The following is a 71,119-nucleotide window of genomic DNA, read 5'->3' as shown; positions in this document are numbered from 1 at the left end:
TGGTGGCAAATGCCTGTTATCCCAGTGGCTCAGGAGGCTGATGCAGGAGGATCACAAGTAAAAAGCCAGCTTGAGCAAAAGCAATCAACAATGCAGTGAGAACCTATCTCTAAAAAATAAAAAATAGGAATGGGGATGTGGTCAAGTTCAATCCCCATTAGACCCCCCACCCTAACTGCAAATAAAATAATGCCTTAATTTAATCCATGATACCAGCCTATGTCGCTTTATTGGAGAGTTTAAGCCATTAACATTCAGAGTTACTGTTGATATATCGTTTGTACTTCCAGCCATGCTTGATTATTTATCCTTTTTTCTAAAAAATTTAGTTTGTTTCTCCATGATTATTTTTCCCCTTGCCCTCTGTCTTTACCGAGGCACTTCCCACTGATGGTTTTTCATTTCTTCCTCATGTAGTGTTTTGCTCAAAATGCTTTGCAATGCTGGTTTTCTGGCTGCAGGGAAATGGATGGCACTAGAGCAGATTATGCTTAGTGAAGCTAGCCAATCCCTAAAAAACAAATACCAAATGTCTTCTTTGATATAATGAGAGCAACTATGAACAGAGTAGGGAGAAAGAGCAGGAAAAAAAAGATTAACTTTAAACAGAGACATCAGATGGGAGGGAAAGGGAGAGAAAAGGGAAATTGCATGGAAATGAAGGGAGACCCTCATTGCTATACAAAATTACATATAAGAGGTTGTGAGGGGAATGGGAAAATAAACAAGGAGAGAAATGAATTACAGTAGATGGGGTAGGGAGAGAAGATGGGAGGGGAGGGGAGGGGGGATAGTAGGGGATAGGAAAGGTAGCAGAATACAACAGTCACTAATATGGCATTATTTAAAAATGTGGATGTGTAACCGATGTGATTCTGCAATCTGCATTTGGGGTAAAAATTGGGAGTTCATAACCCACTTCAATCTAATGTATGAAACATGATATGTCAAGAGCTTTGTAATGTTGTGAACAACCAATAAAATAATAATAATAATAAAACAATGTCTTAATAGGAACCTATGTGGGTGAAGAAACAAGAATACTCCTCTAGCCCTTTGTTATGTGAAAACAACAAAAAGATTTTCCTGAGGCATTACAATGACAGGCAATAGATGCAGTACATGATTCCTTCCACTGGGGAGACATGCTACAATGGGAGTGGTCAGTCAGATGTTTATGGACTTTGGAACATCAAATGCCACCCACCAGCTCTCCTGCAACCACTCTCTCTACACCTCCAATAACTCCAGAAGAGTGCTACCACCACCCATCTTACAACCTGATCAACATTGGAGATCATACCCAGGGGGAAACTGGACACAAGATTTTACCCATATGCCCTAGTACACAGGATAGAATATCATAATAATCCCCATATATATATTTACAGGGTGGCTACAGACTTTTCTTTTAGGGAGAAAAGGAATAGGAGGTGGCAAAGGTATTCCTAAAGGAAATCATCCCCAGTTTGGCTTCCAAAGATCTCTACAAGGTGACAATGATCAAGATTTCAGGGCACAATTTACCCAGCGAGTAGCAAAAGCACTGGAGATATAGTATTCTCTACATTCCAATAAGCACCATTTTCTTCCAGCAATATAAAAAGGGCCAATCATTCCCTTAAGAGGACTTCAGATAAGTTGTCAGGCAACATCCACAACTGAATAAATTTGTAACCCATTGGCCTTAAGAGAGTTAGAAATACTCTAAAAGTTAATCTGATGTTACATCTGTATGAGCTGTCAGCAAATATAATCATAAACTCAAAAGTGAATCAGATTCTGCACTACCTGATTGATCTGGGATGAGTTCAGGCCACAGTCCAAGAATGAGGAAATGCCTGTTGGTCATGCTCAGTAAATCCCATAGAGATCCACAAGAAAGGAAAGCCAGGAGACCAAGTTCTTATTGAGACCTGGAAAGATATGAAGCCATCAAAACAGCTACAACCTAGATTGAAGGTACCTTACATCATCATTTTAGCTCCCTCTATGGCCATAAAGGTACTCAGCATAACAAGTTGATCAATCTTTCTTGGGAAAAAACCCTCCCTCAGGATTCTAAAGATATTCAAAGCTCACACACAGCCTCACGGAATTCATCCTGTGCCCTGTGAACTTCCTGAAGACCTCTACTCACTGTTCTGGCATTATAACTCCTCAAAATTATGTACTTCATAATTATTAAGTGATGTTTGCTTGCTCTCTTTGCTACTTCACTTCTGCCTTATTACAACTTCTACAAGTAAGAGCAGTGACTAAAGCCTTTAATCTCTCCTCTTCTTGGCTGTGCCCTTCTGAAACCAGACCAAAATTAGTTTTTACTGAGTCTCTGAAAACAATGAGTTGAGAAACAACTCTTCAACTTCCTCTTAAGTTATTAAAGTTCCCAAATGAAGCTACAGAAAAAAAAAATTCTCTCAACATCCCTTGCTCTTATGGAGCAATATTCCATATCCCATCACTAACTTTAGCATCCCAGATATGGTGTGTGTGTGTGTGTGTGTGTTTTTTCTCACAGCCATCTTCCCAGTCCCTTCCTTGCACCCAGCCCTCCCATTCTTATGGATGAGCCCACTGGCCCTTTCTAAGGCAGTGTACTCTCACTTCAGTAACTCCCCCCTGCTGTCTACTGGGTGCCTCCTCCAATTCTCTGTTCCTAACAAGAACCTGTAACTACAAACAATCTGGCAAGAACACCATTTCATGACTAGAAGTCCAAAACAACTATATAAATAAAAGGAAGAAAAATAGCTGGCTGTGCTGGAGCATACCTGTAATATCAATCTATTCAACAACTGAGGCAGAAAACTTACAAGTTATAGGCCACCCTGGATCCCTTAACCAGACCCTGTCTCAAAATAAAATTTACAAAAGACCCCATATATAGTTCTGTGTGGTTGGTAGAATTATGTCTAGCATGTGTAAGGCCATGGGAACAACCCTTAATACTGAAAAAGAAAAAGAAAAAAGAACACAAAAGAATAAAATAAAGACAACAAATTGGAAAACACACAGTTACTATATTTAATCATCAGAGATTAAAAATCTTTTCTCCCCAAAATGAAAAACAGACAAGATACATATTTTCGCTAGCTCTTTTTAACATACTGGAAGTTCTAACCAGATCAATCTGAAATAAGTAGAGATAAAGGGCATACTAAGAGAAAAAGAAGAAGTATAATTACCTTTGACTATAAGCTGATATAAATTCATATCTCAAGAACCTTAAGATACCAAGAAAATAATTAGCAGAATTAATAAAATGCAGTAAAGTTGCTGATACATAACCCTAAATTAATAATATGGGGAAAATCAAGAAAACAATTCAATCTATCATATCAAATAAAATATAATATTAGACCCTACGTAACCAAGGAGACCAAAAATTTATAAGCTGAAAACTACATAACAATGAAGGAAACATAGAATGACACCAAAAAGAGAAAGACATCAAATACCATGGGCAAGAACACTTAAATGTGTTAACACATATTTGTCTTTGTAGTGTCAACACTACCCACAGCAATCTATAGTTTCATTGCTATCCCTAAGAAAATCCTAACTTATTTTTTTTATTAATACCATATTCATATTATAGTTTCATATTATATTTTATTTTTTCTTTTTAGCTCTACATGACGGGAAAGTATATTTTGACATATTTATACAACTACAGACTAGATCTTATTTTAATTAGAATCCCAGTTTTGTGGTTGTACATGAAGTGGAGATTCTTGGCTGCAAAAATTTTAAAATTCATCCTGAAATTAATGTGAAATACAAAAGCTACCAACTACCAAAACAATTCTGAACAAGAACAACATTGAAGATCTGACACTTCATAATTTCAATATTCCCTGCTGAAAAGCTACAGTCATAACAAATGGTGTAAAAATGAAAGACAGAAATGTAGGTTTATAAAAAAGAGTAGAAAATCCAAAAATAAACAAAACAACCCTCAGGTCTGGGGCTGTAGCTCTGTGGCAAAGCACTTGCCTAGGATTTGTGAAGTACTGTATTTTATCCTTAGCACAACATAAAAATAAACAAATAAAATAAAGGCATGTTGTCCATCTACAACTATAAAAAAATGTTTTAAAAAAAAAAAAAAACAACATAAGTTCTCAAGTGATTTCTCACAACACCATTCCATAGAAATGGACAGTCTTCTCAACAAATGCTGTTAAGAAAACTGGATAGATCACCACACACTAAACAAGGTAGTTGGACCCTTATCTGACACCATAGAAAAAAATTAACTCAACATGGATAGAAGACCTAAATGTAAGACCTTCAATTATAAAACTTATAACACACAACAGAGACAATGGATTTCACAGTGAGTTTTTGGACAGAACACCAAAAGCACAGGCACCAAAAGAAAGAACAAACTACATCAAGCCTGAAAACATGATTCATCAAGGGACACAAACATCAGTGAAAAGGCAATACCCTGAATGGAAGAAAACATTTGAAAATCACATTTCTGATAAGTTAAGATCTGTGATATAAAAAGTCCTTATAGCTCAACAATAAGGAACAACAACCCAGTATTAAAACAGGCAAAGTTCTTCCACAGATGTTTCTCCAAAGAAGATATGCAAATAGCTCAGGAGCACATGGGAAAATGTTCAACATCAATAATCCGTGGAGAAATCAAAATCACAATGAGATCCAGCTTCGCACACATCATGAGGGCTACCATCAAAGAAACAGAAAACACCAGTGCTCCTGAGAATGTGAAGGAACCAGAACTCTCATGCACTATGGGTTAGAATGCAAGTGGTGCAGACTCTATGGAAAACTGATTGGTGGTTACTCAAATTATCAAAAGTAGATTTACATGATCCTTCAATTCTACTTCTCAACAAACATCTGTAAAACATTACAAGAATGAGTTTGGAGTGATATTTATCACACACAATCACTCCAGTTTTGTTTATTATACTCAAGGGTCCATTGAGGAAGAATTTTTAAAATTTTTTAGCTGTGCATTATAGTTATACATATGCATGGAATATAGTTTGTTCCAATTCAGTCTCTAGAACTTGCCCATTCCCTCCCCTTATACCTAGCTCTGTTTTCTTTCTTCTTGTCTTCTGATCTTCCTTCCATGCACGTATAGTTTTCTTAACAAGTGCTTTACAGACATACATAAAGATGTCATTCACTATGGTCTCTTCATATAAGTGCATTGGATAGTTTGGTCAAATTCATTCCACAACTTCAGCCTTTTCTTAACCCAAGGAAGAATATTTCACATGTAGCATATGATAGAATATTATTTGGTCTGAAAAACGAAGGAAATTCTGGCCTATGCTAGAACAGGGATGAAACTTGAGAATGCTAACTAAAGGAATATATACTGTATGATACTACTTATATGAGGTACAGCACACAGAGAGATTGAAGTAAAACAGAGAGGAGAACAGTGGTTTCATAGGGCATTAGGAAAATCGACAATTATAAGTCTAATAAATAAGCTTCAGTTTGGCAAGATGAAAAAATTTCTATGGTTGCATGCTGGTATCAGAAGAATGGCAAAATACGTGAAATGAACACTACTGATGTGCCTTCCCAAGTAGTTAACTTGGTAAAATTTTGCTGTATTTGATCACATATAAAAAATTAAATTCCTTTATTTATTTCAACATAAATAAAAATCAAAGAAGTTCTCCACTAGTAGAACTGATCAGTAAGACATGTGAAAGGATTGTTCAGGTTGAAAGGATGAATCACTCACTCAGTTCTGCCAAGAAATGATCAATAACAATGATGGGAACTCCTCAAGAAAATTTAAAGCCAGTATCATTGTACATTTAGTTTTTTTCTTTTATTTTTTTATTTGTTTTAATTAGTTACAAATGACAGTACAATGATCTTGACATATCATACATTTGAATCAGATGGGATATAATTTCTCATATTTTTGAGTGTACATTTTGCAGAATTGCATTGTTCATGCAGTCATGTATATACCCACAGCAATAATAATGTCTATTTTATTCTGCTGTTCTTCCAATCCCCCTTCCCCTCCCTTCCCCTCCCATTACTTCTCTCTACCCAATCTAATGTGATCCACTTCTTTTTTATCCCTCACATCGTCATACCTGTATTCTGTATAACAAAGGGGGTCTCCTTCCCTCTTCCATGCAATTCCCCTTCTCCCTCCCTTTCCTTCCCACCTCTCTTCCTTATTAGAGGTAATTATTTTTTCTCATGCTCTTCATCCCTACCCCGTGTTTTGAGTCACCTCCCTTATATCAGAGAAGACATTCAGCATTTATTTTTGGTTTTGTTTTTGTGTGTGTGTTGGGGAGGGGGATTCACTAACTTCACTTAGCATAATCTGCTCTAATGCCATCCATTTCCCTGCAAATGCCAAGATCTTGTTATTTTTAGTGCTGAGTAATATTCTATTATGTATAAATGCCACTTCTTTATCCATTCATCCATTGAATGGCATCTAGGTTGGCGTCACAGTCTAGCTATTGTGAATTGTGCTGCTATAAACATTGATGTGACTATGTCCCTGTAGTATGCCATTTTTAGGTCTTTTGAGTCTGAGAAGAAGAATAGCTGGGTCAAATGTTGGTTCCATTCCCAGTTTTCCAAGGAACCTCCATACTGCTTTCCAAATTAGCTGCACCAATTTGCAGTCCCACCAGCAATGTATGAGAGTACCTCCCCCCACCATCCTCACCAGCACTTGTTGACTTCATAATGGCTGCCCTTCTTACTGGAGTTAGATGGTATCGTAAGAGTAGTTTTAATATGCATTTCTCTGATTGCTAGTGATAGTGAGCATTTGTTCGTGTATTTGTTGAATGATTTTATATTCTTCTGATAAATGTCTGTTCAGGTCCTTGGCCCATTTGTTGATTGGGTTATTTGTTTTTTGTTAACTTCTTGAGTTCTTTGTATATCCTAGAGATTAGAGTTCTATCTGATGTGTGAGGGATAAAAATTTGTTCCCAGGATGTAGGATCCCTATTCACTTCACATATTATTTCTCTTGCTGAGAAAAACCGTTTTAGTTTGAATTCATTCCATTTGTTGATTCTTGGTTTTAATTCTTGTGCTATAGGTGTCTTATTAAGGAACTTGGGCCTAATCTCACGTGATGGAGATTATGGCCTACTTTTTCTTATATTAAATGAAGAGTCTCTGGTTTGATTCCTAGATCCTTGATTCATTTTGAGTTAACTTTTGTGCATGGTGAGAGATAGGGATTCAATTTCATTTTGTTGCATATGGATTTCTAGTTCTCCCAGCACCATTTGTTGAAGATGCTATCATTGCTACATTGCATGCTTTTAGCACCTTTGTCTAGTATAAAGTAGTTGTAATTTTGTGGGCTGGTTTCTGTGTCCTCTATTCTGTACCATTGGTCTGCCTCCCTGTTTTGGTGCCAGTACCATGCTGTTTTTGTTACTATTGTTCTGTAGTATAGTTTAAGATCTGGTTTAGTGGTACTACCAGTTTCACTCTTCCTGCTTAGAATTGCTTTATCTATTCTGGGTCTCTTATTTTTCCAGATTAATTTCATAACTGCTGTTTCTATTTCTGTGAGGAATGCCATTAGGATTTTGATCAGAATCCCATTGAATCTGTAGAGTACATTTAGTTTTTAACTCCTCTCCTAATGTGACTGAGGTGCAACTGTGTAATAATTATAGAGCTCATGGGTTTGCCAGTGAATGTACACCAAGAGCTCAGGCATGTGCACACATGGGCCTCCAACAGATCCAGGCTGGGAGGGGCCTCTGGGGACTTATACTTAGGGTCTTGGCCTTTGTCTTGGCAGAAGGAAAAACCCAAGGGAGGAAACAACAGGTGGATACACATAAACAACTCTCTCAGCAATAGTCCCTGGATTTATAAATTTCCCAATGACTTTCTTCCTGAGTCAGTACCTTTGAACCATCCATAAGAGGAATGTCCATACCACACATCTTAGAGGAAAAGCTACCCCAACCACTCCAGAGGGATCACCCCTCACTGGCTTCCATCCACCAGCCCAGGATCCTGGAAGCTAGCCCCACTCAAGCACAAGAGGCACATCCACCCACCAACAACTAATGTAGCCAGATATCAGATAAGGACGAGAAAACATAAATCACTTTTGAAGCTCCAGATCAACAGGAACAAGGGTCAGTGCACATGGAAAAGGTTTGCCATCATCATTAATGTGCTCCTGCCACCCCTTATAGCCACAGACACACACATGCCACCTAACCACAGAGATCACCCAGGTACTGACGGACATGCAGCTACAATCTATATTTTTCCAAATGTAGGCTTATACATTCCCATATACTCTACACTCCCTAAAATATGTGCACATGATATCACCAAACACTGAGTTTCCACACACAGACAAACATACACACACACACACACACAAACCTACCTGTTAACAAAAGTTATACAAAGTATTAAATTTTCTGAAAAACATCACACAGACTTGATTCTCAAGAGAAATAAACACTCAATAAACATAAGTAATATTGCTTCATCCCCAACATACACAAAAATCCCTTAAAACCTTCCCAAGATTGAATACAACCAGGTACAACTTAATTATAAAAATGTAACATCCATAACCCTAAAGGACATAGGCTCAACTACCAACATACACACATAAACATGACTCTACATCCCCAAAATTATTTGATCTGCAAACACCTTCTCCCAAACACACATAAATTGTCCTAGGCCTTCTCCAAATGTACATATCAATGATGTCAACTACAATCTAGCTATCAGCATTTCCCAAATACAAACATAACACATGTGTGGCCTGAATACATATATTTTACCACTGCGCTCTCTAATCTCACATCTTCCCAAATAAACAAACAAACAAATAAAATACATATATTCACAAAAACACTCCATTCAAATACTCCTCTTAATAACTAACCACAAGTCCCACCATGCAATAATTACCATATATATTGTCAGTACCCAAGCCTCCTCACTCATATTTTCATATAAACATAACTCCTATATTCCCACTGTGGAAACAAACACCAGCTACCTCCAGCTCAAGAATGAATACATAGCCACCTCATATCCTAAGTGCATTCACAGCCCTAGATTACATGAGCTTGAGAACACAGATGTCTGTCTAAATCTACATATCTACAGTACTCTCACATACCCAAAAGCACATGCAGCCACTCAGTCACTATGAACAGGTGTGTACAGGACTGCTCATATCTCCTAATGTACACAGTCACAAGCACAGAACACTGCGGAACTCTGAAAATCCTCAATTGCACAAACTTCCTATCCACCAGAATGCTTGACTGTACACCCAGAGTAACTCATGCCCAAATCTAAAACAAATACACACCAAAACCCAATTAAATCACAATCAATGGTCTTTCTTACAAAATCTCATATTCCAGTCACCTCCAAGAAACACTTAAACTAGATATGAAGTGGGACAGAAGAGGGTGAATACCAGAGGAATTTTCAGGAAGCAGGTTTATTGGCTGCAGTTGACTGAACCAGAATATGGTTCATGCCTAAAACATCTGGAAATATACTTTGGAAATATTTTGAACTTTATATCCATGCCAGGTTGGGGCTTGAAGATTCACTTGACAAGTGCTTTTCATTCCATTATTTAGTCCAGACACAGGTTTCACAAGTTTTTACTAAGAAAACAGAGACAATATCTTTTGTACAATAAGTTTACATATTTTAACTTTACCACATCTTTTGTGCATAAACTTGGTATTTACAATAGTATACTACCAACCACAGGTAGACATGCAGATCTGACAAGAGGAGAAACTTAATTAGGCAAGCATCTTTTGGATGAGGGTATTTGGTGTGCTTCAGATACACATATCCTCATACCCCAGAAAAACACACACCAGTCACTATCACCCAAAATGCAGTAACAAAAACTCTATCTCAATAACTACATAGACTCAGACCAAACAAATATAATTATTAATATATGAAACCAATTTCTATTCTCAAATGAAAACATATATAGTCACCTGTAGATTGAAAACATGCACATACACAGAATGCCTCAGAATTTGAAGTTCAGCAACAAATCTCAGATATACACAGACACTGCTAACTCCTACATACTCACAAAGGATACCCCTCCATTCCCAAGAACAGCAAGATCACCTCAAAGCCCTAAATAAGAACATAAACAGCAGTCCCTCTTAAGACATTATCAACAGAATCTGTACAGAATCCATGGGCCACATACACACAAATCCTAAAACCCCAATAGACCCCTTGATCCCATTCTCTCCAAATCTCTGTACAACCCAATAGACCCCTTGATCCCATTCTGTCCAAATCTCTGTACAACCCAATAGACCCCTTGATCCCATTCTCTCCAAATCTCTGTACACCAAAGACTATGTCCCTAAATTCTCACCTAGGCAATGTGAACATACATATACACGCTAAGATCTGAAAATGCCCAAATCCAACACTGAGTGATAAGACAACATCCTAGCTCTTCTCAAATGCAGACTCACATGTTCACAATATTCCACAATGCCAATAACACCTACAGAACTAGAAATAACACCCCAAACACATCCTCCAGAAAGGCATTGACCCAAGAAATCACTCAGACATAATCTTTACACACAACAATCAAACACTTACACATAAGATAATTCAGGATGTTCTGTTTCATGTTCTTTCATACCTCTACACATGAAACACACAAGAACACAAAGTCCTAGTGATAGAAGCCCAAGTTCACAAACACACACACACAAAGACACAAACACACAGGATAGGATACCCCATACACAGTCTGAACACAGACACATCCAATTAGTAATTTGTTCAATGCTATTGATCTTCTAACGTTGCAGATAAAAGTGGAGGGATGAAAATTCATATTCCAGGCACACAACTTGGTGTTGAAAATATAAGAGAATAGAAAAGTGCAAAGTAGAGAACACATTCCCTCCTATAAAACAAAATGTTCTTAACATTCACTCAATGAGTGCTCAATATGAAGAAAACATTTCAAGTAGAAAGAGAGCCTTCTCAGGTAAATATTCTTCAGAGGAAGCTACTCTGGGACATTGAAGGGGTACCTAAAGGAGAGGATCATCCCAAATAGACCCTTTTGAGTACACACTGTCAGCCCAAACAGATGTCTCCTAGCTGGGAGGCCACACCATTGTGTGATGTGTGTTCTCATGCCAGGCCCAGGCTTGTTCACTTGGGGTCCCTTCAGCCACATCTACTCTATTTCTGAATGGGGTCTACAGTGCTCTCACACAAGAGGTCGTGGGCATCCATATATGACTTAATTATAAACTGGGTACATTACTATCATGTTTGTTCCTCAAAAGTTGAGTGAAGGAAATATGAGCTATTTCCTGGTACTTAGAAACATTGGAGATGGGTTTGATTAGAGGATGTGGACAGAAGCTGTCCTAATCACTTTCCTACACTGTGACAATTTACCTGAGATCAATACCTTCAAAGAACCAGAGACTTATTTTGGCTCATGATTTCAGAGGTTAAATTCTATGTTTGCTTGGGCCTCTAGCCTCTGGACGTGTGGCAAGGCAGAACATCTGGAAGAGACTACGTTCTGCTCACCTCATGAGAGCTGGGAAGCAAAGAGAAACAGAATAGAAAACAGAATAGAGACAAATGCACAGAGATCCCAGTACCCCTTTAGGCACACATCCCCAGTGAATTAATTTTATCAACTGAGTCCCACTTTCTAAAAGCTTCCCATACCTCCCAATAGTGCCATCAGGTGAGAAACACAGGTATAATGGTGAATCTTTGGGGGAAACTAAAGATCAATACCAGAATATCTACCCCTCGTCCCCAAAAGCTCATATCTGTCTCACAAGAAAAAAAAAGCATTCAGTCCATCTAAAAGAGCCCACCAATCTCAACGGTGCCTGCCTTTCTCAATAGTCCTCATACCAAGTCTCCTCTGAGACTCAAGGGAACACAGTGATGATGAACCCTAAATTAAAAGTTATTTTTTCCTCTACTCTCTTCTTTTGGATTTACAAACATAGCGTTCTTTCTCCCCACACTCTCACTGTATCATATTGACTAACCATAGAGTTAGTTAAAAGTACTAACCCTTGTACTGGGAACTTCTCCTTGATAGGTCATAGGAAATGTCTAAATGAAAAGACATGGGCAGAAGTGTAGAGCAGATTCTGACTAGAAAGGAAACCAGATGCTCACATCTTCAGAATGCAAGCATCTAAACAATCACATTATCTTAGATTTACAGACACAGATGGCTCAATGTCCACTGGACCCAGATAAGACCCACACAACCCCAGATCCTCTAAAGGACATTCTGTCAACTCTAGTGAACTGCCCTTGGACCCACCTTCCCAAGACTGAGAGAACAATACTGAGTGAACAAATGTATAATACACTGTATACATTTCACTCAACAGCACTAAGCAAGATGAAACCAGGGGCTAGGCATTAATTTCTGACACAAAGGATTCTTGAAAAATGAAGCCTTTCTTCTCTTACCCCTCTGCCTCTTCATTACTGGCTGTCTCAGGCAGAGCAAAGCAGCACAAACATTTTATAGTTGTTGTGATGTGTCCTGATGCCCCACTCACAATGCATGCGCAATCTGTAAGATATGAACACATGGTTGCCTGAATATATTTACTTCACACAGATGCCTGTTCATAAAAAAAATGGTACACACACACACACACAGACACACACACACAATAGAAGTATTCTAGTAAATAATCTAGAGGTAGGTAAGAAAGCCTTAACTTTTAGTGTACAAAGTATATCTATCTCAAGACTAACTTCTTGAGACAGATATACTTTGTACACTAACTAATCCAATGCTTCTGAACACCAAACTGAAAGGGATGAGCAGCATCAGCTACCATAGCTGGTTATTGGCAGCTCCAGCACCCAAAGAATATGTGCACAAAATTTACCTGTCCCAGGGTACTAACTTGAATGCCAATCCCAAATACACAAACAAAACTTCATTAACACCTCTAGACAAAAATACACCTCATGGCTATAAATACACCAGAAGAACATCAGATATCTCCATCCCAAACACACAGAAACACCACCTGTTACTACATGAATTTTTGGAGAAAAATACCCTATTCAAACTAAATGTTCAAGCACATTCCTACAAGTATTCATACAGGTACAACATCAGTTGGACACATACCTGTACAACAAATACACTGCTCATATATACCCAATGAATATCTTACAGGCAAAGACCCTGGAAAAACAAAAATATACAACCAGTAATCTCTTGAACTACACAACAGACCCACATGAAATCCCACAGTTCTAAAATACACACATTCCATAACATCCAAATATATTTTCAAGCACACAATGAACCTCTCACATCTGCCAGAGTACACATCACAAGAGCCCAATGAATTCAAAACACACTCAGCCACCAACAATTTATACTTCTCAAATGCATGAGACTAAACATAATTATATATCAGGACCACACATTCTATGAACATCACCAAAATCATCAAGAATTACATGCCACAATAAACACAAAACACAATTCCTGAGAATCCTGTGTACAAAGATTCTAAATACACACATCCACAAATCTATGAACATACACCTAATCACTTAGGTGCCTACATACACACAAAACACAAAAATGCTAGTCTTGCATGCAATCACACAGAGAGTTCAATACCACAACACATAAAAAAACATGCATACATTAATCTCTATCTATGGATCAATATATAGATAATTTCTGAACAGGAAAGGAAATATAGGCACATAAATATATCCAAATCATGAATATAGAGTGTCTTTAAAACATTACACAGTATTCCACATCTCCAGAATGCAACCTGACAACCTGACCAGACAAACATTCCTATCCACACCTAGAAATGGTACAGCATTCTCCAAAGAAATACACTTTGAATACTCCTAGCAACGTCATTCCCAATGAAGAAATTTATAGAATTCAACCATCCATCTACAAATCCACAAACCAATTTGCATGCCTGAGACAAAAAAGAATATCATCTAAAATACACATAAGCTCACTTACAAAATCCAAATTATCACGGGCGAGTAAAACACATTTTGTTTTTACTCAAATGCTAACAAATAGCTGTATCATGTATCCCTAAAACATATATACAAAATTCTCATAATCCCCATATATATGCACAATGTCACCTCTTCATCACATACCAGTGACAAATAACTTTCTACTTGAGGAAGTTGTAACTTCCTCACCTCCCAGTTACAAATAACTTTCTAATTCATACATATATGGCCCCAGAAAGCAGATATCAACTGCCATGTCCCTTAAGCACACATACTAATTGACACCTAAATATTCTCCTTCTCACAACTATTACTGATACATGCAACACAAATACACCCACACACACCTGAGCTGTGGTAGTTAATACAAACTGAAGACACAAATAACTCTCCATAGGCATCTAATTTCTACACAGTTACCCATTACATAAAAATATGCAAATATATCAAATTATACACAAAACATTATACTATCTTCATATACAAGTTCACACACTCCCAAATATGAATAACTCCTTGTCTATAAAAATGCAGAACCCTACCAACTCCACACCACACTTAAACACATTCATCCTACTACTCCACAAAATTAGTAACTGACCAGCCTTCAAGCATGCAAGTATATACACATGAGTAAAGAAAAGAAATTTTTTTATAAAACCCCACATAACCAAGTATATCCCATATCTCAAGTACATAAATACCACTCCTCCATTTCCCAACAATATCAATTACATGACAAACTCATAGATATATACCCAAACACATTCATTAACATAGCCTATACGCAAACACACATATTACACCCAAACATCCCAAGGTGCATTCATGAGCCTAAACAAATAAACAACAGCCCTCTAAATACTCCAAACCCTGCACAGTCTCACAAGACACCATGACTTTCCCTTGTTCTCAAACAGCCACGCAGACACCATCACACATACCAGTGAATATATATCAGATTCTTATGGGTAATTTGAAAACAAAACAAACCCTAAACTTTGAATGCATATCAACATTTTAGGGAAACCAGCAACCCACAAAAAAAGAGTACAAAACACTGAAGCCCTCTGAATTCTTACCATCCTTCCAAGAAAAGCACAGCATCTCATTTTCTCATACAAATAACCACCCCATAATTTTCATGCACATCAAAATGAAAGGAATTTTTCCTAGCATCCAGAAATACATACAAGGGCTGCCCAACAGCCCACCAATACCACATAAGAGCATATCGCCAATTTCACTGCACAATACATGAGAACCACAAAAATTGATAAGAAATTTTTATTGCAAAATGTCTTTTGGTCAAATGGCTCTCTTATAATAATTATAATCAAAGAAATATCTTGAAAGAACATATAAGCCTTTCACCCAATGGAAATCCAATTCTCTTAGCTTATACCTGCCCTGTCTGTCACAGATTATCTGCACACTATAAACCCAGCTAGAAATGCACAAGACCCTCCCTTCTTGGAAACTCCTAGTCCAAAGTTTTGGGAGAAGGTCAGACCTGAAAAGATGCTTGCCAGAAATGTTGACGATGACAGGCATGGTGGTGCACATCTGTAATCCCAGCACCTTCAGAGGGAGGCTGAGGCAGGAGGATCGAGAGTTCAAAGCCAGCCTCAGCAACAGTGAGGAACTAAGAAACTCAGTATGATTCTGTCCCTAAATAAAAGACAAACTAGAGCTGGGGATGTGGCTCAGTGGCCAAGTGCCCCTGAGTTCAATCCCCAGTAACCATAACCTCCCCCCAATAACAGAAAAAGAAATGTTGACCACAACAAAACCCACAAACTACTCTAATCAAGAATTTTAACACATAAACTCTGATCAATTAAGTCTTGTTTAGACCTACTGGACTGGAACTCTTGGTGACATACATGAATAAGATAAGACATACACAGCCCACAATCCATAAGAGGCTCCTTTTCTGAAACACTAGACAACTGACGCACCCACCTAGGACCATTATATGTTTCTTTGAGCCTACCATCTTCCATTCCATCAGGCCAGCTTGTTGCTAATAAAGCTCATTCAAACTACTTCTCAAGTCATTGACTCTATTGGGGTATAGTGAAAAAACACACACACATGATGTAAAATGCTCAACAAAACTAGCAAATTTTCCCCTGAAATTCTTTTGTATCAAAAATGTATGTGCTAGGGGCTGGGCCTAGGGCTGAGGTTCAGTGGTAGAGCACTTGCCTAGCTTATGTAAGGCACTGGGTTCTATTCTTAGCATCACACAAAAATAAATAAATAAGGGAATTGTGTGCATCTACAACTGAAAATTATATATATATATATATATATATATATATATATATATGCTATATATATGCTAACTTTTAACCCTTTCATACACAGTTCTCACAGCCCCTAAATTCATACATATAAACCTAAACATATAAGCCTAAAGCACTCTGAACATACATAAAAAACTCCCACAATCCTGAACACAAACACACATTTGTTTTTTCCTTCCTCAGAATGGAAATGAAAGTAATGAATTTGAGCTGAACAGAAGTAGATTATGTTGGATACTGACATCTGCAACCTGGATCTATTCTCAATGAAGGGACTCTTTTACCAATTTCTGGGAATGCTGCTGGAAACAGCTTTGGCTGTCAGCTCTCTTGATATTTGCATCAGCTATAGAGAGTACTCGTAAGAGCTCTTATCACTTTCTAGGGTTGTTTCATGGATAAATGGGTAATAAAAATCTGAGCACACCCCTAATGACAATATTAATCCTCCACTGACACATAAGGCTAGCTGAGACTGTTTGGGGATCTGGGTCATATTTCAACTTCTCCTCAGCCTGATTATGCTCTCTTTGAATATTACTTTAAACAAAAAAAATGAACAAACAAACAAAAAACCTGCTTACAAAACTGTCTCAGGGACTGAACTGTAAGGAACTCAACATAAGGCAGCATTCTTTGATTCCTTCAATGATTACTTACAAAGCACCAAGAGAAACTGAAAGACCATCCCTCTTATGGATATTTCATCCCACAGAAGAAAATAGACAATAAACAAATATATGTATTATGGATTCACACATGGAATTTCTGGAGAGAATCAGTAAACAATTAAAGGACAGGGTCTCTACAGAAAGAAGGGAAGAGCTACAAATATAGGCTTGAGGAAAAGTGCAAATGGAAGAATACATTGCCTGGTACAAAATGATTTCAATTTCTGTGGTTTTCTCTTCACTTTATACCTGAAATCTGAGTTTATGGTGTATATTGATTTTGGGGAGTCCTAGTTACCTAGTGAACCGATATTGTAGACTAACAAACACTGGAAAATTCAGCAATTCAAAGTGATAGGCATTTATCCTCTCAGGCATGGCATCTGAGGGTCAGTATTAGGGATGGCTCTGCCAGACAGCACTCCTTCCCCAGTCTGGCCTCACTCAAGTGATAGGGACATGCAGCTCTCCCAAGGCCATATCCTCCAGCAATCAGCCTCATGATGTCCTCTTGTCAATGATAGAAACAAAAAAGAGGACTCCAAGCAAGGTAGGTCACACAGCAAGCTCAGAGCCAGTATTCTACCTAACTACAAAGTGACCACAATCTTGAGAAAGCTCAGGTTGGTTCCTCATGCAGATGCTCCAGAGACATTCCTAACCCTAATTTTCACCTTTTTATTTATTGAGGCTGTTTAACACACGTACATATACACCTGTCGGTTGCATAAATAGATGCTAATGAAACTGAGCAGGGTTCCACAAAAGACCTCCAAAATCAAGAGAATCCCCTTCATATTCAACCCCTGCTTATAAATATTACTTCCCCTGAACATTATAAGCCACCAACCATCTGACTGGGAGGCTACTTGGCCTCTAAGTATGCCCACACTCAGCCTTTCAAGTGTGTACTTTTGCTTTGCAAACAAGCTCTTTCACTTTCCCTAAAATCTGGGCCTTAAATTCTTCTCTGCCAAGAACCCTGAAGGTTTGAGTAGATGATCCTACATTTTTGAAGACATTCTCAAACCCTTCACTGGTGACACATGCACCATCAACACATAGACAAATTACCCGTTTCTACCTAAAATAGAAAACCCTAGTACCCTGAATGTTCACATCATTCCTATAACTATACACACACATACACATGCACTAGTTACAAACATATAATAGACACATGGTCCATATGCACACTGTGTAAATACTATGGGCACAGATTCCAGAAAACCACCTAGCATACACAAGTTGTCTCACACACCACCCCTAGCCAAGACTGAAGCAAAAGCCTAAAGCTCTAAAATTCCTACAATCTGCTATTCCAAATGTACAACCAGTCTACATGGCTTTTCTATTTCTAAACACACACAAGGAACCTCCCACGATCCCAGAATACTCACCAAATATCCATGAGTTAAAATACTCACATGACCACCAATAGCCTATAGGTTTCAAATACATAAGACCAGACACAAACATCAGGACCACTCTTTCAAGCAACATCACCAGTCTCTCTAAACATTACATTCCAGAATAAACAGAAACAGGACCCTTGAGCCCAAACATACCCAAACACTTTTATGCCTACATACAAAAACACTAATTACACAAGTGTGAGGCCCTGGGCTAAAATCACAGTACCAAAACAATACAGTCAGAAGAGCAAACGCATGTACAAAGGTACAATGACTAATACACACATAACTCCCACACACTAACACATATACACAAACATTCCCAATATCTGAAATATAAGAGACCTCTCTCAAACACTGCCACATTCCACATCTTCAGAACATAACATAAACCTTATCCCCAAATATTTCCACACACATGTAGACACCCCAGCATTCTCCAAACAAATACACTTTGATATAAAAACCACATTTCTGAAAATAAACTTACATGATTCATCCACCCCATAGATCAATATACATAAAGTAATACACATGCCAAAGACCCAAAATATTCTCTAGCATGCCACTTAAAAATATACATCAAGCCACTTATAAATTTTTAAAAATTTTTATTTTTAAAAATAGAAACCAGCTCCTACATCCCCCAAATAGTAAGAAATACTTGTAGCATATTACATTCCTGTAATACGTACAAACATAATTCCCACTTTTTGGCATAAATGCACAAGCCCAGCATTCCATCAGAATCAGACAGCCTTACATCCTAGTTACATACTAGTAAGTCCCCACTTAAAACACATTCCCCCAGAAGATATTCATCAAAACTGCCAGACCCCTAGAATACTTGTTACCCATGTCCCCTGAACAATCTTACTTCACACAACTCAGATCCTAAAACACCCCACAGACACCTGAGGAATGCTAGTAACTACAAATTCAATACACATGTAAATCTCCACAAGCATCAAATAGCTACATATAAATATGCAAATATTCTATTATCTCACACTACCTGCATATACAAAGTCACACCTTTCCAGATATTCACAAAGATATAAATTATCCATCTCCCAAAATGGAGAATAACATACACTTCACAATCACACATATTCAATTGCCACTCAAGATTAGTCATAGACCTGACCTCACACAAGGAAATACAAAAATCCATAAAACAACAACAAGCAAACCCACAACTATACATGATATCCTGAATAGGCAAACATTCCCACTGCATTTCCCAAAATATACTATATACCCACCAAAAATACACCCAATGATGTTACTTAACATTGCCCATATGCACATGCACATACACATATCTTTTCCAAATAACCCATGATACAAACAAAAATTGCAGCATTGGGGGGAGGGGGGACTGCAGAGAACCACAGGTGAAATACTCCAAAGCCAAAATACAAACACCTACACCAAACTCCCTGAGTTTATATGTATTATTTCCCACACCCTCCAAATGTAACCAGTCCTACTCTCTCATTAGAGATACAACTTTCAATAATCCATCCAGACACATACAAATCTCATATTCTCACCAGCCAACTTGAAACATAACTAACCCAAAACTATAAATGCAAATAACACATTAGGAATACCATCTTCAAAATGGACATGCAACCAAAAATTCATGGCCTCTAAATTTCCACAATCCCCAAGAAGGAAAAAAGTCTGCAATATAGTCAGATGCAGCCATGCACCCCACAATTCTTACACAGTAGGCAAAGGCAAAATCAAAACGTATTAGCATCCCCAAAACCAAACTCTGACACCTCAGTGCCAATGAACATTTACAAAAAAGAACACATAACTTTACTCATGTAAAAGATGAGTACCACAAAATTTAATAATAATAAAACATGACTCTATTTATTGTACACTACTTGTGGTCACACTGTTCTCCCATCATCATTCAGGTGCTCTGTCCAGAGGCTCACACCAACAGCTAACCTATGACAGCAAGTCAGTCACGGTGTGACCACATGCCACTCAGAAAACTCGGCTCAGTATTTTCCCTTGTGCAAAGTCGCTAAGATCACAGGAAAAGAGCGTCCTTCAGCTAACAACCCAGATGTCAGCTGACAGTGTCCCCAACATTCACAGATTTCACATTGAACAAGAAGATGATCATCACCACTTCCTCTGACATCGACAGGAGCCAAGTCGAGGACCTGCTGACTGAAACCCTGCTTCTCAAGCACCGCACAGGTGCCCTGAAACCCAGGGACCGCACAGGCTGTAAAGGACATGAATGGACGACGCCTCGACGTAGCACTGGACAACACACCCCTCACTTCTGGGTCTGGTGCTGATGGTCCGCGTCCTAGGGGAGGCAAGGCAGGCTCCTGGGCTGCCCTGGGAGCACAGAACCAGGCAGGGACACACTGGGGACAGGAGAGGTTCGCGGGGGCCAGTACCTCCGGGCCTATGGGACTGAGTCTGGACGCCTCCATGGCAGCCCGGCCAGCCGTTGGGAACCTGCCCTCTGCGATCGCGCCTGCGCCTTGCCCTGCTGGAGCCCTAACGGACGCCAGAGCCCCAACTGACACTGGAGCCCTTGGGTGGCAGCGCGCAAGCGCCAAAGTGCCTCCAGCGAAGGGCGTGCGCATGCGCGAAAGGTGCAGGGCGGTCTGGAAGCGCAGAGCTGCCTGCAAGAAGACCAAGGGAGTCTGAAGGCTTCTGGGTACCTCAGGAAAGGCGGATCCTCGTCCCAGAACCTCTGGGCTGGCCCTCCATTCAGTAAGTGCCATTATCCCCCTGCCACTGCTCCCCTTGGCTCTGCTCCCCTGGGCCCTTCTCTTCTGGGACCTGCTCCCCTGGGCCATGCTCCCCTGGACCCTGTTTCCCATATGTCCTGCTCCACCTGACCATGCACCCCAGGCCCTGCACCCCATGTGTCCTGCTCCCGCTGGCCCTGCTCCCCTGAGATCTGTACCCCAAGTGTCCTGCTCCCCGTTGCCCTGCTCCCTTGGGCCATGCTCGCTGTGGTCCTGCTGCCCCTGGGCCCTGCTCCCCTAGGCCCTGCTCCACCCTGGGCTCCAATTTCCCTGGGCCTTGCTCCGCCTTGACCTTACACCTCCTAGTCCTGCTTCCCTGTTCCCTGCTCCCTGTGGACCTGCTCCCCCTGGCCTTGCTCCCCTGGGGCCTGCTTCCCTGGGCCCTGCTTCCCCTGGATCTTATCCCCCTGGTATTGCTGTCCCTGAGCCCTTCTCCTCTTGGCCCTTTTCCCCCTATCCCCAATCCCCCTGGTCCTGCTCCCCAGGGGTCCTGATCCTCCTGGCCCTGATCCCATGGTCCTGCTCTCCTTGGGCCCTGCTCCACTTGGTCCTGCTCCCCGTGGCCCTGCTCCTTCTGGCCCTAATCCCTTGGCCCTGCTCCCCCTGGCCCTGCTCCCCAGGTCCCTCCTCTCCTGGTCCCAGGCTTCCCCTGGTCCTGCACCCCTGGGCCCTGCTCCCCCTGGGGCCTCCTACCCATGGTCCCTGTTCCCCATGGGCTTGCTCCACATGGGTGGTGCAACCCCGGGTCCTGCTACCCCTGATCCCTGCTTCTCATGTGCCCTGCTCCTCATGGCCCTGGTCTCTTGGGCCCTGCTCCAACCTGGGCTCCCCGCCCCCATGGGCTACGCTCCCCCTGAGTCCTGCTCCCCCTTGGACCTGCTCTCCATGGTTCTGGTTTTCCAGGCTCCGCTCTCTGTGGCCCTGCTCCCCTTGGCCGTCTTCCCCCTGACCCTGCTACCTCTGATCCTGTTCCCCTGGGCCTTGCTCCTCCTGGCCCTGCTTCCCTGGAACCTGCTCCACCCGGCCCTGCTCCCTGGGCCCTGCTCCCTCTGGTCCTGCTCCCCATGGGCCCTGATTCCCTAGACCTGCTCCACCTGGCCCTACTCCTTTTGGGCTCTGCTCCCCCTAGCCCTGATTTCCTGGGCCCTGTTCCCCCGATCCTCCTCTCTCTAGGCCCTGCTCCCCCCGGTCCTGCCCACCCTGGATCCTGTTCCACCTGGCCCTGCTCCCCTGGGACCAACTACCCCCAGTCCTCTACCCCTGGGCCCTGATCTCCCTGGTTCGGCTCCCCCTAGTCCCGGATTACCCTGGGCCCCACTCCCCCTGGGCTCTGCTCCCCCTGGGCCCTGCTCCCCCTTGGCCCTGTTCCCCCTGGTCCTGATCCCCTGAGTCTTGCTTCCTTGGACCCTGCTCCCACAACCCCTGATCCCCTGGGCCATGCTCCCAAAGGCCATGGTACCCCTGGCCCCACTCACCCTGGCCTTGCTCCCCTGGACCCTATTCCCTCCAGTCCTGCTCCCCTGGGCACTCTCCCTCTGGTTCTGCTCCTCCTAGGCCCTGCTTCCATAGACCCTACTTTCCCTGGGCCCTACTCCCCCCCGCCATGCTCCCCTGGGCCTTACTCCCTCTGGTCCTGCGTCCCTTGGGCCCTGCTCCTCCTGGTGCTATTCCCCTGGGCCCTGCTCCTCCCTGGGCTCATCTCTCCCTGGACCCTTCTCTCCATTGGCCCTGTCCCCCTGGTCCAGTTTCCCCAGGCCCTGCTCACTGTGGCCCTGCTCCCTCTGACCCTACTCCCCCTGGCAGTGTTTCCCCTGGCTCTGCGCCCCTGGGCCCGGTTTCCATGGGCCCTTCTCCCTCTGGTCCTGCTTTCCTGGCACTGCTCCCCACCTTGCTCTGCTCCCCTGGGACCTGCTCCCCTGGGACCTGCTTTCCATGGCCCTGCTCCCCTGGGCCCTTATTCCCCTGTGTCTTGCTTCCCCTTACCCTGCACCTCTGGGCCCTGCTCCCCTAGGCCATGCTCCCTCTGGTCCTGCTTTCCTGGGCCCTGATCCCCCTGGCCCTAATCCCCTGGTCCTGCTCTCCTTGCACCCTACTACACCTGGTCCTCACCCCATAGTCTTGCTTTCCTGCGCACTGCTCCCCCGGCCCTGCTCCCCTGGGCCATCCTCCTCCTGGCCTTGCTCCGATGGGCCCTACTCCCTCCAATCCTGCTCCCCTGGGCCCTCTCCCCGTGGTTCTGCTCCTCTTGGGCCCTGCTTCCATACACCCCACACCCCCTGGGCCCTACTCCCCCCAACCTTGATCCCCTGGATCTTACTCCCTCTGGACCTGCATCCCTTTGGTCCTGCTCCCCCTGGTGCTATTCCCCTGGGACCTGAACCTCCCTGGGCCAGCTCTACCTGGACCCTGCTTTCCATTGGCCCTGTCCCCCTGTTGCTGCTTCCCCGGGCCCTGCTCACTGTGGCCCTGCACCCTCTAACCCTGCTTCCCCTGGACGTGTTCCACCTGGCCCTGCTCCCCTGGGCCCAGTTCCCATGGGCCCTGCTCCCCCTGGTCCTGCTTTCCTGGCACTGCTCCCCCCTTGCTCTGCTCCCCTGGGACCTGCTCCCCTGGGACCTGCTTTCCCTGGCCCTTCTCCACTGGGCCCTGCTCCCCTAGTCCATGCTCCCTCTGGTCCTGCTTTCCTGGGCACAGCTCCCTATGGCCCTAATCCCCTGGTCCTGCTCTACTTGGGCCCTATTTCAATTGGTCCTGCTCCCCATGGTCCTGCTTTCCTGCACAATGCTCCCCCGGCCCTGCTCCCCTGGGCCATCCTCCTCCTGGCCTTGCTCCCCTGAGCCCTGCTCCACCCTGTGCTAAGCTCTCCCTGGGCCCTGCAACCCCTTGGCTCTGCTCCCCTTGGTTTTGCTTCCCTGCTCCCCGCTCCCTCTGGCCCTGCTCCCCCTGGCAATGTTCTCCCCAGGGCTGTGCTCCCTCTGGTCCTGCTTTCCTGGACACATCTCCCCATGGCATTGCTCCCCATAGGCTCTGTTCCCCTGGCCCTAATCCCCTGGTCCTGCTATTCTTGGGTTCTAATCCACCTTTTCCTGCTACCCATGGCCCTGCTCCCCATGTGCCCAGCTTCCCTAGGCCCTGCTCCCCTTGGTACTGCTCTCCCTGTGCGCTTCTCCTCTGACCCTGCTTCCCCTAGCCCTTGTATCCCAGGATCTGCTCCCTCTGGTTCTGCTCCCCTGGACCCTGCTCTTCTGCAATCTGCTCACCCTGTCCCTGCTACCCTGGGCCCTGCTCCCCCTGAGTATTTCTACCCTGGCCTGCACCCCTGTGCCCACAAACCCCTGTGTCCTCCTTCTCCTGGCCCTGCTCCATATGGGCCCTGATCTTCCTGGCCCTAATCCCCTGGCCCTGCTCGCCCTGTCCCTGCTATGCTGGGCCCTGCTTTTCCTGGCCCTGATCCCCTGGGCCATGGTCCTCCAGGGCCCTGCTTCCCTGTGCCCTACTCCCCATGTACCCTTCTTCCCTTGGGCCCTGCTCCCCTGGTCTTGCTCCTCATGGGCCCTGCTCACCGGGCCCTGGTCCCCCTGGCCCTGGTCCCCCTGGCCCTGGTCCCTGGGCCTTAATCACCTGTGCCGTGCTCTCCACCGCCCCCCACCCCCGGCCATACACCTCTGGGCCATGTTCCCTCTTATCCTGCTCACCCCTGGACCCTGCTCCTCTGGGCCCTGCTCCCGTCTGTGCTCCACTCTCTCTCGGTGCTGTTCCCCCTTGATCCTGTTCCCCCTGGCTCTGCTCCCCTGGGCCATGATTCCTCTGGTCTTTCTTTCCTGGACCCTGCTCCCCGTGGCCCTGCTCCCTGTGGGCCCTGCTCTTCCTGGCCCTAATCTTCTGGACATTCTCCCCTGGGCCTTGCTCCCCTGGACCCTTGTCTACTTATCCTTGCTTCCCCTGGGCCTGTTCTGCTGGGCCCTGCTCCCCATAGGTTCTGCTCTTCTGCGCCCTGATCCCCCTAGGCCCTTATCCCCCTGGGCTTTTATCCCCCTGGGACCTGTTCCCACTGGTCTTGCTCCCTATGGGATCTTCTCCCGTTGGTCCTTCTCACCAAGTTTCCTGTTTCTCCTTTCCCTGATACTCCTGTCCCTGCTCCCCCTTTCCCTGAATCTATGGGTCTGCTCCTTGGGACCTCCTCCCCCTGGTTCTGCTCTCACTGGGCCCATGTCCCCTGGTTTGCTCCCCCTGGCCCTTTCCTTCATGACTCTGCTCACCCTGGCCCTGATTCCATGGACACTGCTCCTCTGGGACCTACTCCCCCTTGCCCTACTCCCCTGGGCCCTGCATCCACTTGTCCTTCTTCCTTTGGCCCTGCTCCCCAGGGGCCCTGCTCTTCCTGGCCCTAATTCCCTTGCCCTGCTCACCCTGGCCCTGCTCATTTGGGCCATGCTCCTCCTGGGCCCTGCTCCCCTGTTCTCTACTACCCCCTGGGCCCTTCTCTGCCTGGGCCCTGCTCCCCCTGGTCTTGCTCCCCATGGGCCCTCTTCTCCGGGCCCTTCTCCCACTGTTAACTGCTCGCCCTGGCCCTGCTCCCTCTTACCCTGTTTCCTCTGAGTCTGCTCCCCATGGTACATCTCTTCCTGGGCCATTATCCCCCTGGCATTGCTCCCCCTGGCACTCTTCTCCCTGGCTCTGCTGCCCCTGGCTCTGTACCCCTGAGCCCTGGTCTACTGGGACCTGCTCCCCTGGGCCATGCTCCGCTGGGCCCTGTTTCCCATATGTCCTGATCCACCTGGCCATGCTCCCCTGGCCCTGCACCCCATGTGTCCTGCTCCCCGTGGCCCTGCTCCCCTGGGCCCTGTACCCCAAGTGTCCTGCTCCCCCTTGCCCTGCTCCCATGGGCCATGCTCCCTCTGGTCCTGCTCCCCCTGGGCCCTGCTCCCCTAGGCCCTGCTCAACCCTGGGCTCCAATTTCCCTGGGCCCTGCTCCCCCTTGACCTTACTCCTCCTAGTCCTGCTTCTCTGTACCCTGCTCCCTGTGGACCTGCTCCCCCTGGCCCTTCTCCCCTGGGCCCTGCTCCCCCTGGTCCTGCTTCCCTTTGCCTTGCTCTCCTTGGCCTTACTCCCCCTGGCACTGTTCCCCGTGGCCCTGTATTCCTGGGCCCCATTCCCTCTGGGCACTTCTTTCCCTGAGCCCTGCTCCCCATGGACTTGCTCCCCATGGGCCCTGCTCCCCCAGGCCCTTCTGCCCATGTCCCTCTTTCTCCTGGTTCCTGCTCCCCCTGGCCCTTCATCACCTTGCCCTGCTTCCCCTGGGCCACCTTCCTTGGGCACTGCACCCCCTGGTTCCGCTCTACTTGGGCCCTTCTCCTCCTAGCCCTGCTCCCCCTAGCCCTTTTCTTTCTGGCTCAGCTCCCACTGGCTCTGCTCTTCTGGGCTCTGCTCCTCTAAGACCTGCACCCCTGGCCCTGCATCCCCTTGCCCTGCTTCCCCTGTGTCCTGCTACCCCTGGCCCTGCACTCCTGGGCTATGCTCCCTCTGATTCTGCTACCTCTGGGCTCTGCTCCTCCTTGCCATGCTTCCACGGGCCCTGCTTCACCCTGGACTCTGCTCCCCCTGGGCCCTGCTCCCCCTTGGCCCTGTTCCCACTGGTCCTGATCCCCTGAGTCCTGCTTCCCTGGACCCTGCTCCAAAACCCCTGCTCCCCTGGGCCATGCTCCCAATGGCCATGGTCCCCCTGGCCCCACTCACCCTGGCCTTGCTCCCCTGGGCCTTACTTCCTCTGGTCCTGGGACCCTTGGGCCCTGCTCCTCCTGGTGCTATTCCCCTGGGCCCTGCTCCTGCTTGGGCTCAGCTCTCCCTGGACCCTGCTCCCTATAGGCCCTGTCTTCTGGTCCTGCTTCCCCAGACCCTGCTCTCTGTGGCCCTGCTCCCTCTGACCCTGCTCCCCCTGGCCGGATTCCCCTGGACCTGCTCCCCTGGGCCTGGTTCCGATGAGCCCTGCTTCCACTGGTCCTGCTTTCCTGGCACTGCTCCCCTTTTGCTCTGCTTCCCTGGGACCTGCTCCCGTGGGACCTGCTTTCCATGTCCCTGCTCCCCTGGGCCCTTTTTTCCCTGTGTCTTGCTTCCCCTGGCCCTGCTCCCCTGGGCCCTGCTCCCCTAGGCCATGCTCCCTCTGGTCCTGCTTTCCTGGGCCCTGATCCCCCTGGCCCTAATCCCCTGTTCCTGCTCTCCATGCGTCTTACTACACCTGGTCCTGACCCCGTGGTCCTGCTTTCCTGCGCACTGCACCCCCAGCCCTGCTTCCCTGGGCCATCCTCCTCCTGGCCTTGCTCCCCTGAGCCCTGCTCCTCCCTGTGCTATGTTCTCCCTGGGCCCTACTCCCCCTTGGCTCTGCTCCCTGTGGTTTTGCTTCCCCGGTCCCTGATCCCTCTGGCCCTGGTCCCCCTGGCCATGTTCTTCCCAGGGCTGTGCTCCCTCTGGTCCTGCGTTGCTGGGCACTTCTCCCCAAGGCATTGCTCCACATAGGCTCCGTTCCCCTGGCCCTAATCCCTTGGTCCTGCTATCCTTAGGCCCTGATCTACCTTTTCCTGCTACCCATGGCCCTGCTCCCCATGGGCCCAGCTTCCCTGGGCCCTGCTCCCTCTGGTCCTGCTTTCCTGGCCAGTGCTCCCCATAAATCTGCTTCTCTGGGACCTGCTCCTCCTGGCCCTGCTCCCCTGAGCCCTGAAACCCCTGTGTCCTGCTCCCCGTTGCCCTGCTCCCATGGGCTCTGCTCCCCTTGGCCATGCTCCCTCTGGTCCTGCTTTCCCAGGATCCTGCTCCCCCTGGTCCTGCTTCACCAAACCCCATTTCCTCTGACCCTGCTCCCCTAGGCCCTACTCCCTCTAGCCCTGCTCCCCTGGGCCCTGCTCCCCTCTGGCCCTGCTCCCCTGGGTCCTGCTCCTCCTTGTGCTCCACTCCCCCTGGGACCTGCACACCCTGGATCCTGCTCCTAGTGGTCCTGCTTCTTAGCACCCTGCTCCCTCTGGCCCTGTTCCCCTGGCCCTGTTCACCCTGGCCCTGCTCCCCTAGGCCCTGTTCCTCCTTGGGGCCTGCTCCCTCTGGCCCTGCTTCCCTGGGTGCTGCTCCCCCCTGGCATTGCTCCCATGGGCCCTGTTCTCCCTGCCCCCTATACCCTCTGGTTCTGATTTCTTAGGCACTGCTCCCCGTAGCTCTCCTCCCCTGGGCCCTGCTCCCCTGATACCTCCTCTCCCTGGCCCTGCTCCCTGGGGCCTGTTACTCCTGTGTCTGGCTCCCCCTGGCCCTTCTCCACTGGGCCCTGTTCCCCTGGGCCATGCTATACCCTGGCCCAGCTCCCCTAGGCCATTCTCCCTCTGGTCCTGCTCCCCTTAGGCCCTGATACCCCTGGCTCTGCTCCCCTTGGCCCTGCTTCCCCCTAGGCTCTGCCCCATCTTTGCCCTGATCTCCTTTGACCCTGCTCCTTCTGGTCCTGCTTCACTGGACCCTGCTCCATTTGGCCCTGCTCCCTCTGGCTATGTTCTCCCTAGCCCTGCTCCCCTGGGCCGTGCTCATCTATGCCCTACTCCCTCTGGTCCTGCTTTCCTGGGCTTGGCTACCTCAGGCCATTCTCCTTGGGCCCTGCTCTCCTGGGCCTGCTTCTTCTGGACCTGCTCTGCTGGGCCCTGCTCCTTCTGAGCCCTGCTCTTTGAGCCCTGCTCCCCCTGATCCCTTCTCTCCCTGGGCCCTGCTCCCTGAGTTCCTTAACACGTTACTCTACTTCTCCTGGGCCCTGTTCCCCCTGGCCCTGCTCCCCCTTTCCCTGCTTCTCCTTGGCCTGCTTCCCCAGGCACTGCTCCCCTTGGTACTGCTCTCCCTGGGCCCTTCTCCTCTGACTCTGCTACCCCTGGCTCTTGTTTCCCTGGCTATACTCCCTCTGGTTCTGCTCCCCTGGACCCTGCTCCTCTGCGACCTCGTCGCCCAGTCCCTGCTACCCTGGGCCCTGCTCCGCCTGAGTATTTCTCCCCCTGGCCCTCCAACCCTGTGCAGAGCAAACCCATGTGTCGTGCTTCACCTGGCCGTGCTCCCCATGGGCCCTACTCTTCCTGGCCCTAATCCTCTGTCCCTGCTCGCCCTGTCCCTGCTATGCTGGGCCCTGCTTTTCCTGGCCCTGCTCCCCTGGGCCATGGTCCTCCAGGGCCCTGCTTCCCTGTGCACTACTCCCCATGGACCCTTCTTCCCTTGGGCCCTGCTCCCCTGGTCTTGCTCCTCATGGGCCCTGCTCACCGGGCCCTGTTCCCCTTGGCCCTGTTCCCCTTGGCCCTGTTCCCCCTGGCCCTGGTCCCTGGGCCTTAATCACCTGTGCCGTGCTCCCCACCGCCCCCCACCCCCGGCCCTCCAACTCTGGGCCATGATCCCTCTTATCCTGCTCCCCCCTGGGCCCTGCTCCTCTGGGCCCTGCTCCAGTCTGTGCTCCACTCCCTCTCGGTGCTGCTCCCCCTTGATCCTGTTCCCCCTGGCTCTGCTCCCCTGGGCCATGATTCCTCTTCTTTCCTGGGCTCTTCTCCCCCTGGCCCTGCTCCCTGGGGGCCCTGCTCTTACTGACCCTAATCCTTTTGCCATTCTCCCCTGGGCCTTGCTGCCCTGGGACCTTATCTACTGATCCCTGCTTCCCCTGGGTCTGTTTTTCTTGGCCCTGCTCACCATTGGTTCTGCAATTCTGCGCCCTGATCCCCCTAGACCCTTATACCCCTGGGCCCTGTTCTCGCTGGTCTTGCGCCCTATGGGCCCTGCTCCCGTGGGCCCTTCTTCCCATGTTTCCTGTTTCTCCTTTCCCTGATACCCCTGTCCCTGCTCCCCCTTTCCCTGAATCTATGGGCCTGCTCCTTAGGACCTGCTCCCCCTGGTACTGCTCTCACTCGGCCCATGTCCCCTGGTCTGCTCCACCTGGACCTTTCCTCCATGACTCTGCTCCTGCTGGCTCTGATTTCCTGGACACTGCTCCTCTGGGACCTGCTCCCCCTTGCCCTACTCCCCTAGGCCCTGCATCCACTTGTCCTACTTCCCCAGGCCCTGCTCCCCATGGGCCCTGCTCTTCCTGGCCCTAATTCCCTTGCCCTGCTCCCCCTGGCCCTGCTCATTTGGGCCATGCTCCTCCTGGGCCCTGCTCCCCTGTTCTCTACTACCCCCTGGGCCCTTCTTTGCCTGGGCCCTGCTCCCCCAGTCTTGTTCCCCTTGGGCCCTCTTCCCTGGGCCCTTCTCCCACTGTTAACTGCTCCCCCTGGCCCTGCTCCCTCTTACCCTATTTCCTCTGAGCCTGCTCCCCATGGTACATCTCTTCCTGGGCCATTATCCCCATGGCACTGCTCCCCCGGGCACTCTTCTCCCTGGCTCTTCTCCCCCTGGCTCTGCTCCCCTGGGCTCTGCTCCTCTACGACCTGCACCCCTGGCCCTGCATCCCCTTGCCCTTCTTTCCCTGTGTCCTGCTACCCCTGGCCCTGCTCCCCTGGGCCATGCTCCCTCTGATCCTGCTCCCTCTGGGCTCTGCTCTTCCTTGCCATACTTCCACGGGCCCTGCTTCCCCCTGGGCTCTGCTCCCCCGGGATTCTGCTTCCCCTAGGATCTGCTCCCCTTTGGCCCTGTTCCCACTGGTCCTAATCCCCTGAGTCCTGCTTCCCTGGACCCTGCTCCCACAACCCCTGCTCCCCTGGGCCATGCTCCCAATGGCCATGGTCCCCCTGGCCCCACTCACCCCGGCCTTGCTCCTCTGGGCCCTATTCCCTCCAGTCCTGCTCCCCTGGGCACTCTCCCTCTGGTTCTGCTTTTCCTGGGCCCTTCTTCCATAGACCCTACTTTCCCTGGGCCCTAATCCCCTCCCCGCCATGCTCCCCTGGGCCTTACTCCCTCTGGTCCTGCGTCCCTTGGGCCCTGCTCCTCCTGGTGCTATTCCCCTGGGCCCTGCTCCTCTCTTGGCTCAGCTCTCCCTCTACCCTGCTCCCAATTGGCCCTGTCCCACTGGTCCAGTTTCCTCACTCCCTGCTCACTGTGGCCCTGCTCCCTCTGGTCCTGCTTTCCTGGCACTGCTCCCCCCTTGCTCTGCTCCCCTGGAACCTGCTTTCCTGGGACCTGCTTTCCATGGCCCTGCTCCCCTGGGCTCTTTTCCCCCTGTTTCTTGCTTCCCCTGGCCCTGCATCCCTGGCCCTGCATCCCCTTGCCCTGCTTCCCCTGTGTCCTGCTACCCTTGGCCCTGCTCCCCTGGACTATGCTCCCTCTGATCCTGCTACCTCTGGGCTCTGCTCTTCCTTGCCATGCTTCCACGGGCCCTGCTTCACCCTGGGCTCTGCTCCCCCTGGACTCTGCTCCCCCTGGGCCCTGCTCCCCCTTGGCCCTGTTTCCACTGGTCCTGATCCCCTGAGTCCTTCTTCCCTGGACCCTGCTCCCCTGGGCCAAGCTCCCAAAGGCCATGGTCCCCCAGGCCCCACTCACTCGGGCCTTGCTCCCTGGGCCCTACTCCCTCCAGTCCTGCTCCCCTGGGCACTCTCCATCTGGTTCTGCTCCTCCTGGGCTCTGCTTCCATAGACCCCACATTCCCTGGGCCCTACTCCCCCCGCCATGCTGTCCTGGGCCTTACTCCCTCTGGTCCTGCGTCCCTTGGGCCCTGCTCCTCCTGGTGCTATTCCCCTGGGCCCTGCTCCTCCCTAGGCTCAGCTCTCCCTGGAACCTGCTCCCCATTGGCCCTGTCCCCCTGGTCCAGTTTCCCCACGCCCTGCTCACTGTGGCCCTGCTCCCTCTGACCCTGCTTCCCCTGGCCTTGTTTCTCCTGGCTCTGCTTACCTGGGCCCGGTTCCCATGGACCCTTCTCCCTCTGGTCCTTCTTTCCTGGCACTGCTCCCCCCTTGCTCTGCTCCCCTGGGACCTGCTCCCCTGGGACCTGCTTTCCATGGCCCTGCTCCCCTAGGCCCTTTTTCCCCTGTGTCTTGCTTCCCCTGGCCCTGCACCTCGGGGCCCTGCTCCCCTAGGCCATGCTCCCTCTGGTCCTGCTCTCCTGGGCCCTGATCCCCCTGGCCCTAATCCCCTGGTCCTGCTCTCCTTGCGACCTACTACACCTGGTCCTGACCCCATGGTCCTGCTTTTTTGCACTTTTTTGCACTGCTCTCCCGGCCCTGCTCCCCTGGGCCATCCTCCTCCTGGTCTTGCTCCCCTGAGCCCTGCTTCTCCCTGTACTAAGCTCTCCCTGGGCCCTGCTCCCCCTTGGCTCTGCTCCCCCTGGTTTTGCTTCCCCAGTCCCCGCACCGTCTGGCCTGCTCCCCCTGGCCATGTTCTTCCCAGGGCTGTGCTCTCTCTGGTCCTGCTTTGCTGGGCACTTCTCCCCATAGCATTGCTCCCCATAGGCTCGATTCCCCTGGCCCTAATCCCCTGGTCATGCTATCCTTGGGCCCTGATCCACCTTTTCCTGCTATCCATTGGCCTGCTCCCCATGGGCCCAGCTTCCCTGGGCCCTGCTCCTTCTGGTCTTGCTTTCCTGGCCAGTGCTCCCCATAACTCTGTTCCTCTGGGACCTGCTGCCCCTGGCCCTGCTCCTCTGAGCCCCACAACCCCTGTGTCGTGCTCCCCCTGGACCTGCTCCCATGGACTCTGCTCCGTTGGGCCATGCTCCCTCTGGTCCTGCTTCCCCGGGATCCTGCTCCACCTGGTCCTGCATCACCAGACCCCACTCCCACTGGCCCTGCTCCCCTAGACCCTCCTCCCTCTAGCCCTGCTCTACTGGACCCTGCTCCCCTCTGGCCCTGCTCCTCTGGGCCCTGCTCTTCCTTCTGCTCCACTCCCACTGGCCCCTGACACCCTGGGTCCTGCTCCCCCTGGTCCTGCTTCATAGCACCCTGCTCCCTCTGGCCCTGTTCCCCTGGCACTGTTCGCCTTGGCTCTGCTCCCCTGGGCCCTGTTCCTCCCTGGGCCCTGCTCCCTCTGGTCCTGCTTCCCTGGGCGCTGCTCCCCCTGCCATTGCTCCCATTGGCCCTGCTCTCCCTGGCCCCTGCTCTCTCTGGTGCTGCTTTCTTAGGCACTGCTCCTCCTAGCTCTGCTCCCCTGGGCCCTGCTCCCATGGGATCTTGTCTCCCTGGTCCTGCTCCCTGGGGCCTGCTACTCTTGTGTCTGGCTCCCCTGGGCCCTGCTCCCTTGGGCCAGGCTATACCCTGGCCCAGCTCCCCTAGGCCATGCTCCCTCTTGTCCTGCTTCCCCTAGGCCCTGATACTCATGATTCTGCTCCCCTTGGGCCTGCTTCCCCCTAGGCTCTTCCCCATCTGTGCCCTGCACTCCTTTGACCCTGCTCCTTCTGGTCTTGCTTCACTGGACTCTGCTCCATTTGGCCCTGCTCCCTCTGGCTGTGTTCCCCCTAGCCTTGCTCCCCTGAGCCCTGCTCACCTAGGCACTGCTCCCTCTGGTCCTGCTGTCCTAGGCCTTGCTCCCTAAGGCCCTTCTCCCTTGGGCCCTCTTTCCTGGGCCTGCTCTGCTGGGCCCTGCTCCTGCTGAGCCCTGCTCTCCTGAGCCCTGCTCCCCCTGGTCCCTTCCCTCCCTGGGCCCTGCTCCTCCAGTCCCTTAACCGCTTAGTCTGCTTCTCAAGGGCCCTGTTCCCCCTGGCCCTCCTCCCACTTTCCCTGCTTCTCCTGGGCCTGCTTCCCCAGGCCCTGCTCCCCTTGGTACTGCTCTCCCTGGGCCCTTCACCTCTGACCCTGCTCCCGTGGCCCTTGTATCCCTGGCTCTACTCCCTCTGGTTCTGCTCCCCTGGACCCTGCTCCTCTGCGATCTGCTCGCCCTGTCCCTGCTACCCTGGGCCCTACTCCCCCTGAAAATTTCTCCCCTTGGCCCTGCACCCCTGTGCCCAGCAAGCCCTGTGTCCTGCTTCGCCTGGCCCTGCTCCCCATGGGCCCTGCTCTTCCTGGCCCTAATCCCCTGGCCATGCTCGCCCTGTCCCTGCTGTCCTGGGCCCTGCTTTTCCTGGCCCTGCACCCCTGGGCCATGGTTCTCCCGGGCCCTGCTTCCCTGTGCCCTACTCTCCATCGACCCTTCTTCCCTTGGGCCCTGCTCACCTGGTCTTGCTCCTCATGAGCCCTACTCACCGGGCCCTGTTCCCCCTGGCCCTGGTCCCCCTGGCCCTGGTCCCTGGGCCTTAATCCCCTGTGCCGTGCTCCCCACCGCCCCTCACCCCCGGCCCTACACCCCTGGGCCCTGCTCCTCTGGGCCCTGCTCCCATGTGTGCTCCATTCCCTCTCGGTGCTGTTCCCCCTTGATCCTGTTCCCCCTGGCTCTGCTCCCCTGGGCCATGATTCCTCTCGTCTTTCTTTCCTGGGCCCTGCTCCTCCTGCCCCTGTTCCCTGTGGGCCCTGCTCTTACTGGCCCTAATCCTCTGGCCATTCTCCCCAGGGCCTTGCTCCCCTGGGCCCTTGTCTACTGATCCCTGCTTCCCCTGGGCCTGTGCTGCTGGGCCCTGCTCCCCATAGGTACTGCTCTTCTGACCCTGATCCCCCTAGTCCATTATCCCCCTGGGACCTTATCCCCCTGTGACCTGTTCCGGCTGGTCTTGATCCCCATGGGACTTTCTCCCGAGGGCCCTTCTCCCAATGTTTCCTGTTTTTTCTTTCCCTGATACCCCTCTCCCTGCTCCCCCTTTCCCTGAATCTATGGGCCTGCTCCTTGGGACCTCCTCCCCTTGGTACTGCTCTCATTGGGCCCTTGTCCCCTAGTCTGCTGCCCCTGGCCCTTTCCTCCATGGCTCTGCTCCCCCTGGCCCTGATTCCCTGGACAATGCTTCTCTGGGACCTACTCCCCCCTTTCCCTAATCCCCTGGGCCCTGCATCCACTTGTCCTTCTTCTCCTGACCCTCATCCCCATGGGCCCTGCTCTTCCTGGCCCTAATTCCCTTGCCCTGCTCCCCTGGCCCTGCTCATTTGGGCTCTGCTCCTCCTGGGCCCTGCTCCCCGTTCTCTACTACCCCCTGGGCCCTTCTCTGCCTGGGCCCTGCTCCCCCTGGTCTTGCTCCCCATGGGCCCTCTTTTTCGGGCCTTTCTCCCACTGTTAACTGCTCCCCCTGGCCCTGCTCCCTCTTACCCTGTTTCCTCTGAGCCTGCTCCCCATGGTACTTTTCTTCCTGGGCCATTATCTCCATGGCACTGCTCCCCCTGGGACTCTTCTTCCTGGCTCTGCTCCCCCTGGCTCTGTTTCCCCTGGGCCCTGGTCCTTCTGGGCCCTGGTCTCTGAGACCTGCTCCCCTGGGCCATGCTCCGCTGGGCCCTGTTTCCCATATGTCCTGCTCCACCTGGCCATGCTCCCCTGGCCTGGCACCCCATGTGTCCTGCTCCCCCAGCCCTGCTCCTTTGGGCCCTGTACCCCAAGTGTCCTGCTCCCCCTTGCCCTGCTCCCGTATGCCATGCTCCCTGTGGTCCTGCTCACCCTGGGCCCTCCTCCCCTAGGCCCTGCTCCACCCTGGGCTCCATTTTCCCTGGGTCCTGCTCCCCCTTGACCTTACTCCTCCTAGACTTGCTTCCCCGTGTCCTGCTCCCTGTAGACCTGCTCCCCCTTGCCCTGCTCCCCTGGGCCCTGCTTCCCTGGGCCCTGCTTCCCCTGGATCTTCTCCCCATGGTATTGCTGTCCCGGAGCCCTTCTCCTCTTGGCCCCTTTCCCCCTATCCTCAATCCCCCTGGCCCGTCTCCCCATGGGCCCGGCTTCCCTAGCCCTACTCCCTGTTGGCTCTGCTGCTCTTAGCCCTGCTCATCTGGGCCCTGGTCCCCTTGATCCTCCTATCTCTTGGTCCTGCTCCACCTTGTCCTGCTCCCCCCTAGCCCTGCTCCACTGGCCCTGCTCCCCTGGGCCCTACTCCCTCAAGTTTGCTCCCCTGGGCCCTGCTACCCTTGGTTCTGCTCCTCCTGGGCCCTGGTCCCCCTAGACCTCATTCTCCCTGAGTCCTGGTCCCCTCTGGCCCTGCTCCCCCTGGCCGTGTTCCCTCTAAGCCTGCTCGTCTAGGCCCTGCTCCCCTGCGCCCTGTTCCCTCTGGTCCTGATTTCTTGGTCCCTTATCCCCCTGTCACTGCTCCCCATGGGTCCTGATCCTCCTGGCCCTGATCCCATGGTCCTGCTCTCCTTGGGCCCTGCTCCACTTGGTCCTACTCCCCATGGCCCAGCTCCTTCTTACTCTAATCCCTTGGCCCTGCTCCCCCTGGCCCTGCTCTCCAGGTCCCTGCTCTCCTGGTCGCTGCTTCCCCTACTCCTGCACCCCTGGGCCCTGATCCACCTGGGGCCTCCTCCCTGTGGTCCCTGCTCCCCATGGGCTTGCTCCACATGGGTGATGCTACCCCGGGTCCTGCTACCCCTGATCCCTGCTTCACATGTGCCTTGCTCCTCATGGGCATGGTCTCTTGGGCCCTGCTCCAACCTGGGCTCCGCTCCCCCATGGGCTCCGCTCCCCCTGAGTCCTGCTCCCTCTTGGCCCTGCTCTCCATGGTCCTGGTATTCCAGGCCCCGCTCGCTCTGGACCTGTTCCCCATGGCCCTCTTCCCCCGACCCTGCTCCCTCTGATCCTGTTCCCCTGGGCCTTGCTCCTCCTGGCCCTGCTTGCTTGGATCCTGGTCCTGGGCCCTGGTCCCCCTGGTTTTGCTCCCCATGGGCCCTGCTTCCCTAGTACTGCTCCATCTGGCCCTACTCCTTGTGGGCTCTGCTCCCACTAGCCCTGATCTCCTGGGCCCTGCTCCCCCTGATCCTCCTCTCTCTGGGCCCTGCTCCCCCCGGTCCTGCTCCTCCCGGACCCTGTTCCACCTGTCCCTGCTCCCCTGGGACCAACTCCCCCCAGTCCTGTACCCCTGGGACCTACTCTCCCTGGTTCTGCTCCCACTGGGCCCTGAGTTCCCTTGGCCCGACTCCCCCTGGGCCCTGCTCCACCTGGGTCCTGCTCCACCTGGTCTTGATTCCCTGGGCCTTCTTCCCCTACACCTAATCCCCTGGCACAGCTCCCCTGGCCCTGATTCCTTGGTCCCTCTCCTCCAGGCCCTGCTCCCTCTCATCCTGCTCCCCCCTGGTCCTGCTCCCACAGGACTAGCTCCCTCTTGTTCTGCTCCCCCTAGGCTCCCCTCCCACTGGGCCCAGCTCCCCCTCAGCCCTGCTCCCCCTGGTCCTGCTTCCCTTTGCCTTCCTTTCCTTGGCCTTGCTCCCCCTGGCACTGTTCCCCGTGGCCCTGTATTCCTGGGCCCTATTCCCGCTGGGCCCTTCTTTCCCTGAGCCCTGCTCCCCATGGACTTGCTCCCCATGGGCCCTGCTCCCCAAGGACCTTCTCCCCATGTCCTTCTTTCTCCTGGGCCCTGCTCCCCCTAGCCCTTAATCCCCTTGCCCTGCTTCCCCTGGGCCACCTCCCCCGGGCACAACACCCCCTGGTTCCGCTCTCCTTGGGCCCTTCTCCTCCTAGCCCTGCTCCTTCTAGCCCTTTTCTCCCTGGCTCAGCTCCCACTAGCTCTGCTCCCCTGGGCCCTGCTCCTCTAAAACCTGCACCCCTGGCCCTGCATCCCCTTGCCCAGCTTCCCCTGTGTCCTGCTACCCCTGGCCCTGCTCCACTTGGCTATGCTCTCTCTGATCCTGCTACCTCTGGGCTCTGCTCTTCCTTTCCATGCTTCCACGGGCCCAGCTTCACCCTGGGATCTGCTCCCCATGGACTCTGCTCCCCCTGGGCCCTGCTCCCCCTTGGCCCTGTTTCCACTGGTCCTGATCCCCTGAGTCCTGCTTCCCTGGACCCTGCTCCCACAACCCCTGTTCCCCTGGGCCAAGTTCCCAATGGTCATGGTCCCCCTGGCCCCACTCACTCTGGCCTTGCTCCCCTGGGCCTACTCCCTCCAGTCCTGCTCCCCTGGGCACTCTCCATCTGGTTCTGCTCCTCCTGGGCCCTGTTTTTATAGACCCTACATTACCTGGGCCCTACTCCCCCCCGCCATGCTCCCCTGGGCCTTACTCCCTCTGGTCCTGCGTCCCTTGGGCCCTGCTCCTCCTGGTGCTATTCCCCTGGGCCCTGCTCCTCCCTGGGCTGAGCCCTCTCTGGACCCTGCTCCCCATTGGCCCTGTCTCCCTGGTTCAGTTTCCCCAGTCCCTGCTCACTGTGGCCCTGTTCCCTCTGACCCTACTCCCCCTGGCCGTGTTTCCCCTGGCTTTGCTTCCCTGGGCCTGGTTCCCATGGACCCTCTCCCTCTGGTCCTGCTTTTCTGGCACTGCTCCCCCCTTGCTCTGCTCCCTGGGACCTGCTCCCCTGGGACTTGCTTTCTATGGCCCTGCTCTGCTAGGCCCTTCTTCCCCTGTGTCTTGCTTCCCCTGGCCCTGCACCTCTGGGCCCTGCTCTCCTAGGCCATGCTCCCTCTGGTCCTGCTTTCCTGGGCCCTGATCCCCCTGGCCCTAATCTCCTGGTCCTGCTCTCCTTGCGACCTACTACACCTGGTCCTGACCCCATGGTCCTGCTTTCTTGCGCACTGCTCCCCAGGCCCTGCTCCCCTGGGCTATCCTCCTCCTGGCCTTGCTCCCCTGAGCCCTGCTCCTCCCTGTGCAAAGCTCTCCCTGGGCCCTGCTCCCCCTTGGCTCTGCTCCCCCTGGTTTTGCTTCCCCAATCCCCGCACCCTCTGGGCCTGCTCCCCCGGCCATGTTCTTCCCAGGGCTGTGCTCTCTCTGGTCCTGCTTTGCTGGGCACTTCTCCCCATGGCGTTGCTCCCCATAGGCTCTGTTCCCCGGGCCCTAATCCCCTTGGTCCTGCTATCCTTTGGCCCTGATCCACCTTTTCCTGCTATCCATTGGCCTGCTCCCCATGGGCCCAGCTTCCCTGGGCCCTGCTCCCTCTGGTCCTGCTTTCCTGGCCAGTGCTCCCCATAACTCTGTTCCTCTGGGACCTGCTCCCCCTGTCCCTGCTCCCCTGGGCCCTGAAACCCCTGTGTCCTGCTCCCCCTGGCCCTGCTCCCATGGGCTCTGCTCCGCTGGGCCATGCTCCCTCTGGTCCTGCATTCCCGGGATCCTGCTCCCCCTGGTCCTGCTTCATCAGACTCCACTCCCTCTGGCCCTGCTCCCCTAGACCCTACTCCCTCTAGCCCTGCTCTCCTGGGCCGTGCTCCTCTCTGGCCCTGCTCCTCTGGGCCCTGCTCCTCCTTGTGCTCCATTCCCACTGGCCCCTGACACCCTGGGTCCTGTTCCTCCTGGTCCTGCTTCATAGCACCCTGCTCCCTCTGGCCCTGTTCCCCTGGCAATATTCCCCTTAGCCCTGCTCCCCTGGGCCCTGTTCCTCCCTGGGCCCTGCTCCCTCTGGTCCTGCTTCCCTGGGCGCTGCTCCCCCTGGTCCTGCTTCATAGTACCTCGCTCACTCTGGCCCTGTTCCCCTGGCCCTGTTCCCCTTGGCCCTGCTTCCCTGGGCCCTGTTCCTCCCTGGGGCCTGCTCCCTCTGTTCCTACTTCCCTGGGTGCTGCTCCCCCTGACATTGCTCCCATTGGCCCTGCTCTCCCTGGCCCCTGCTCTCTCTGGTGCTGCTTTACTAGGCACTTCTCCTCCTAGCTCTGCTCCACTGGGCCCTGCTCCCATGGGACCTTGTCTCACTGGTCCTGATCCCTGGGGCCTGCTACTCTTGTGTCTGGCTCCCCTGGGCCCTGCTCCCCTGGGCCAGGCTATACCCTGGCCCAGCTTCCCTAGGCCATTCTCCCTCTGGTCCTGCTCCCCCTAGGCCCTGATACTCATGGTTCTGCTCCCCATGGGCCTGCTTCCTTCTAGGCTCTGCCCCATATATGCCCTGCTCTCCTTTGACCCTGCTCCTTCTGGTCCTGCTTCACTGGACTCTGCTCCATTTGGCCCTGCTCCTTCTGGCTGTGTTCCCCCTAGCCCTGCTCCCCTGGGCCCTGTTCACCTAAACACCGCTCCCTATGGTCCTGCTTTCCTAGGCCTTGCTCCCTAAGGCCCTTCTCCCTTGGGCCCTCCTCTCCTGGGCCTGCTCTGCTAGGCCCTGCTCCTGCTGAGCCCTGCTCTCCTGAGCCCTGCTCCCCCTCGTCCATTTCTCTCCCTGGGCCCTGCTCCCCCAGGCCCTTAACCCCTTACTGTGCTTCTCAAGGGCCCTGTTCCCCCTGACCCTGCTCCCCCTTTCCCTGCTTCTCCTGGGCCTGCTTCCCCAGGCCCTTCTTCCCTTGGTACTGCTCTCCCTGGGCCCTTCTCCTTTGACCCTGCTCCCCTGGCCCTTGTATCCCTGGCTCTACTCCCTCTGGTTCTGCTCCCCTGGACCCTGCTCCTCTGCGATCTGCTCGCCCTGTCCCTGCTACCCTGGGCCCTACTCCCCCTGAATATTTCTCCTCCTGGCCCTGCACCCCTGTGCCCACAAACCCCTGTGTCCTGCTTCGCCTGGCCATGCTCCCCATGGGCCCTGCTCTTCCTGGCCCTAATCCCCTGGCCCTGCTCGCCCTGTCCCTGCTGTCCTGGGCCCTGCTTTTCCTGGCCCTGCTCCCCTGGGCCATGGTCCTCCAGGGCCCTGATTCCCTGTGCCCTAATCCCCATGGACCCTTCTTCCCTTGGGCCCTGCTCCCCTGGTCTTGCTCCTCATGGGCCCTGCTCACCAGGCCCTGTTCCCCCTGGCCCTGGTCCCCCTGGCCCTGGTCCCTGGGTCTTAATGCCCTGTGCCGTGCTCCCCACTGCCCCCCACCCCCGGCCCTACAACTCTGGGCCCTGTTCCCCCCTGGGCCCTGCTCCTCTGGGCCCTGCTCCCATCTGTGCTCCACTCCCTCTCGGTGCTGTTCCCCCTTGATCCTGTTCCCCCTGGCTCTGCTCCCCTGGGCCATGATTCCTCTGGTCTTTCTTTCCTGGGCCCTGCTCCTCCTGGCCCTGCTCCCTGTGGGCCCTGCTCTTTCTGGCCCTAATCCTCTGGCCATTCTCCCCTGGGCCTTGCTCCCCTGGGCCCTTGTCTACTGATTTCTGCTTCTTCTGGGTCTGTTCTGCTGGGCCCTGCTCCCCATAGGTTCTGCTCTTCTGCGCCTTATCCCCATAGTACTTATCTCCCTGGGCCCTTATCCCCCAGGGACCTGTTCCGCCTGGTCTTTATCCCCATGGGACTTTCTCCCGTGGGCCCTTCTCCCCATGTTTCCTGTTTCTCCTTTCCCTGATACCCCTGTCCCTGCTCCACCTTTCCCTGAATCTATGGGCCTGCTCCTTGGGAACTGCTCCCCCTTGTACTGGTCTCATTGGTCCCTTGTCCCCTGGTCTGCTCCCCCTGGCCCTTTCCTCCATGGCTCTGCTCCCCGTGGCCCTGATTCCCTGGACACTGCTTCTCTGGGACCTACTTTACATTGCCCTACTCCCCTGAGCCCTGCATCCACTTGTCCTTCTTCCCCTGGCCCTGCTCCCCATAGGCCCTGCTCTTCCTGGCCCTAATCCCCTTGCCCTGCTCCCCCTGGCCCTGCTCATTTGGGCCCTGCTTTTCCTGGCCCTGCTTCCCTTGGCCATGGTCCTCCAGGGCCCTGCTTTTCTGTGCCCTATTCCCCATGGACCCTTCTTCCCTTGGGCCCTGCTCCCCTTGTCTTGCTCCTCATGGGCCCTGCTCACCGGGCCCTGTTCCCCCTGGCCCTGGTCCCCCTGGCCCTGGTCCCTGGGCCTTAATCCCCTGTGCCGTGCTCCCCACTGCCCCCCAACCCCGGCCCTACACCTCTGGGCCATGTTCCCTCTTATCCTACTCACCCCTGGACCCTGCTCCTCTGGTCCCTGCTCCCGTCTGTGCTCCACTCCCTCTCGGTGCTGTTCCCCCTTGATCCTGTTCCCCCTGGCTCTACTCCCCTGGGCCATGATTCCTCTGGTCTTTCTTTCCTGGGCCCTGCTCCCCCTGGCCCTGCTCCCTGTGGGCCCTGCTCTTCCTGGCCCTAATCCTCTGGCTATTCTCCCCTGGGCCTTGCTCCCCTGGGCCCTTGTCTACTGATCCCTGCTTCCCCTGGGCCTTTTCTGCTGGGCCCTGCTCCCCATAGTTTCTGATCTTCTGCACCCTGATCACCCTAGGCACTTATCCCCCTGGCCTTTATCCCCGTGGGACCTGTTCCCACTGGTCTTGCTCCCCATGGGACCTTCTCCCGTTGGCCCTTCTCCCCATGTTTCCTGTTTCTCCTTTCCCTGATACCCCTGTCCCTTCTCCCCCTTTCCCTGAATCTATGGGCCTGCTCCTTGGGACCTGCTTCCCCTGGTACTGCTCTCCCTGGGCCCATGTCCCCTGGTCTGCTACCCCTGGACCTTTCCTCCATGACTCTGCTCCCCCTGGCCCAGATTCCGTGGACACTGCTCCTCTGGGACCTACTCCCCCTTGCCCTACTCCCCTGGGCCCTGCGCCCACTTGTCCTTCTTTCCTTGGCCCTGCTCCCCAGGCGCCCTTCTCTTCCTGGCCCTAATTCCCTTGCCCTGCTCACCCTGGCCCTGCTCATTTGGGCCATGCTGCTCCTGGGCCCTACTCCCCTGTTCTCTACTACCCCCTGGGCCCTTCTCTGCCTGGGTCCTGCTCCCCCTGGTCTTGCTTCCCATGGGCCCTCTTCTCCGGGCCCTTCTCCCACTGTTAACTGCTCCCCCTGGCCCTGCTCCCTCTTACCCTGTTTCCTCTGAGCCTGCTCCCCATGGTACATCTCTTCCTGGACCATTAATCCCCTGCCACTGCTCCCCCTGGGACTCTTCTCCCTGGCTCTGCTCCCCCTGGCTCTGTACCCCTGGGCCCTGGTCTTCTGGGACCTGCTCCCCTGGACCATGCTCCCCTGGGCCCTGTTTCCCATATGTCCTGCACCACCTTGCTATGCTCCCCTGGCCCTGCACCCCATGTTTCCTGCTCCCCCTGGCCCTGCTCCCCTGGATCCTTTACCCCAAGTGTCCTGCTCCCCCTTGCCCTGCTCCCTTGAGCCATGCTCCCTCTGGTCCTGCTCCCCCTGGGCCCTGCTCCCCTAGGCCTTGCTCCACCTTGGGGTCCAATTTCCCTGGGCCCTGCTCCCCCTTTACCTTACTCCTCCTAGTCCTGCTTCCCTGTGCCCTGCTCCCTGTGGACCCCTCCCCCTGGCCCTACTTCCCCTGGATCTTCTCCCCATGGTATTGCTGTTCCTGAGCCCTTCTCCCCTTGGCCCTTTTCCCCCTATCCCCAATTCCCCTGGCCCTGCTCCCCATGGGCCCTGCTCCCCTGGCCCTACTCCCTGTTGGCTCTGCTCCTACTAGCCCTGCTCATCTGGGACCTGCTCCCCTTGATCCTCCTATCTCTTGGTCCTGCTCCACCTTGTCCTGCTCCCCCTAGCCCTTCTGCACTGGCCCTGCTCCCCTGCGCCCTACTCCCTCAAGACTTGCTCCCCTAGGCCCTGCTACCGTTGCTTCTGCTTCTCCTGGGCCCTGGTCCCCCTAGACCTCACTCTCCCTGAGTCCTGGTCCCCTCTGGCCCTGCTCCCCTTGGCAGTGTTCCCTCTAAGCCTGCTCGCCTAGGCCCTGCTCCCCTGAGCCCTGCTCCCTCTGTTCCTGATTTCTTGGTCCCTTATCCCCCTGTCACTGCTCCCCATGGGTCCTGATCCTTCTGGCCCTGATCCCATGATCCTGTTCTCCTTGGGCCCTGCTCCACTTGGACCTGCTCTGCATGGCCCAGTTCTTTCTTGCCCTAATCCCTTGGCCCTGCTCCCCCTGGCCCTGCTCCCCAGGTTCCTGCTCTCCTGGTACCTGCTTCCCCTGGTCCTGCACACCTGGGCCCTGCTCCCCCTGGGGCCTACTCCCTGTGGTCCCTGCTCCCCATGGGCTTGCTCCACATGGGTGGTGCTACCCCGGGACCTGCTACCCCTGATCCCTGCTTCTCATGTGCCCTGCTCCTCATGGCCCTGGTCTCTTGGCCCTTGCTCCAACCTGGGCTCTGCTCCCCCATGGCCTCCTCTTTCCCTGAGTCCTGCTCCCCTTTGGCCCTGCTCTCCATGGTCGTGGTTTTCCAGGCCCCGCTCGCTCTGGCCCTGCTCCCCATGGCCCTCTTGCCCCTCACCCTGCTCCCTCATATCCTATTCCCCTGGGCCTTTCTCCTCCTGGCCCTGCTTGCTTGGATCCTGCTCCTGGGCCCTTCTCCCCCTGGTCCTGCACCCCATGGGCCCTGCTTCCCTAGTCCTGCTCCACCTGGCCCTACTCCTTGTGGGCTCTGCTCCCACTAGTCCTGATATCCTGGGCACTGCTCCCCCTGATCTTCCTCTCTCTGGGCTCTGCTTCTCCCCGTCCTGCCCTCCCTGGACCCTATTCCACCTGTCCCTGCTCCCCTGTGACCAACTCCCCCCAATCCTCTACCCCTAGTCCCTGCTCTCCCTGGATCTGCTCTCCCTGGGCCCTTATTTCCCTGGGCCCCACTCCCCCTGGGCCCTGCTCCACCTGGGTCCTGCTCCACCTGGTCTTGATTCCCTGGGCCTTCTTCCCCTACACCTAATCCCCTGGCACAGCTCCCCTGGCCCTGATTCCCTGGACCCTCTCCTCCAGGCTCTGCTCCCTCTCATCCTGCTGCCCCCTGGTCCTACTCCCACAGGACTTGCTCCCTCTTGTTCTGCTCCCCCTAGGCTCCCCTCCCACTGGGCCCAGCCCCCCCCTCAGCCCTGTTCCCCTGGTCCTGCTTTCCTTTGCCTTGCTATCCTTGGCCTTGCTCTGCCTGGCACTTTTCCCCGTGGCCCTGTATTCCTGGGCCCTATTCCCGCTGGGCCCTTCTTTCCCTGAGGCCTGCTCCCCATGGACTTGCTCCCCATGGGCCCTGCTCCCACAGGCCCTTCTCTTTCTGTCCCTCTTTCTGCTGGGCCCTGCTCCCCCTGACCCTTCATCGCCTTGCCCTGCTACCCCTGGGCCATCTCCCCTGGACATTGCACCCGCTGGTTCTGCTCTCCTTGTGCCCTTCGCCTCCGAGCCCTGCTGCCCCCCTAGACCTTTTCTCCGGGGCCCAGCTCCCACTGGCTCTGCTCCCCTGGGCCCTGTTCCACTAGGACTTGCACCACTGGTGCCCTGCGTCCCCTTGCCCTGCTTCCCCTGTGTCCTGCTACCCCTGGCCCTGCTCCCCTGGACCATGCTCTCTCTGATCCTGCTACCTCTGGGCTGTGCTCTTCCTTAACATGATTCCACAGGCCCTGCTTCACTCTGGGCTCTGCTCCCCCAGGACACTGCTCCCCCTGGGCTTTGCTCCCCCTTGGCTCTGTTACCCCTGGTCCTGATCCCCTGAGTCCTGCTTCCCTAAACTCTGCTCCCACAACCCCTGCTCCCCTGAGCCATGCTCCCAATGGCCATGGTCCCCCTGGCCCCACTCACGCTGGCCTTGCTCCCCTGGACCCTACTCCCTCCAGTCCTTCTCCCCTGGGCACTCTCCATCTGATTCTGCTCCTCCTGGGCCCTGCTTCCATAGACCCCACTCCCCCTGGGCCCTACTCCCCACCGCCATGCTCCCATGGGCCTTACTCCCTCTGGTCCTGCGTCCCTTGGGCCCTGCTCCTTTTGGTGTTATTCCCCTGGGCCCTGCTCCTCCCTGGGCTCAGCTCTCCCTGGACCCTGCTCTTCATTGGCCATGTCCCCCTGGTCCTGCTTCCCCAGACCCTGCTCACTGTGGCCCTGCTCCCTCTGACTCTGCTCCCCCTGGCCATGATTCCCCTGGCCCTGCTCCCCTGGGCCCGGTTCCCGTGGGCCCTGCTCCCTCTTGTCTTGCTTTCCTGGCACTGCTCCCCCCTTTCTCTGCTCCCCTGGGACCTGCTTTTCTGGGACCTGGTTTCCATGACCCTGCTCCCCTGGGCCATTTTTCCCCTGTTTTTTGCTTCCCCTGGCCCTGCACCCCTGGGCCCTGCTCCCCTAGGCCATGCTCCGTCTGGTCCTGCTTTCCTGGGCCCTGATTCTCCTGGCCCTAATCCCTTGGTCTTGCTCTCCTTGCGCCCTACCACACCTGGTCCTGACCCCATGGTCCTGCTTTCCTGAGCACTGCTCCCCCGGCCCTGCTCCCCTGGGCCATGCTCCTCCTGGCCTTGTTCCCCTGAGCCCTGCTCCACCCTGTGCTAAGCTCTCCGTGGGCCCTGCTCCCCCTTGGCTCTGCTCTCCCTGGTTTTGCTTCTTTAGTCCCCTCTCCCTCTGGCCCTGCTAGCCCTGGCCATGTTCTTCCCAGGGCTGTGCTCCCTCTGGTTCTTCTTTCCTGGACACTTCTCCCCATAGCATTGCTCCCCATAGGCTCTGTTCCCCTGGCCCTAATCCCCTGGTCCTGCTATCTTTGGGCCCTGAACCACCTTTTCCTGCTACCCATAGACCTGCTCCCTATGGGCCCAGCTTTCATGGCCCCTTCTCCCTCTGGTCCTGCTTTCCTGGCCAGTGCTCCCCATAACTCTGCTTCTCTGAGACCTGACTCCCCTGGCCCTGCTCCCGTGGGCCCTGCAACTCCTGTGTCCTGCTCCCCTGGGCCCTGAAACCCCTGTGTCCTGCTCCCCATAGCCCTGCTCCCATGTGCTCTGCTCCCCTGGGCCATACTCTCTCTGGTCCTGCTTCCCCGGGGTCCTGCTCCACCTGGTCCTGCTTCACCAGACCCCACTCCCTCTGGCCCTGCTCCCCTAGGCCCTACTCCCTCTAGGCCTGCTTCACTGGGCCCTGCTCCCCTCTGGCCCTGCTCCCCTGGGCCCTGCTCCTCCTTGTGCTCCACTCCCCCTGGGAGCTGCCCACCCTGGGTCCTGTACCCCCTGGTCCTGCTTCATAGCACCCTGCTCCTCTGGCCCTGTTCCCCTGGCCCTGTTCACCCTGGCCCTGCTCCCCTGGGCCCTGTTCTTTCTTGGGGCCTGATCCCTCTGTTCCTGCTTCCCTGGGCGCTGCTCCCCCTGGCATTGCTCCCATGGGCCGTGCTTTCCTGGGACCCTGCTCCCTCTGGTTCTGCTTTCCTAGGCACTGCTCCCTCTAGCTCTCCTCCCCTGTGCCCTGCTCCGCTGGAACCTTCTCTCCCTGACCCTGCTCCATGGGGCCTGCTACTCCAGTGTCTGGCTCCCCTTGGCCCTGCTCCCCTGGGCCATGCTCCCCTGGGCCATGCTATACCCTGGCCAGCTCCCCTAGGCCATTCTCCCTCTGGTCCTGCTCCCCCTAGGCCCTGATACTCATGGCTCTGCTCCCCTTGGCCCTGCTTCCCCCTAGGCTCTGCCCCATCTGTGCCCTGCTCTCCTTTGACCCTGCTCCTTCTGGTCCTGCTTCACTGGACCCTGCTCCACTTGGCCCTGCACCCTCTGGCTGTGTTCCCCCTAGCCCTGCTTCCCTGGGCCCTGTTCACCTAGGCACTGCTCCCTCTGGTCCTGCTTTCCTGGGCCTTGCTCCCTCAGGCCCTTCTCCCTTGGGCCCTGCTCTCCTGGGCCTGCTTCTCCTGGGCCTGCTCTGCTGGGCCCTGCTCCTGCTGAGCCCTGCTCTTCTGAGCCCTGCTCCCCCTGATCCCTTCTCCCCCTGGGCCCTGCCTCCCCCAGTCCCTTAACCCCTTACTCTGCTTGTCCAGGGCCCTGTTCCCCCTGGCCCTACTCCCTTTCCCTGCTTCTCCTGGGCCTGCTTCCCCAGACCCTGCTCCCCTTGGTACTGCTCTCCCTGGGCCCTTCTGCACTGACCCTGCTCCCCCTGGCCCTTGTATCACTGGCTCTACTCCCTCTGGTTCTGCTCCCCTGGACCCTGCTCTTCTGCAATCTGCTCACCCTGTCCCTGCTACCCTGGGCGCTAATCCCCCTGAATATTTCTCCCCTGGCCTTGAACCCCTGTGGCCAGCAAGCCCTGTGTCCTGCTTCTCCTGGCCCTGCTCCCCATGGGCCCTGCTCTTCCTGGACCTAATCCCCTGGTCCTGCTCGCCCTGTCCCTGCTATGCTGGGCCCTGCTTTTCCTGGCCCTGCTCCCCTGGGCCATGGTCCTCCAGGGCCCTGGTTCCCTGTGCCCTACTCCCCATGGACCCTTCTTCCCTTGGGCCCTACTCCCCTGATCTTGCTCCTCATGGGCCCTACTCACCGGGCCCTGTTTCCCCTGGCCCTGGTCCCCCTGGCCTTGGTCCCTGGGCCTTAATCCCCTGTGCCGTGCTCCCCACCGCCCCCCACCCCCGGCCCTACACCTCTGGGCCATGTTCCCTCTTATCCTGCTCACCCCTGGACCCTGCTCCTCCGGGCCCTGCTCCCATCTGTGCTCCACTCCCTCTCGGTGCTGTTGCCCCTTGATCCTGTTCCCCCTGGCTCTGCTCCCCTGGGCCATGATTCCTCTGGTCTTTCTTTCCTGGGCCCTGCTCCCCCTGGCCCTGCTCCCTGTGGGCCCTGCTCTTCCTGGCCCTAATCCTCTGGCTATTCTCCCCTGGGCCGTGCTCCCCTGGGCCCTAGTCTACTGATCCCTGCTTCCCCTGGGCCTGTTCTGCTGGGCCCTGCTGTCAATATGTTCTGCTCTTCTGCGCCCTGATCCCCCTAGGCCATTACCCCTGGGCCTTTATCCCCCTGGGCCCTGTTTCCACTGGTCATGCTCCCCATGGGACCTTCTCCCGTTGGCCCTTCTCCCCATGTTTCCTGTTTCTCCTTTCCCTGATACCCCTGTCCCTTCTCCCCATTTCCTTGAATCTATGGGCCTGCTCCTTGGGACCAGCTCCCTCTGGTACTGCTCTCCCTGGGCCCATGTCCCCTGGTCTGCTCCCCCTGGCCCTTTCCTCCATGACTCTGCTCACCCTGGCCCTGATTCCCTGGACACTGCTCCTGTGGGACCTACTCCCCCTTGCCCTACTCCCCTGGGCCCTGCATCCACTTGTCCTTCTTCCCTTGGCCCTGCTCCCCAGGGGCCCTGCTCTTCCTGGCCCTAATCCCCTTGCCCTGCTCCCCCTGGCCCTGCTCATTTGGGCCATGCTGCTCCTGGGCCCTACTCCCCTGTTCTCTACTACCCCCTGGGCCCTTCTCTGCCTGGGCCCTGCTCCCCCTGGTCTTGCTCCCCATGGGCCCTCTTCTCCGGGCCCTTCTCCCACTGTTAACTGCTCCCCCTGACCTTGATCCCTCTTACCCTGTTTCCTCTGAGCCTGCTCCCCATGGTACATCTCTTCCTGGGCCATTAACCCCCTGGCACTGCTCCCCCTGGCACTCTTCTCCCTGGCTCTGCTCCCCCTGGCTCTGCACCCCTGGGCCCTGGTCTTCTGGGTCCTGCTCCCCTGGGCCATGCTCCCCTGGGCCCTGTTTCCCATATGTCCTTCTCCCCCTGGCCATGCTCCCCTGGCCTTGCACCCCATGTGTCCTGCCCCCCCTGGCCCTGCTCCCCTGGGCCCTGTACCCCAAGTGTCCTGCTCCCCCTTGCCCTGCTCCCGTGGGCCATGCTCCCTCTGGTCCTGCTCCCCCTGCGCCCTGCTTTCCTAAGGCCCTGCTCCACCCTGGGCTCCAATTTCCCTGGGCCCTGCTTCCCTGGGCCCTGCTTCCCCTGGAACTTCTCCCCTTGGTATTGCTGTCCCTGAGCCCTTCTCCTCTTGGCCCTTTACCCCCTTTCCCCAATCCCCCTGGCCCTGCTCCCCATGGGCCCTGCTCTTCTGGTCCCACTCCCTGTTGGCTCTGCTCCCCCTAGCCCTGCTCATCTGGGACCTGCTCTCCTTGATCCTTCTATCTCTTGTTCCTGCTCCACCATGTCCTGCTCCCCCCATCCCTGCTGCACTTGCCCTATTCCCCTGGGCCCTACTCCCTCAAGTCTTGCTCCCCTGTGCCCTGCTACCCTTGGTTCTGCTCCTCCTGGGCCCTGGTCCCCCTAGAACTCACTCTCCCTGAGTCCTGGTCCCCTCTGGCTCTGCTCCCCCTGGCCCTGTTCGCTCTAAGCCTGCTCGCCTAGGCCCTGCTCCCCTGCGCCCTGCACCCTCTGGTCCTGATTTTTTGGTCCCTTATCCCCCTGTCACTGCTCCCCATGGGTCCTGATCCTCCTGGCCCTGATCGCATGGTCCTGCTCTCCTTGGGCCCTGCTCCACTTGGTCCTTCTCCCCATGGCCCAGCTCCTTTTGCCCCTAATCCCTTGGCCCTGTTCCCCCTGGCCCTGCTCCCCAGGTCCCTGCTCTCCTGGTCCCTGCTTCCCCTCATCCTGCACCCCTGGGCCCTGCTCCACCTGGGGGCTCCTCCCTTTGGTCCCTGCTCCCCATGGGCTTGCTCCACATGGGTGGTGCTACCCCGGGTCCTGCTACCCCTGATCCCTGCTTCACATGTGCCTTGCTCCTCATGGCTTTGGTCTCTTGAGCCCTGCTCCATACTGGGCTCCCCTCCCCCATGGGCTCCGCTCCCCCTGAGTCCTGCTCCCCCTTGGCCCTGCTCTCCATGGTTCTGGTTTTCCAGGCCCCGCTTACTCTGGCCCTGCTCCCCATGGGCCTCTTCCCCCTGACCCTGCTCCCTCTGATCCTGTTCCCCTGGGCCTTGCTCTTTCTGGCTCTGCTTGCTTGGACCCTGCTCCTGGGCCCTGCTCCCTATGGTCCTGCTCCCCATGGGCCCTGCTTCCCTAGTCCTGCTCCATCTGGCCCTACTCCTTGTAGGCTCTACTCCCACTAGCCTTGATCTCCTGGGCCCTTCTCCCCCGATCCTCCTCTCTCTGGGCCCTGCTCCCCCCGGTCCTGCTCTCCCTGGTCCCTGTTCCACCTGGCCCTGCTCTCCTGGGACCAACTCCCCCCTGTCCTCTACCCCTGGGCCCTGCTCTCCCTGGTTCTGCTCCCCCTGGGCCCTGATTTCCCTGGGCCCCACTCCCCCTGGGCCCTGCTCCACCTGGGTCCTGCTCCACCTGGTCTTGCTTCCCTGGGCCTGCTTCCCCTAGACCTCTTCCCCTGGCACAGCTCCCCTGGCCCTGATTCCCTGGACCCTCTCCTCCAGGCCCTGCTCCCTGTCATCGTGCTCCCCCTTGGTCCTGCTACCACAGGACTTCCTGCCCCCTGGTTCTGCTCTCCCTGGGCTCCCCTCCCACTGGGCCCAGCTCCCCCTCAGCCCTGCTCCCCCTGGTCCTGCTTCCCTTTGCCTTGCACTCCTTGGCCTTGCTCCCCCTGGCACTGTTCCCCCTGGCCCTGTATTCCTGAGCCCTATTCCCACTGGGCCCTTCTTTCGCTGAGCCCTGCTCCCCATGGACTTGCTCCCCATGGGCCCTGCACCCCAGGCCCTTCTCCCCCTGTCCCTCTTTCTCCTGGGCCCTGCTCCCCCTGGCCCTTCATCCCCGTGCCCTGCTTCCCCTGGGCCAGCTCCCCCAGGCACTGCACCACCTGGTTCCGCTCTCCTTGGGCCCTTCTCCACCTAGCCCTGCTCCCCCTAGCCCTTTTCTCCCTGCCTCAGCTCCCACTGGCTCTGCTCCCCTGGGCCCTGCTCCTCTAGGACCTGCTCCCCCTGGCCCTGCATCCCCTTGCCCTGCTTCCCCTGTGTCCTGCGACCCCTGGCCCTGCTCCCCTGGGCCATGCTCCCTCTGATCCTGCTCCCTCTGGGCTCTGCTCCTCCTTGCCATGCTTCCACGGGCCCTGCTTCACCCTGGGCTCTGCTGCCCCTGGGCTCTGATCCCCCTGGGCCCTTCTCCCCCTTGGCCCTGTTCCCCCTGGTCCTGATCCCCTGAGTCCTGCTTCCCCAGACCCTGCTCCCCCAACCCCTGGTCCCCTGGGCCATTCTCCCAATGGCCATGATCCCCCTGGCCCCACTCACCCTGGCCTTGCTCCCCATGGCCCTACTCCCTCCAGTCCTGCTCCCCTGGGCCCTCTCACCCTGGTTCTGCTCCTCCTGGGCCCAGCTTCCATAGACCCCACTCCCCCTGGGCTCTAATCCCCCCCGCCTTGCTCCCCTGGGCCTTACTTACTCTGGTCCTGCATCCCTTGGGCCCTGCTCCTCCTGTTGCTATTCCCCTGGGCCCTGCTCCTTTCTGGGCTCAGCTCTCCCTGGACCCCGCTCCCAATTGGCCCTGTCCCCCTGGTCCTGCTTCCCCGGGCCCTGCTCACTGTGGCCCTGGTCCCTCTGACCCTGCTCCCCCTGGCCATGTTCCCCCTCGCCCTGCTCCCCTGGGCCCAGTTCCCATGGGCCCTGCTCCCTCTGATCCTGCTTTCCTGGCACTGCTCCCCCCTTGCTCTGCTCCCCTGGGACCTGCTCCCCTGGGACCTGCTTTCCCTGGTCCTGCTCCCCTGGGCTCTTTTTTCCCCTGTGTCTTGATTCCCCTGGCCCTGCTCCCCTGGGCCCTGCTCACTTGGGCCCTTCTCCGCCTGGGCCCTGCTCCCCCTGGTCTTGCTCCCCATGGGCCCTGTTCCTCGGGACCTTCTCCCCCTGTTAACTGCTCCCCCTGGCCCTACTCCCTCTTACCCTGTTTCCTCTGGGCCTGATCCCCATGGTACTTCTCTTCCTGGGCCATTCTCCCCCTGGCAGTGCTCCCCCTGGCACTCTTCTCCCTGGCTCTGCTCCCCCTGGCTCTGCTCTCCTGGGCCCTGCTCTTCTGGGACTGCTCCCCTGGGCCATGCTCTCCTGTGCCCTGTTTCCCATATGTCCTGCTCCACCTGGCCATGCTCCCCTGGCCCTGCAACCCATGTGTCCTGCTCCCCCTGGCCCTGCTCCCCTAGGCCCTGTACCCCAAGTGTCCTGCTCCCCCTTGCCCTGCTCCCATGGGCCATGCTCCCTCTGGTCCTGCGCCCCCTGGGCCCTGGTCCCCTAGGCCCTGCTCTACCCTGGGCTCCAATTTCCCTGGGCCCTGCTCCCCCTTGACCTTACTCCTCCTAGTCCTGCTTCCCTGTGCCCTGCTCCCTGTGGACCTGCTCCCCCTGGCCCTGCTCCCCTGGGCCCTGCTTCCCTGGGCCCTGCTCCCCCTGGATCTTCTCTCCCTGTATTGCTGTCCCTGAGCCTTTCTCTCCTTGGCCCTTTTCCCCCTATCCCCAATCCCCCTGGCCCTGCTCCCCATGGGCCCTGCTCCCCTGGCCCTACTCCCTGTTGGCTCTGCTCCCCCTAGCCCTGCTATTCTGAGCCCTGCTCCCCTTGATCCTCCTATCCCTTGGTGCTGCTCAACCTTGTCCTGCTCCCTCTGGGGCCCTGCTCCACTGGCCCTGCTCCCCTGGGCCCTACTCCCTCAAGTCTTGCTCCCCTGGGCCCTGCTACACTTGTTTCTGCTCCTCCTGGGCCCTGGGCCCCCTAGACCTCGTTCTCCCTGAGTCCTGGTCCCCTCTGGCCCTGCTCCCCCTGGCCGTGTTCCCTCTAAGCCTGCTCCCCTGGGCCCTGCTTCCCTGCACCCTGCTCCCTCTGGTCCTGATTTCTTGGTCCCTGATCCCCCTGTCACTGCTTCCCATGGGTCCTGATCCTCCTGGCCCTGATCCCATGGTCCTGCTCTGCTTGGGCCCTGCTCCACCTGGTCCTGCTCCCCATGGCCCTGCTCCTTCTGGCCCTAATCCCTTGGCCCTGCTCCCCCTGGCCCTGCTCCCCAGGTCCCTGATCTCCTGGTCCCTGCTTCCCCTGGTCCTGCACCCCTGGGCCCTACTCCCCCTGGGCCCTCCTCCCCGTGGGCCCTGCTCCCCATGGGCTTGCTCCACATGGGTGGTGCTACCCCGGGTCCTGCTACCCCTAATCCCTGCTTCTCATGTACCCTGCTCCTCATGGCCCTGCTCTCTTGGACCCTGCTCCAACCTGGGCTCCGCTCCCCCATGGGCTCCGCTCCCCCTGAGTCCTGCTCCCCCTTGGCCCAGCTCTCCACGGTCCTGGTTTTCCAGGCCCCACTCCCTCTGTCCCTGCTCCCCATGGCCCTCTTCCCCCTGACCCTGCTCCCTCTGATCCTGTTCCCCTGGGCCTTGCTCCTCCTGGCCCTGCTTCCCTGGGCCCTGCTCCCCCAGGCCCTGCTCCCTGGGCCCTGCTCCCCCTGGTCCTGCTCCCCATGGGCCCTGCTTCCCTAGTCCTGCTCCACCTGGCCCTACTCCCTGTGGGCTCTGCTCCCCCTAGCCTTGATCTCCTGGGCCCTGCTCCCCCTGATCCTCCTCTCTCTGGGCCCTGCTCCCCCCGGTCCTGCTCTCCCTGGTCCCTGTTCCACCTGGCCCTGCTCTCCTGGGACCAACTCCCCCCTGTCCTCTACCCCTGGGCCCTGCTCTCTCTGGTTCTGCTTCCCCTGGGCCCTGATTTCCCTGGGCCCCACTCCCCCTGGGCCCTGCTCCACCTGGGTCCTGCTCCACCTGGTCTTGCTTCCCTGGGCCTGCTTCCCCTAGACCTCTTCCCCTGGCACAGCTCCCCTGGCCCTGATTCCCTGGACCCTCTCCTCCAGGCCCTGCTCCCTGTCATCGTGCTCCCCCCTGATCCTGCTCCCACAGGACTTCCTGCCCCCTGGTTCTGCTCTCCCTGGGCTCCCCTCCCACTGGGCCCAGCTCCCCCTCAGCCCTGCTCCCCCTTGTCCTGCTTCCCTTTGCCTTGCTCTCCTTGGCCTTGCTCCCCCTGGCACTGTTCCCCCTGGCCCTGTATTCCTGAGCCCTATTCTCACTGGGCCCTTCTTTCGCTGAGCCCTGCTCCCCATGGACTTGCTCCCCATGGGCCCTGCTCCCCAGGCCCTTCTCCCCCTGTCCCTCTTTCTCCTGGGCCCTGCTCCCCCTGGCCCTTCATCCCCTTGCCCTGCTTCCCCTGGGCCAGCTCCCCCAGGCACTGCACCCCCTGGTTCCGCTCTCCTTGGGCCCTTCTCCACCTAGCCCTGCTCCCCCTAGCCCTTTTCTCCCTGCCTCAGCTCCCACTGGCTCTGCTCCCCTGGGCCCTGCTTCTCTAGGACCTGCTCCCCCTGGCCCTGCATCCCCTTGCCCTGCTTCCCCTGTGTCCTGCGACCCCTGGCCCTGCTCCCCTGGGCCATGCTCCCTCTGATCCTGCTCCCTCTGGGCTCTGCTCCTCCTTGCCATGCTTCCACGGGCCCTGCTTCACCCTGGGCTCTGCTGCCCCTGGGCTCTGATCCCCCTGGGCCCTTCTCCCCCTTTGCCCTGTTCCCCCTGGTCCTGATCCCCTGAGTCCTGCTTCCCCGCACCCTGCTCCCCCAACCCCTGGTCCCCTGGGCCATGCTTCCAATGGCCATGATCCCCCTGGCCCCACTCACCCTGGCCTTGCTCCCCATGGCCCTACTCCCTCCAGTCCTGCTCCCCTGGGCCCTCTCACCCTGGTTCTGCTCCTCCTGGGCCCAGCTTCCATAGACCCCACTCCCCCTGGGCCCTACTCCCCCCGCCTTGCTCCCCTGGGCCTTCCTCCCTCTGGTCCTGCATCCCTTGGGCCCTGCTCCTCCTGTTGCTATTCCCCTGGGCCCTGCTCCTCCCTGGGCTCAGCTCTCCCTGGACCCTGCTTCCCATTGGCCCAGTCCCCCTGGTCCTGCTTCCCCGGGCCCTGCTCACTGTGGCCCTGGTCCCTCTGACCCTGCTCCCCCTGGCCATGTTCCCCCTCGCCCTGCTCCCCTGGGCCCAGTTCCCATGGGCCCTGCTCCCTCTGATCCTGCTTTCCTGGCACTGCTCCCCCCTTGCTCTGCTCCCCTGGGACCTGCTCCCCTGGGACCTGCTTTCCCTGGCCCTGCTCCCCTGGGCCCCTTTTTCCCCTGTGTCTTGATTCCCCTGGCCCTGCTCCCCTGGGCCCTGCTCACTTGGGCCATGCTCCTCCTGGGCCCTGCTCCCCTGTTCTCTACTACCCCCTGGGCCCTTCTCTGCCTGGGCCCTGCTCCCCCTGGTGTTGCTTCCCATGGGCCCTGTTTTCCGGGCCCTTCTCCCCCTGTTAACTGCTCCCCCTGGCCCTACTTCCTCTTACCCTTTTTCCTCTGGGCCTGCTTCCCATGGTACTGGTCTTCCTGGGCCATTCTCCCCCTGGCACTGCTCCCCCTGGCACTCTTCTCCCGGGTGTGCTCCCTCTGGTCCTCTTTACTGTGCACTGGTCCTCATGGCATTGCTCCCTGTAGACTCTGTTACCCTGGCCCTAATCCCCTTTTCCTGCTATCCTTGGGCCCTGCTCCACCTTTTCCTGCTACCCATGGCCCTGCTCCCCATGGCCCCAGCTTCCCTGGGGTCTTCTCCCTCTTTTCCTGCTTTCCTGGCCACTGCTCCCCATAACTCTGCTCCCCTGGGCCCTGCAACCCCTGTGTCCTGCTCCCCCTGGCCCTGCTCCCACTGGCTCTGCTCCCCTGGGCCATGCTCCCTCTGGTCCTGCTTCCCCGGGATCCTGCTCCCCGTGGTCCTGCTTCACCAGACCCCACTCCCTCTGGCCCTGCTCCCCTAGGCCCTACTCCCTCTAGCCCTGCTCCCCTGGGCCCTGCTCCCCTCTGGCCCTGCTCCCCTGGGCCCTGCTCCCCTCTGGCCCTGCTCCCCTGGGCCCTGCTCCTCCTTGTGCTCCAGTCCCCCTGGGCCCTGCACACCCTGAGTCCTGCTCCCCCTGGTCCTGCTTCATAGCACCCTGCTCCCTCTGGCCCTGTTCCCCTGGCCCTGTTCCCCCTTGCCCTGCTCCCCTGGGCCCTGTTCCTTTCTGGGGCCTGCTTTCTCTGGTCCTGCTTCCCTGGGCGCTGCTCCCCCTGGCATTGCTCACCTGGGCCCTGCTCTCCCTGGCCCCTGCTGCCTCTGGTTCTGCTTTCCTAGGCACTGCTCCCCCTAGCTCTGCTCCCCTGGGCACTGCTCCCCTGGGACCTTCTCTCACTGGCCCTGCTCCCTGGGGCCTGCTACTCCTGTGTCTGGCTCCCCTTGGCCCTGCTCCCCTGGGCCCTGCTCCCCTGGGCCATGCTGTACCCTGGCCAAGCTCCCCTAGGCCATATTCCCTCTGGTCCTGCTCCCCCTAGGCCCTGATACTCCTGGCTCTGCTCCCCTTAGCCCTGCTTCCCCCTAGGCTCTGCCCCATCTGTGCCCTCCTCTCCTTTGACCCTGCTCCTTCTGGTCCTGCTTCAGTGGACCCTGCCCCATTTGGCCCTCTGGCTGTGTTCCTCCTAGCCCTGCTCCCCTTGGCCCTGCTCATCTAGGCCTTGCTCCCTCTGGTCCTGCTTTCCTGGGCCTTGCTCCCTCAGGCCCGTCTCCCTTGGGCCCTGCTCTCCTGGGCCTGCTTCTCCTGGACCTGCTCTGCTGGGCCCTGCTCCTGCTGAGCCCTGCTCTTCTGAGCCCTTCTCCCCCTGGTCCCTTCTCTCCCTGGGCCCTCCTCCCCCAGGCCCTTAACCCTTTACTCTGCTCCTCCAGGGCCCTGCTCCCCCTGGCCCTTGTATCCCTGGCTCTTCTCCCTTTGGTTCTGTTCCCCTGGACCCTGTTCCTCTGTGACCTGCTCGCCCTGTCCCTGCTACCCTGGGCCCTGCTCCCCCTGAGTATTTCTCCCCGTGGCCCTGCACCCCTGTGCCCAGCAACCCCTGTGTCTTGCTTCCCCTGTCCCTGCACCCCTGTGCCCAGCAACCCCTGTGTCCTGCTTCCCCTGGCCCTGCTCCCCATGGGCCCTGCTCTTCCTGGCCCTAATCCCCTGGCCCTGCTCGCCCTGGCCCTGCTCTCCTTGGCCCTGCTTCCCCTGTCTCTGCTCCCTTGGGCCATGCTTCTCCTGGGCCCTACTTCCCTGTGCCCTACTCCCCATGGACCCTTCTTCCCTTGGGCCCCTGATCCCCTGGTCTTGCTCCTCATGGGCCCTGCTCACCAGGCCCTGTTCCCCCTGGCCCTGGTCCCCCTGGCCCTGGTCCCTGGGCCTTAATCCCCTGTGCCGTGCTCCCCACCACCACCACCACCCCCACCTCTACACCTCTGGGCCATGTTCCCTCTTATCCTGCTTCCCCCTGGGCCCTGCTCCTCTGGGCCCTGCTCCCGTCTGTGCTCCACTCCCTCTCGGTGCTGCTCCCCCTTGATCCTGTTCCCCCTGGCTCTGCTTCCCTGGGCCATGATTCCTCTGGTCTTTCTTTCCTGGGCCCTGATCCCCCTGGCCCTGCTTCCTGTGGGCCCTGCTCTTCCTGGCCCTAATCCTCTGGCCATTCTCCCCTGGGCCTAGCTCCCCTGGGCCCTTGTCTACTGATCCCTGCTTCCCCTGGGCCTGTTCTGCTGGGCCCTGCTCCCCATCGGTTCTGCTCTTCTGCGCCCTGATCCCCCTAGGCCCTTATCCCCCTGGGCCCTGTTCCCGCTGGTCTTGCTCCCCATGGGCCCTGCTCCCATGGGCCCTTCTCCCCATGTTCCCTGTTTCTCCTTTCCCTGATACCCCTGTCCCTGCTCCCCCTTTCCCTGAATCTATGGGTCTGCTCCTTGGGACCTGCTCCCCCTGGTACGGTACTGCTCTCACTGGGCCCTTGTTCCCTGGTCTGCTCCCCCTGGCCCTTTCCTCCATGACTCTGCTCCCCCTGGCTCTGATTCCCTGGACACTGCTCCTCTGTGACCTGCTTTCCCTGGCCCTACTCCCTGTGGGCCCTGCTACCCCTAGCCTACCTATCCTGGGCCCTGCTCCCCACTGGTTTTCCTTTCCCTGGGCCCTGCTCCACCTGGTCCTTCTCCTCCCCAGCCTTGCTCCCCCTGTCCCTGTTTCCCTGGGCCCAACTCCCCCCAGTTCTGCTCGCCTGGGCCCTGTACGCCTGACCCTGCTCCCTTGTGCCCTGCTCTCCTGGATCCTGCTCTCCTGGGCCCTGCTCTCCTGGCCCTTCTCCCCTTGGCTCTGCTCCCACTGGCCCTGCTCCCCGTGGTCCTTTTCTCCTGGCACTGCTACCACTGGCTCTGCTGCCTTGGGCCCTGCTCCCCTGGGACCTGCTCTCCCTGGTCCTGATCCCTTGGGCCCTGTTCCCCCTATCCTGCTCCCCCTGGCCTTGCTCCCCTGGCCTTGCTCCCCTGGGCCCTGCTCCCACTGTGTCCTGCTTCCCCTGGCCCTGCTACCCTGGGTTGTTCTCCTTCTGGTCCTGCTCCCCATGGGCACTGCACCTCCTGGCCCTGCTACCCTGGGCTATGCTCCACTTGGGCCCTGCTCCCCATGGGTCCAGCTCCCCTGGCCCAGCTCCCCCTGGGCCTAATCCCTATGAGCTCTGCTCCCCCTAGCCCTGCTCTCCTGGGCCCTGCCCCACCTGGTCCTGCTTCTCCCGGGCCCTGCTCCCCCTGGCCTTACTTTCCTGGGCCCTACTCCCCCAAGTCCTGCTCCACTGGGCCCTGGTCCCCCTGTCCCTGCTTCCCTGGGCCCTGCTCTGCTGGGCCCTCTTTCCCCTGCCTCTGTTCCCCTTGGCTCTGCTCCCTCTGTCCCTGCTCCCCTGGCTTTTTTCTCCTGGCACTGCTCCCCCTAGCTCTGATCCTCTGGGTCCTGCTTCCTGTGTACTGCTCCCCCTGGCTCTGGTCCCCTGGGCCCTGCTGTCCTGGTCACTGCTCTAGTCCTCCTCTCTCTGGGCCCTGCTCACATGGTCCTGCTCCTTCCGGGCCCTGCTCCCCCTGGCCCTGCTCCCCTGGGCCCTACACCCCCAGTCCAGCTCCCCTGGGCCCTGCTCCCCCTGGCCCTGCTCCCCTGGGCCCTGCTCTCCTGGGCCCTGCTTCCCCTGGCCCTGCTCCCCCTGGCTCTGCTCCTCTTGGCCCTGCTCCCCTGTATCCTGCTCCCCCTTATCCTGCTCCCTCTGTCTCTGCTCCCCTGGGCCATGCTCCACTGGGCCCTGCTCCTCCCTGGCCCTCCTCCCCTTGGCTGTGCTCCCTCTGGCCCTGATCCCCTGTGCCCTTCTCCCCACTGGGCTTTGCTCCCCCTGGGCCCTGCTCCCCTGTCCTTGCTCCCCCTGTCCCTACTCCATGTGTACTCTGCTCCCCTTAGCCCTGATCTCCTGGGCCCTGCTCCCTGTGGTCCTCCTCTCCCTGGGCCCTGCTCAACCTGTTCCAGCTCTCCCCAGCCCTGCTCCCCCTGGCCCTGCTCCCCTGGGCCCTACTCCCTCCAGTCCTTCTCCCCTGAGCCCTCTCCCCTGGTTCTGCTCCTCCTAGGCCCTGGTCCCCCTGGACCCTGCTCCCCTGGGCCCTGCTCCCTCCTGGCCCTGCTCCCCGAGGCCGCGCTCCCTCTGGCCCTGCTCCCCTTGGCCATGTTCCTCCTGGCCCAGCTCCCCTGTGCCCTGCTCTCTCTGGTTCTGCGTTCCTGGGCCTTGCTCCCCCTGGCACTGCTCCCCATGGGCCCTACTCCCCCTGTTTCTAATCCCCTGATCCTGCTCTCCTTGGGCCCTGCTCCACCTGGTCCTGCTACCCATGGCCCTGCTCCCCTGGGCCCTGCTCATGCTGGGCCCAGCTCCACGGCACCCTTCTTCCCCTGGGCCCTTCTCCCCCTGGGCCATGCTCCACATGGGCCATGCTACCCTAGGCCCAGCTCCCCCTGTTCTCTGTTTCTCCTGGGCCCTGCTCCCCCTGACCCTGCTACCCCTTTCCCTGCTTCCCCCGTGCCTGCTTCCCTGGGCTCTGCTCTCCCTGATACTGCTCTCCCTGGGCCCTGCTCCCACTGTGTCCTGCTCCCCTGGGACCTGCTTCCCTGAGCCATGCACCCATGTGTCCTACTCCCCTTGGTCCTCATCCCCTGAGTCCTGCTCCCCCATGGCCGTGCTCCCTGGGCCCTGCTTCCATAGTTCTGCTCCGCCTGGGCCCTGGTTTCACTTTTCCTCTATCCCCCTGGGCCCTGCTCCCCTTAGGCCCTGCTTGCCCTGGTTCTGTACCCATGGGCCCTGCTCGCTGGCCCTGCTCCCCTGGCCTTACTCCCTGTGGGTTCTGATCCTCCTATCCTTGCTCTCCTGGGCCCTTCTCCCCTTAGGCCTCCTCTCCTTGGGCCCTGCTCCTCCTGGTCCTGCTCCTCCTTGGCCCTGCTCCCCTGGCCCTGCTCCCCTGGGGCCTACTCACCTAGTCCTGCTAACCTGGGCCCTACTCCCCCTAGTCCTGCTACCCTGGGTCCTGCTTCCCCTGGCCCTGCTCCCCCTGGCCATTTTCTCCTTGCTCTGCTCCCCTGGGCCCTGCTCCCCTGGGAACTGCTCTCCCTGGCCCTGCTCCCCTGGGCCCTACTCCCTGTGTGCCCTTCTCCCCCGGCCCTGCTCCCCTGGTCTGTTCTCCCTCTGGTCCTGCTCCCCCAGGGCTCTGTTCCATCTGGCCCTGCTCTCCTGGGCCCTGCTCCCCCATGGCTCCACTCCCCCAGAGCCCTGTTCCCACTTGGCCCTGCTCCTCCTGGTCCTACTTACCCAGGACCCACTCCCTCTGGCCCTGCTCCCCCTGGACCTGTTCCTCCTGGCTCTGCTCATCTGGGTCTTGCTCCCCTGGGCTCTTCTCTCTCTGGTCCTGCTTCCCTGGGCCCTGCTCCTCCTAGCCCTGCTGTCCTGGGCCCTACTCCCTCCTGGCCCTGCTCCCTGGGCCCTGCTCCCCCATGGCCCTACTCCCCTGGGTCCTGTTCCTCTAGGCCGTGCTCCCTCTGGTCTTGCTTTCTTGGTCCCTGCTCCCCATGGCACTACTCCCCATGGGCTCTGCTCCCTTTGGCCCTAATACCTTTCCTGCTTTCCTTGTGACCTGCTTCCCCTGGCCCTAATCCCCTTTCCTGCAATCATTGGGACCTGCTCCACCTGGTCCTGATAACCATGGCCCTGTTCCCCATAGGCCCTGCTCCCCCTTTCCCTGCTTCTCCTGGGCCTGCTGCCCCGGGCCCTGCTGCCCCTGATACTGCTCACCCTGGGCCCTTCTCCCCCTGGCCCTGCTCCTTCTGGCCCTTTTCTCTCTGGATCTGCTCCCCTGGCTCTGCTTTCCTGGGCCTTGCTCCTCTGGCATCTTCTCTCCCTGGTCCTACTACCCTGGGCCCTGCTCCTGTTTGGTGTTAGTAGTGTTTGTTCATAGCCAAGACAGTTCCCTGCACTTACTTTAGAGGTAGAATTTATGCTTCACCCTTTAGAAGAAAATGAGTCTTTGTACCTTGGAAAGAAGAGACATTTATTTTGTTTCTCCTCCTTCCTTAGAAGCACTGAACTTTTTGCTACACCCTAAAGTGAAAAGGTTGTTTCCCCTTATCTGGTGACTTGAAAAAAAAGCTTTTTATAAGAGAAAGTTTCAGAGAAGACAGGCCTTTGCCTTTCTCCATCAGCAGTTGTCAATCAACTCTGTGAGACTGAGGTTTATTTGTCATCTCCTGTGCTGCTCCCATTTTTTAAGTACCTTTAGGTCTCTGAACTCAACAATTCAAAACTTACAAGGAAGTTCATACTTTATGGTTAGCAATTTTTTCAAATTATATGTTATATTCTCTTTTTTTTTGAGTGGATTGTCTACTTGTGATCCAGATTCCTTGGATAGCACATGACTTCAATTAAAAAAATAAGTTAAATGAAGAAAAAGGTATGCCTTTTCAGCTCATCTACCTTTTTCTAAATGTTGAAGGAGAAATAATCTTTGTGATTTTCTATATTTTCAATAGTAATGGATGTTTCAAAAATTGTTATTTTAAAGTTCTAGCCTGCTTATGATAGATTTTTATCATCCTTAAACCTGTTGATGTTGTCTGTTCTCTTGCACTTTCATCTTGTCTCTTATTATATATACCTAAAAAAAATTTGATTGAATGCTAGATTTTTTTAGATTAAAATTTTTTTCTGACTTGACATAATCTTTCTCCATAAATCCACCTTTTATTTCTTAAGACAGATACATCTGTTTGAGTTGTAATTTTATTAGGGCTAAGATTACTTCTGGGTTACTTCTTTTTGAGGTTATAGCCCTCCAGAAAATTTCAGTTTCATCTAGAGTTCAGAAAGACTCAGATTGCCTGGAAGAGCTTGAGTTCAAACATTAGTTTCAACAGTTCCAAGAACCTGTTGAAAACTAAATACTTTTCTTTTTTTTGTTAGTGTAATTTTACTTACCCACACTTTAATTCAGATTTTGAGTTATGTTCTCTTGGTGTGTGTGTGACTTAGACATGTTTATTTTTAATTAATGTTGTAGTTTTTATGTGTTAATTTACATCTATTTTGAATTTTAAAATTCAATATAATTTTAATCAATGTAAAAATTTAAAAATCAATTTAAAAATCATTTATATGTTCAAAATGAATCTGGAACATTCAACAAACCATGAGGTCCTTCTGATCCTGAGCACTGTGTTCATGGTATAGATAACAGAGCTGTACCTTCCTGACACCAATTTCCTAAGAGTTTTCCTAGGAAAAATGGGATGGGATGTTCACATTTCCTGTCTCTGATTTTATGTGGTTAGTTATGGAGACTGAGATATCACACTTTACAGTTTCTCTTGTCTGCCAATAATTCCCTTGAGAGATATTTCCAAGATAATTGACTGAGGTCAACAGTTTTTGTTTGCTAGGTGTTTAGTGTTGCTTAGAAATTATCTCTATTTGGGTTCCTCTATATTTTGTGCTTTTACCTTGCCCATGATTCTGATGCCTTTAGAGTCCTCTGCTTTGTTTCTGGCTTTTAACTTTAACTTGACTCTAAATTTGCTATTTCTGGTTGCTTTTTGCATGACTTGGAGGAGGAATATCTGAGAGAGGAGAAGGTTGTGCTTGGAGAATAAGATTGTGGCTCAGTGGTGGAGCACTTGTTTGTCTCCTGTGAGATATTCAGTTAAATTCTGAGCACACATAAAATAAAAAATAAAGGCAAAAAAATAAAAAAGAATAGGAGCCTGGAAATAAAGACACTGAGCTCAAGGAATCTGGAATATTACACAAAGAATCAGCATGTTCGGCTGGGTGTAGTGGTGCACACCTGCAATTCCATTGGCTCTGGAGGCTGAGGCAGGAGAATCATGGTAGAAAGCCAGCCTAGCAAAAGTGAGGTGCTAAGCAACTCAGTGAGACCCTGTCTCTAAATAAAATACAAAATAGAGCTAAAGATATGTCTCAGTGGTTGAGTGCCCCTGAGTTCAATCCCCAGTTCTAAAAAAAAATTTAAAAATAAGAATCAGCATGTTAGTATTGAAACAAGTTAAATTTGAGTCCAAACTAGAGGTACAGGAATAATTACAGTTGTATCCAGATAGAAGAATGCAGGCTTTGTTCCATTTTAAGATGTCTTTCATACTTTGACCATTCTGACCAATTTTGTGTAATCTAGAAATGTTTGTGAACATCTAGTAATGTCAAACAAATTGCTTTTACAGATTCATAAGCTGGCCATTAATTCCACAGATATAATTTCTTTTCCAGAGTGAAACCATTAGGTGAGTGATTTTTGTTCAGACTGACGGAAATACTGGGTCCATATCGTTTTGGGTCTTCCCACAATGACTGGAATTTGGTTATATGGAAAAAGATGCAGTTGTGACAGAACTAAGTGAAAATCATTAACCCTAAAATAATAAAAATTAAAAAAACTCAGTCTTTATTGGAATGAAATCTGCCGAAGTCATTTGGAATCGGAAAATTCTTAAATTTTTAACTTTGAAATGTTGACCCTGGAGGTCTCACACCTGAATTCATTTCCAAGACCGATTCTGTCTTTTCAAGTCTAACTACAGTGTTTGGCACCTCATCTGTCTTAATGAGTAATAAAAACATATTTTGTTTTTGCTTTGCTGGGAATGAAACCTCACCCAAGGTATGCAAGGATTTTGACCCTGAACTACACCAATAGACCTACAGTGATTTTATAATATAAACAAATTCAATTGACCTCATAAAACAACTAGATATTATGTGGGGCAACTATTCTTAATTACTTCTTCTCTTTTCCTTTACAGGGAAAGATCATAAACTCTGTCTCTTGGTGGGTAAAAATACAGCCAGAGACTGGTGCTGTGGTACATGCCCATAATCCCAGCAGCTCCAGAGGCTAAGGCAGGAGAACTACAAGTTCAAAGCAAGCATCAACAATTTAGTGAGGTCTTGAGCAACTTAGCAAGACATTGTCTCAAGATATAAATAAATAAATAAATAAATAAATAAATAAATAAATAAATAAATAAATAAATAAATAAGACAGGGGATGTGGCTCGGTGATTAAGCAGTCCTAGGGTCAATACCTGGTACACACAAAAAAAATTGCTGGAAATGGATTAGGACTGGGGTTATGATGTTCTTTCTGTTGGAGTCTAGACTAATCTTGTTGCCTTATTTATCATGTAACCTTAAAGAATGTGGATGTTCTTCTCAACTCATGTCCTGGAAGATAGTGATGCAAGATTTTTTGGAAAATAGTTCTAATGAAAGAAGTTATACTATCTCTAAATTATTCTGTATTCCTATTTGAATTTTATATTTTGAAAAACTGAAGTAACTCTATAGGTTTAAGCTGTGGATACAAGAAATTCAAATGATCAACTCTTAAGTATTAAAAGTGCTTACTTTTATCCCCAATGCCATTTCAAAGTGTGCCTGTCAGTGGAAGATAATGAGAATGAGGCTATTTATTTCTGACCTGCTGTGGTAGTGTCAATAGGATGACACAGTGTCCAGAGTAGGGTCAGACTTGCTAAATTCTGAGCTTCCTGGGGAAATCATTTGAGTTCACAAGTTTGCTGGGCATAAACTTAACATCTGCAGATAACTACTCCAAGTCATCACATCATTTTCACAAGAAATAAAGTAGTTGAAGCATTAGCTCTCTGTACACTCTGGAGTATTTCTAATGGCTCCTGGGTGTGTCCCAGCTGTTGTGCATCTAACCACAGCTTGTAAGTGTTTTATGGCTGAATTCTCAGATTCTATTTCTATTTTGCTCCCTATTTTCTTTCTGCCTGATTTTACTTAATGTGTGAATATTTTGTGTTTTTTCTTTCTTTAAAACATTATTCTTGGAAGTTTATTTTATGTAGTGGATACTGATAAATATTATTCTTAAAAGGAAAGTATAATTTAACTATAAGCACATGAACCTAATTTTAATTTCCCACCTCTGTTCTTTCACATTTCTTTCTTCTGAGGGGATTTCTCTTCATCTTCCTTTCCATTTCACCCTTATTGTGTCCATAACTTTGCATAGATTTCTCTCTCTGTCTCCCAACCTTGCTTGGTTTCTTTGTTTTACAAGGTTTGAGTTGGCTCTCACAAGTCCTCTTGAATTGACCCTTCTAGGCTTGGATATTGAGATTTAACAGGAGAGTAAGCCAGTAAAATATTATTCCTCCATTAAAGTCAGAGTAGAAGAATTTTATCTACTCTGTTCACAGTGTTTGTAAAAGACTTTACTAATGAAAAAACATTGTATGCAGCAGGCTTAGAAATATGAGCAGCACACACAGTGTTAACTCTTATTTACTATTACCTGAAAACCACTGCCACTTCCTTAGTGCAAAAGCAACTTACGTTTTTTTCTTCTTAGAGCAAAATTTTCCTTCCTGTTATATATCACTATGGTGACAAACGCAAATGGTTGTAATGACAAACAGAAACACATCCTGCATTTTGGTCATATCTGATTAACAGCAATGCAACAAGCCTTGATAATCACCACTTGGCAGAGAACTGTGGTGTGGTTTGTGTATTTTGGATCACTCTAAAAGATCTCTAGTATGTTTATAATCTTCTAACATAGCAACTTCACCATTGATCAATTACAGAGATAAAAGGGACATTTAGTTGTAGACACTGAATTTGACTTACCAATTGATATTATTTCATTTAGTTTGGCTCAAAAATTATGAGTACTTGTATTATGTGCTCTAAATATTTTTTTCTTAAATGGGACAATTTGTGTTCTATTCCATGGATCCCTGTTCCTGACAAAATAGTGAATCTTGTGACCTTACATTTACCCATTTATTCCTTGACCTATAGCCAAGAACTTTGGTAGCAATCTAATTGCTGTGTCTATGACTCATATCAGGGAAGTACAAATATTACTAAGATAAAAAATTAAACAATGAAAAAACAAAAAGTAAAAAAGTAGTGACTTGGAATAAATTCTACCAAGAAGGCAAGAGAAAAGAAGAAAAAAAAAGTCACTGAAATGCTGAAGGATAGAGAAACAGCATCTACTTATATAAAATCCCAGAAGAACAAAATAAAGCTGGTAAAAAATAAAGAATTTAGAACTAACAGATTAAATTTCACAGAAGGAAGAGAGAGAGAGAAAGAGAGAGAGGAAAGAGAGAGAGAGAGAGAGAGAGAGAGAATGAATATCTCAATTTGAAAACACTACTACATTACCATAATTAAAAATAACCATACCTGGCCAAATTATAGAAAAATCTGAAAAGTACCAAATTAACATTCAAGTTTAAAAGGAATATGATCTGCCAGGAAGTATGAAGCAGATTGACTCTAAACAGCAAATGTGTTTATGAGAAGATAATAGAGAAAGACTCATAAAATTTTAAAAAAACAATAACTTTTAACTTAGAATTATGCATAGGGCTAGAAAGTAATTTCTAACTGAGTTATGTATATATATTATCAGTTAAATAATTTCACAATTTTATAAAATATATATGATGCTGCTTTTAAAATGAGCAGATATAGTGAGCTTAATTCAACAATAAGTATTAGGGAATTAAAGTGTTTTTGAAGGTTAACCTTTAGTAAAACATATGTCTAGATTTCTATATGATTCTGTTTCATCAAGCTAGCAAGGAAGAAGTACTATTATATAACAAAAGAAAAACCAAACAAACAATAGAGAAAAGATTTCAACATATTTCATCTTGGTAGCTTTGTGTTTTTAAGAATTTATTTATTTTATCTGGGTTATCCATTTTGTGGGGTGTTTAACAATTGTTTATAGTATTTTCACATTTTATTTGAATGGAATTGGCAATTAAGCTTCTAGTCATCAATGTCTTCTCTTGATTTTTTTTCCTACTTCATGTTGCTAAAAGCAGGTCAGTTTTGTTGATTTTTTCAAAATCCTGACTTCGGGTTTCATTAGCTTTATATTGCTTTTCTAGTCTCTACTTACCTTTGCTTTCATCACTAATTCCATCTTTTTGTTAGATTTTTATTTAGTTTGTTCTTCTATTTCTAGGGCCTCATGTTGTAATATTAAGTTGTTGATTCAAGATCTTTTTTTTAATTTTCATTTTATAGAATTTTTCCCTTAGTACTGCTCTCATGATTCCATAATTGTGGCATTTTGTGTTCTCATTTTCTCTCGTCCCTGAATATTTTGTAATTTTCCTTCTGATTTCTTTTTTTATCCATTCATAAAGTGTGTTGGTCAATTTTGACAAATTTGTGAATTATCTAGTTGTGATTTATGTTATGAACTTCTCACTTAAACCTATTATTTGGGAAGATACAATAGTGCCCCTTTATTCATGGGGTTTCATTCCAAGAGCCTCAGTGATGCTAAACTGGATTGTACAAAACTCTAAATGTGCTATACTTCCCTATATGTACATGCTTATGATTACACTTAATTTATAAATTAGGCACAATGAAATATTAACAGCAAAATTAATAATGAAATTGAACAGTATAACAGTATATTTGAACAATTTATGTGAATGTGCTATCGCTCACTCTCAAAATATCTTGTACTCAGCTTTGGAGAAAGGGATGATTCACATGCTGGTAGGATGAATTGGAATGATTCAAATATTTGTAATGCTAGTCAGAATGGCCCTCTATTTAAAATTTACAAAAAGTTTTTTAAATATCCATTAAATATTTTAGACTTCTCACTAAAGGATGTGGAGTATCTTTGTTATTTAGTTCTTTGCTATTATTAATTAAATTGTATAGTTTCTCTTTATACATCTACTACATGTTAGATCTATATCTAAGTCTTTGTTCTGTTGGTGCTTATGTAAATGTAATGTGTTTTTAATTTCCAATTCTTTGTGTTCTTTCCTGGGAAATAGGGAAGTGATCAGCTTTAATGGAATAGTGCTGCATCTTGCAGCCTTTCTGTAATCACTTTTTAGTTCCAGGAATTAGTGTTTTTGTTGTTGATTCTGCTGATATTTTTTGACACAGATAATCATTTAATCTACAAACAAAGAGAGGTTGAATTATTTTTCTTCCATATCTATATACTTTTACTTCCCTTTTCTTGTCTTATTGCATTTCCAAAGACTTCCAGGATAGTTTAAAAGGCATGATAAAAGGGAAATTCCTTGTCTTTTCTTCTATCTTAATGAGAAAGCTTTGAGATTTTTACCATAAAGGATGATTTTGCTCTAGGTTTATTTTCTAGAACTTCTTTATCAATTTGGGGAACTTCCCACTCTGTTTTTGTTGCCTGAGAGTTTGTTTGTTATCCAGTATGGATATCCAGTGGACATGGTGGTTCACACCTGTAATCCAAGTATCTTGGGAGGCTAAGGCAGGAGGATCCCAAGTTCAAAGCCATCCTCAGCAATCACAAGGTGGTAAGCAACTCAGTGTGAATGAGCCTTCAAATAAAAACAAAATAAGTATGAGGATGTGGCTCAGTGGTTGAGTGCCCTGAGTTAAATCTCTGGTACAAAAAAAAAAGAATTTTGACAAGTACCTTATTGGCATATAGTGAAATAATTGTGTTTTGTTTTCTTCTGTATCTCTTTGAACTGATGGAATACTTTGATTTTTCAAAATGTTGAACTAGCATTGTAAACCTGGGACAAATTCCATTTGGTCATGTTCTTTTAATACATTGTTGAGTTCCATTACTAATATTTTGTTGAGGATTTTGCATCTGTATTCATAAGAAAAGTTAATCTGTAGTATTCTTTTCCTGAAATGTCTTTTTCTGGTTTTGGTATTAGAGTTATGCTGACCTAACAGAATTAGTTAGGATTTATTCTTCTCCTTTTATTTTTTGGGTTAAGAACTGTGACAGAAAAAGTTCTGTAGTTAAACCACCTATTCTATAGTATTTTATAATAGCCTTAGAAGACTAAGGCTTCTTTCTTTTCTCAGATTTCATGCTTATTACTTGGTGTTAAATCTATTGTGGGTGCAAATATATTTTGGGTTTGAATTTACAGTGTGGATCTTCTTAGCATCTGTGCTGCTTCTCCCCACAGGAGCAAAGTGAAATGTACCTGTGGTTGATTTTTGATAGCTGCTTTATGTTACTTCCTCAGGATTGAGGAGACCTCTGGTTAGTATTAGTTTTAGTTCCCAGTTGGTTTTTCTTACCAACTCCTAAGTAGAGAATTTTTCCTTCACCCCTTAACCCCTTAACAAGAGAAATGAACAGCATGTTATTGGCCCCAAAATAGACTGGTAGAACAAAGGTACACGGTGGTACACTAACCAACAAAATTACAATTACATTATATAGACAAAGACACCAAAAACATACATTCTAGAATAGATAGCGTCTTCAACAAATGGTGCTGGGAAAACTGGAAATCCATATGCAACACAATGAAATTAAACCCCTATATCTCACCATGCACAAAACTCAACTCAAAATGGATCAAGGACCTAGAAATAAAACCAGAGACTCTGAATCTAATAGAAGAAAAGTAGGCCCCAATGTGCAGCATGTGGGATAGGCCCCAAATCCCTTAATAAGATTCTTTTGGTGTAAGAACTGAAATCAAAATTCATAAATGGAATGGAATCTAGCTAAAAAGTTTCTTCTCAGAAAAAGAAACAATCTGTGAGGTGAATAGAGAACCAATATCTTGGTAGCAAATCTCTACTCCTCACACATAAGATAGAGCACTGATCTCTAGGGTATATAAAGAACTCAAAAAGCTAAGCACAAATATATATATATATATATATATATATATATATATATATATATATATATATATATATAAAATAACCCAATCAATAAATGGGCCAAGGACCTGAACAGACAATTCTCAGAAGAGAATATTCAATCAATCGACAAATATATGAAAAAATGTTCATCATCTCTATCAATTAGAGAAATACAAAACAAAACTACTCTAAGATTTTATCTCACTCCAGTCAGAATGGCTGCTATTATAAATACAAACAACAATAAGTTTATCGAGGATATGGGGAAAAAGGAACATTCATACACTGCTGGTGGGGCTGCAAATTGGTGCAGCCAATATGGAAAGCAGTATGGAGATTTCTTGGAAAATTGGGAAGGGAACCACCATTTGACCCAGCTATCCCTCTCCTCAGTCTATACCCAAAGGA

The 71,119-nt window shown here is 53.1% G+C and overlaps 1 long non-coding RNA gene across 1 annotated transcript; it reads left to right on the top strand.

Annotated features, from left to right (window-relative positions):
* The first annotated feature begins 21,130 nt into the window (after positions 1-21,130).
* LOC144378395 (uncharacterized) lies at positions 21,131-65,230 on the top strand. The gene is made up of 4 exons (XR_013440049.1): positions 21,131-21,237; positions 62,373-62,450; positions 64,234-64,293; positions 64,813-65,230. It is a non-coding gene; the product is annotated as an uncharacterized LOC144378395 (long non-coding RNA).
* Positions 65,231-71,119: the final 5,889 nt, after the last annotated feature.

Source organism: Ictidomys tridecemlineatus, chromosome 6 (genome assembly GCF_052094955.1).
Source record: "Ictidomys tridecemlineatus isolate mIctTri1 chromosome 6, mIctTri1.hap1, whole genome shotgun sequence".
Classification (NCBI taxonomy): domain Eukaryota; kingdom Metazoa; phylum Chordata; class Mammalia; order Rodentia; family Sciuridae; genus Ictidomys; species Ictidomys tridecemlineatus.
Note: the sequence above shows the minus strand (reverse complement) of the source record. Positions and strands in the feature narration are given on the sequence as shown.